The 72,089-nt window shown below is 41.9% G+C and overlaps 2 protein-coding genes across 2 annotated transcripts; one reads left to right on the top strand and one right to left on the bottom strand.

Moving 5' to 3' along the window:
* Window positions 1-34,537: 34,537 nt before the first annotated feature.
* On the bottom strand, window positions 34,538-38,190 carry LOC147890877 (pentatricopeptide repeat-containing protein At2g27610-like). Its single transcript, XM_087389328.1, has 3 exons — window positions 37,974-38,190; window positions 37,821-37,897; window positions 34,538-37,736 (listed from the first exon to the last, which is right to left on the bottom strand). The coding sequence occupies exons 1-3, from the start codon at window positions 38,149-38,151 to the stop codon at window positions 34,728-34,730; spliced, it is 3,264 nt and encodes a 1,087-aa protein (XP_087245454.1). The 5' UTR covers window positions 38,152-38,190; the 3' UTR covers window positions 34,538-34,727.
* A 6,156-nt stretch (window positions 38,191-44,346) lies between these two features.
* Window positions 44,347-49,258, top strand: LOC147890876 (pentatricopeptide repeat-containing protein At4g13650-like). Its single transcript, XM_087389693.1, has 2 exons — window positions 44,347-47,869; window positions 49,135-49,258. The coding sequence occupies exon 1, from the start codon at window positions 44,810-44,812 to the stop codon at window positions 47,504-47,506; it is 2,697 nt and encodes an 898-aa protein (XP_087245819.1). The 5' UTR covers window positions 44,347-44,809; the 3' UTR covers window positions 47,507-47,869; window positions 49,135-49,258.
* The last annotated feature ends 22,831 nt before the right edge of the window (window positions 49,259-72,089 follow it).

Below are 72,089 nucleotides of genomic sequence, written 5' to 3'. Positions count from 1 at the left end.
CACCCTCCTCTATAGCCTCATGGGGGATACCTAACACAATTGAACAATCACCATTCCTAATTGAATGTGCTTTGTGAGAAGCATCCCCGCGACTACCGTCAATAGCTAACCATGCCTCAGAAGTTGGATCACATGAATGTTTTGATTGCTCATATCGCACTCTCTTCGAAATAGTGAAATGTGAATCTATGTCTTTTGCCCTCTTGCTTCTACCCTTCTCCTCTTTCCACTTCAAATCCCAAAAACCTAATTTTTCCATGTCAATATTAGGAGGCACGTCATCTCGCAAGTCTTCTGCACATTTCTTCATATTTCCTATGATGCTATTGATCATGTGACGTACTCCACCTTCATTCATTTCACTCTTGGGCAATGTCTCTCCCATTGTGTTGGCTATGACCTCATTGTAGAAACACTCTATCCGTATTGCATTGCTAGTTATGTCTGTTATTTGCTCCTTGCTCATCTTACTTATCCCTATACAAAGATGCTGCCTAATGACTTTGAGCCAATTTTTCCTTTGCTCTGCTTGCATCTTTTCACGAAAGGATTTCTGGCAAAACATGCATGAAAAAACCAAGTATTGAGAGAGAATCTAAAATATATTCATATTTTAAATAATCAATGAACACAAAGTTAATTACAATAAAGAACACAACGAACTCCATTCTTATGAAATTTGCATCATGCTTACATGGGCATGCTTACATGGGCCTACCATTTGAGTGTGTGGAGAAGTGTGTGTTAGACACTAGATAATCAACATTGGAAGAGTATTTCAAATAATATCCAATGGTTGATGACCCACAATTGATTAAAGATAAGATTCGACTTAGAATCCTTATACATAAGCAGCTTTCAAAGACCCCATGGATAGGCATGAATCAAAGACACAAATATCATTGGCTCTAGCATTGTTACCTTAGATGTATGAGCATGAATCTCAGATGTATATTTATTGGAAAGTTTACAACCTCTACACACTAGCATTTATGCAATGGTCCCCTATATTCTACACAAAATATTTCCAAAGAGGACAACAACATCAAAAGTCGAATAAACGACCAAGTGTTTAAGCTGAAACTATCATACAACACTGATAACCTACAACGACACTGAAAGCCAAATAAATGACCATGTGTCGAAGTTTAAACATTTGTTTTATGAAATAAGCTACGACAACACTGAAAGCCGAATAAACGACCTAGTGTTGAAGCCTACTTATTTTATAAATTATATATCTAAGAAACAACACCAAAAGTCGAATAAATGACAAAGTGTTGAATTCTATTACTCTTCTAAGGTTGAGAGATGACACATACAGTTGAATGATACGACCAAGTGTCGAGCTAGTTTCAAAACAATGAGAAGGAGTCCTTGTAATGACATCAAAGGTTAAATATTACAACCAAATGTCGAAATGCAGACTTACTTACTTAACCGCACATATAATCGAGTAATACGATCCAATGCGGAAAGATAAGCACCATGCAAATGCATGGCCCAAGTAATTGACTCAAATATTACATTACAAATCAGATGATCGATGTATTATGTAGAAAGGCTATATACGACACTACATCGATATCTAATAGTCATGTAATATCAAGAATAAAGAAGTTATGACATTGACATACTATATGAAAAGATGACACTACATCGAACATACGTGAAGAAGAAACCCCCCCCCCCAAAAAAGCTTACCAACTTATCGAAAATTTGCCAACAGATGGGTTATTGAGCAGAGAAAGAAAAGCTATCATACCTTTATTTCAATTATAGTTTTGATTTTGGATTGCTAACCAGGCACAAAGGGAACAGAGAGTCTCCTTGGTGACCTGCACAAATCCAAGGGACAATTAATAGAAATCCTCTTAGTAGAAGGCAAGCTATAAACTCCAGTTGAAAACTCCATTTGAGTCGTTCCCAAAACTGCCTTTTTGAGACGTAGTGCCTTATGAACAAACTTATTAGAGAGCTTATGTAAGGTAAAGGGGAAGGAGAAAGCATAAGGGAGGGAAGAAAGAAGGGCAGAGGGGGGGGGGATAAAGAGACGAAAGAAGGCAGCATAGGGCTTGCCCTTCTCTTTGTTGAGCCTAGTCTACAGATTTCCGAGGATGGGTGGTTCAATGCTTGCAACTCTCAGCCTCTCTAACGGTGATTTGTTCAGCCTCTCTATTGTTGTGTGCAAGATAGACTCACTAATATAAGTGGCAAATGTTGCTGCTGATTTTTCATTACGATATAACTCTCGGGGCACTAATACACTTCCACACATATGCAATAAATCCAAAATTGCAGGAAATTTCAGAAATGCCATATCTTCCTTCGCAACATGATAAGAAGCTCGAAATAAATTCAGAATTCCAGCATCAACATCCCCTAATTGCCGTTGGATACCTTCATGGAGGGCAAAGCCATCACATGACGAGAAATTATTCTCCAAATGCTCCTCAACAGAAATACAAATAAAAGAAAAGAAGTTAAAGACCACACTCAGCTGAAAAAGCTCTATAGTAGAGCCAAAAAAGCCCATCAGATGGCATGGATCACTATACTGTTTATAAAGGCCAGATGGTTGACAGAATTCCATACGCAACAATCACGAAATAAACCACATAGAAGGAAAGAGTCTCAATATGAGTATTACATAACCACAGAACTCCGATCGTATTAGCCTTGAATTGCTTCTCAGTTTAAGTAAACCGAGAAGAACACTTTAGAAAGCAAACCCATCACATGACGAGAAATTATTCTCCAAATGCTCCTCAACAGAAATACAAATAAAAGAAAAGAAGTTAAACACCACACTCAGCTGAAAAAGCTCTACAGTAGAGCCAAAAAAGCCCATCAGATGGCATGGATCACTATACTATTTAGAAAGGCCAGATGGTTGACAGAATTCCATACGCAACAATCACAAAATAAACCACATAGAAGGAAAGAGTCTCAATATGAGTATTATAGAACCACTGAACTCCGATCGTATTAGCCTTGAATTGCTTCTCAGTTTAAGTAAACCGAGAAGAACACTTTAGAAAGCAAACCCATCACATGACGAGAAATTATTCTCCAAATGCTCCTCAACAGAAATACAAATAAAAGAAAAGAAGTTAAAGACCACACTCAGCTGAAAAAGCTCTGCAATAGAGCCAAAAAAGCCCATTAGATGGCATGGATCACTATACTGTTTATAAAGGCCAGATGGTTGACAGAATTCCATACGCAACAATCACGAAATAAACCACATAGAAGGAAAGAGTCTCAATATATTCACCGAATTGCTGAAGAGCAGCACTGTCAGCCCCTAAGGGCTCATGATGGGGCGTTCCATTAAAGGACAATGGATTTAGGATCAGAAAAAAATCCACACTAAGCATGACGAGAAAGAGTTTTGAGTCTTTGTCTTTCCTGCTTGTCTGAACTCCCATGTTCTTGTGCCCTCAACTTCAAAGGATGATATGGATCTCTACATCTCGTTTATGCTCCACTTTTGGCTATTAGTAGGAGGCAGCACAGTATAAGCATTGGCAACCTTGTCTCTCTTTGAGAAGAGGTTTCCCAAACCGAAAAGCTTGAAGCTTTGATGAAGCCTTGTCTACATCGAAAGCAAGTCACACAACAATGTTGTGACTTGCGGACTCGAGCGATGCTCCTTCACAACACCCAGTCGATGGACAAAACACAAACACAACCAACAGGGACTAGCGGAATTGAGCGATGCTCCTTCACAACACCCAGTCGATGGACAAAACACAAACATAGCCAACGGGTTGCAGCGCCAACCTGTACCTTGTGTAGATCTCTGCAGCAATCAAACTCCATCAACGACCTCCACGGGCTCCTGCCAGTGGTTGCTGCAAGTCCTGAGCCTCATGCGTAGGCAGCTGCCCTTACCCTGACTTGGGCGCAGTCCGTGTAGTAGTGCTCATGGACCTTCATCGACTAGTCTACTGCATTAAGCTTCACTGCATCTAGGCTTGACTCAAGGCACTCCTCCTTAGACTGCAAGAATTGGGCTTTGAGAAAGGGTGGTGAGATACGGCAGAAGTTCTATCCGAAGGGGGGCACCAAGGGAGGTGAACCGTGAGCTCGAGTGAGGAGAGGAGAATATATGGGCACCCAGTAATGCTGGATGAGAGCAGAGACTGTGAAGGGGAGGTTGTAGGAGCTACAAAACACAAGAGAGAGAGAGGGGTCGGCAGGGACAGGGGGTTGAGCAGGGAAGCAAAAGAGGGAGGAGGAGGTGCTGAATTGAGGCAAATTGTACACTAATGAAAGAAGAGGAGACTAAGCCAAACGTGGCAATGCCTTATAGGTTAGAAGGGAGATGAGGTTATCTTGATCCTCCTCCAAAAACCATAATTCATTCAACTAAAACCCATATATCTAAAGCTATATAAATTTTACATTTTTATATATGAAAACATGCACACTTTAAAAACCTCCATTTTATATTCTAGTCGACTAAAAAACAGGCATGTTTTATGAATGAAAAGCCATAAAATTTGCATTTTTAATCTTCCAAGTGTAATACCTATGAAACACTTACAAGAACAATTTCCATAAACCTGCAAATAGAAAAAAGTCAGGTGAAACCTAAAACTTTGCAGTTTCATTGTAAGGCTTTGCAAGTTTTTGGGGAACACTGCAATGGATGCTAGGGCCTAGCCAAAGAAATGAAACTTCGTGACTGATGATGCCAAATAGATTCTGAACACAAGAGTCACATTATCATTGGTGTAGAAACAATAGAGGGAAGAGGATGGAGATGCAGTAGGCATTTATTAAATATAGATTCTAACCCATAAGATCCATAGCTTGTAATGGGTGGAATCCATAGTTTCCACGCACACTAAATATTTGTGAAAATTATTTTTCCCTTTCATAGGCATATAACCATGGTGGATGCCCTTTGGCCTCCTTTGCCCCACTCTCTCCTAGTCCTCCTAGCAACACCTTGTGCCTCCCCTTGCCTTGTGGAAATAGTAGCCCTCCTGGCGAGCATTTTATCTTTGCCTTACACTGACCTCTGCTCATCCATTGCTTCAACTCGCCTAGCCATGTGGTTGCCCTCCTATCCACCAAGACTCCTAGCTATGGTGAGGTGGCTCAACGGGTTTCCTTGTGCCCCCCTCAACCCTGTGTACATTAGGTTAGCTACTTCTTGTTAAATTATGCTAGGTTTCATTATTACTGTACATTGTGTTAATCAGATGTATGACTATAATATAACTGCATTTAGGACCTATGCTCCAACGCCATGCTAACACCTATGTACAACCACATCCATGACAACTTGGGGAAATTTTAGCATTGTCCTTCTAATAACTAATCCACCACTAGATGCCGCATTGTGTAGCATATGCTGCAAACAACAAGATGACATTTCTAGGCATTGTATAGCGTATATAATACCTCAAGAAAAGATACGGTCTAAAGAAGCTAGAAAGGGTCTTCTTTAATCTTTGAAGATACCATACATAAGAGACTTCTTTAGCTCTCAATGTAGAAGACACAAGGGCTTATGTTCTCCTAACCTAGAAATAGCTTTATTCTTTCATTTACTTTGAATTCATCATTTTTACCATATTCTAGTTCAAACTGTCACTGGTAGTGATGCTCATGGTACTTGTTGATCTACAACTCTAGGCACAAGTGCATGAAAAACCCTCAAGCATAATGGGATTCTCACTCAATGACAAATTCTCATTTTGCTTTTGATCCCTTGTTGCTATATGGATCCTATATTTTCCCAAGTGGGAGAATCCTTTTGAATAGGGCTATCTAAAAATAAATACCTTACTTCTTTACTCTCACAGGTTTTATCCAATGGATTTAATTATAGGAGTGGCTCTCCACTATCTATCCTTTTTTAAATAATAGATCAATTGATTGAGAGCCAGAAGGATATTTACAAAGGCAGTGCTAAATAGACTGAGTAGAACTTAAGAAAATCAAGTATACGAGGCATCAACTTCAAAATACTCCTCCACCATTGATTCAATGCAATCCCTCTGTGGATAGAAAGAAAAAAAAAGAGAATGACAAGATTTAAAAACTTCAAAAAATAAATTCAAGCATTCTAATCTCATCCTAATGAAAAGGCCAAAAAAGAGCAATAAAGAGAGAAAATTATAGCATCATAATCTCATCCTAATGCAAAGGCCAAAAAGAGCAATAAACTCGCAATAAAGAGAGAAAAGGTTTTTATAATTCTCTAGAATTCAAGAAAGCATAGTATCCTTATCTCATCCTAATGCAAAGGCCAAAAAGAGCAATAAAGAGACAAAAGATTTTTAGAATTCTCTAGAATTCAAGAAAATGCAAGAGGAGCGCTTACTCATTTCAAAAGGAAAATGCCAGTACTAGCATTTCAAAATGTCCCATGACATAAGCCACTCTACGCAAATATCCATGTCACATGTTGCAAGCTTCTAGATAATTTTTTAAATAAAATGCCCTTTTGTATATTAACCTTTGGGTATTAAATTACTTCCTTATGTATATATAATTTTTTAAGTAATTGAATTAATAAAAACCCATCTGTTGAACTCACGTGATAGGGTTACATATGACAAGTGACCCCCCCGAGTTCTTTCTGCTTTGGTCACTTCATATCTCTCAATCCACTTCTGCATCTCAGGGCTATTGAGGATACAAAACTTATTGAATTTCTCCATTTGCTCTTCGCTCATCTTTCTTTCAATCCCTTTTCCTTGGGGAACCTCGCCAACGATGCGATCATCATCCTTGTTGTGCCAAGCTTGCGGCATATCAGGATCCGTGGATGCAAGAAACTCTGTGATATATACTAATGACTCTTGCACAAGCCATCCCTCTACCATGCTTGCTTCCGGTCTTGCTCTTTGTCTTACAAACCCCTTTAAAGTTTTCATAAACCGCTCGAGAAAAAACATCCATCGACTATGAACGGTACCTACTATAGCCACCTCATCAACTATGTGCACAAGCAAGTGGACTTGAGTTGTCATAATGCTCGAGGGAAAGTGCTTCTCAAGCAAGCATACGGCTTCGATGGATTCGACCCTAGCCTTCTCGATGCTCGATATAGAGATCTCTTTTTGAGATATCCACCTATTTCACATGTCCATGCATATGTAAGATATTTGAGATATCCACCTATTTCACATGTCCATGAAGAAAATACATAATTCGATTTGATAGTAAGCATACCTCACAATACCACAGATCCTCAGGGGGGTCACTATGTATAAGCCCTCTATATCACGTGCGTTCAAGGCCTATATTTAAAATCCCTTATCTGTAAATTTTGTCATTAATAAAATGTACCCCTTTTCTATATAAATCTGTAAATTTTTTCCAAAACTATTTTAAATAGTCCCTTATGTATATTTATTTCTATAAATTTTAGAAAGAAAAAATATCCTTCTGTTGAACTCACGTGATAGGGTTACATATGATGAGTGACCCCCCCCGAGCACAGATCTTGAATATAGCATTTCTAACATCTTCTTGTAAGCACCCTTTTATTGTAATTGGGAGGATGAACTATCAAAGCAACAATGAAGTCATGTCAACAATATAACATAATAATAATTACGCTAACGCATCACTATTATCGGTACACTAATTCTACTTAGAATACCTGTAAGACCTTGTGCCAATCATGGGACTTGAGGCCACTAAGCTTATTGTCCTTTGAAAATGCTCCTTTCAAGCAACGCATGTACCCTATCGGTGTTTGAAAAGAGGCAATGTCTGCCTTGACCGCTGCCTCCTCCCTTGTAGAGAGGATCCACGTTGCTTTCGGGAGGACAACTTTTCCCGAAGCATGCACTTGGGGCCACAAACGAGACATCCTATTCATAGCACGCAAGTCTTCTCGCACTCCTCTCGAGTCCTTGGAACCAACCAAGTGTGCCCAAATAGTAGCCCCCACATTCTTGAAGATATGCATGGGATCCAAGAGATGATTGATTTGTAACTGACCCCAATAAGGAAGCTCGTGAAAGATCGATAGCCTCTTCATACCAGGAGGAGGTTCCTCTCCATTCGCCCTCCAAGCTTGAATCCAATCACTTGCCTTCAAATATGATGGTGGTGGATCAAGCTAACCTCCACGTGCGAGATGGTTGAGCGGAAGGTATCGAGCATGACCTTCATAAACATTTTTCCTCATATGTTTGGAGTAGCATGCAAGCAATTTCAGAGCCGGTCCACAAACAGGACAAGCATGGTACCCACTTGTAACAAGTCCTGCATGCGTGCATGAATGTGTTAGTACAAGACATGCGTGCAAAAGAGAGTAAAAAAAGCATAATCCCTCATTGTACATGTAAAGACACAACCACGTACCTGCGCACTCTCCATATCCTAGGTAGTCATGCATGGTCCACATCAAGATACCCCTGACCAAAATATCATTGGTATGTCTAGGAGCTCTGGAAATATCAAAGACCTGCACTCCTCTCCATAATATCTGTAACTCCTCTATCAAAGGTGCCATGTACACATCCATGTTTTTTGCCTTGTACTTTCCTGGCATAAGTAGTGCAAGCATGAGGTGTTCCTTTTTGATTGTTAGCCATGGTGGGATATTGTAATTCACCACGACTATGGGCCATGTCGACCAAGATGTCGAACGTAACCCGAAAAGATTCACAATGTCCATGGCTAGCCCAAGATGTAAGTTGTGTGGCTCCCTCGCAAAGTCCGGCCACTGATTATCTATGTGCTTCCAAGCTGCACAATCTGCGGGAATCCTCAATGTGTGATCAGTGGACCGATGAGATGCATGCCATGTCATCAACTCTGCTATGGATTTGCATCGAAACATGTGTTGTATTCTTGCAATGATGGGAAAGTGTCTTAAGACCTTTACCGATATCCGCTCACCCTACAAGTCATCTCTATATCGTTGTTCCCCACACTTCAGACAACTAGCCAAATCTCCATGCTCACGACGAAAGAGAATACAATCATTACGGCAAGCATGGATGGTATCATAATCCATACCTACCGTTGTTAGCATCTTTTTTGCTTCATCTCTTGATGCGGGCATGGTATTTGGTGCAAGCAACATCTTCTGGAGCAACCTATGACAAAGACACTATCCAAATGATGATTCTCAAAACAAACAATATCCAAATAATGAGTCAAATTAATGCAAGGGCTAACCTCATTAAGGCCGAGACACTTGTATCCGACCACCCATACTGTACTTGTAGATTCAAGATTGAGAGACAAGCACGTAGTTTAGACATCCTAGCTGTTGAGATATCAAGCTCTACCCCCGATACATCTCCTGGATGACTATCATTTATGTCACCGCCTATGTTAGTTGTACTCGTGGTGTAGTTAGACTACCACGTATGTTTTTGGTTTGGGTTCACATATGAACCACGTATTCTAGGTTTTGACATATAGGGTATTTCCCTCTTCTATTGTATTGTTGTTGTGTGCAAAAGTGAAAAAAGGCTTCACCCTCCAACCTTGTGTCCTCTCTCTTTTGTGTGTTGTGAAGAAAGCTGAACTTGAGTCTCCTATCTCTCTCCCTCTTTCTTTACATGGTATCAGAGCCTTGTTCGTGGTAAGGAGCTCAAGAAAGCTAGCCAAGTTTCTGGTGTCCTGGTAAGAGGACCAGTGTAGCTTTCCTATTTCGAGTTTGGGAGCAAATCTCTGCAGGTAGCACAGCCAGAAGTGCAGGAGTGCACTGCTTCAGATTGAGAGGTCCTTCGCGGTGCGGCGAGAGCGCAGTATATGCTGCGGGAGAGGACGAAGCCCTTGGTGACTTTATTTTTCAGATTTGAGGCCATTTCGGGGCCCGTTTTGAAGGCGGAAGTTCTTCGCAGGCACTCAGAAAAAGGCCCTGTTTTTGTTGTGCGACCACCGCGCGGCTAGTCGGTGGAAAGGTGCCATAGAAATTGCATCGTATGCCTATGTGCAGAGATATTGGGAGTTGCAGATTCATGCCTGTTGCCTGTTGATGCAAAATCGTCACGAGGAAGTGACTGTGTGGTGAAATACCACTTTCGTCAGTGTTGCAGATCTGCCCCTGTGAGGCTCTTTGCAGAAGTTTTGCTATTTGCCCTTCTGAGGCATTTGCTGTGTTTACAGGTTGCTGTTGCAATTCGTGATTTGTAAAATGTCTGAGAATCTGTCTACCATTGTCAGTGAGAAGCTTGACAAGAACAACTTCCAAGCATGGAAGTTCAGGATGACAAACTTCTTTATAGGAAAGGGAGTTTGGGATTACATCAGTGGTGAAACTGCAGAACCAGTTTTGGGTGCTGCTCTTACTCCTGCTGAATTGAAGGCCTTTAAAGAATGGCATGAAAAAGCCAGAAAATGCCTGTATTGGCTGTCCGTTAGCATTTCAGATTCTATGATTGTGCATATACAGGATCTAGAGACGCCTAAGGAGGCATGGGATACATTGGTGAAGCTGTATAGCACAAATACCAAAGCACGAAAGATGCAGCTAAAGCAGGAGTTGCACAATGTGCAAAGGAAAAATCTGAATATAAATGAGGATTCCTTGAAGGTGAAAGGCCTTGTAGATTCTCTTGCCTCCATTGGAGCACCTGTTGATGATGAGGACTTAGTGTCCGTGACCTTGAATGGTCTTGGGAAAGATTATGCACAGTTTCGGACATCCATTGGAGTCCGTGAAACATTTCCTGATTTTCAGGAACTTATTGCTCTCTTGCTGAGTGAAGAGCAAAGGAATGGTGGTTCAGCCACCTCAACTTCTCAAGAGACTGCTTTCTACTCGAATACAGGTAGAGGCAGAGGTAGAGGAAGAGGCTGTTTTGGTGGCCGTGCAGGAAATCAGAACCAACAGCAATAACAGGAAAACCAGTCCTATGGAGGAGGACGTGGTAGCTCTAGAGGCAGGGGGAGCCAAAGAGGCCGTGGTTCATGGCAAAGGAACCAGCAAGTAAATAGCAGCACAAAATGCTATTATTGTGGAAAGCCTGGACACAAGGAGAATACATGCTATAAAAAGCAGAATGACATCAAAAGTGGAAAGTTGCAGCAAAGCAACTATGCATCATCAAGTGGGCATGGTGACGACAGAAATGAGCACCTTTTTGTGATGCAGCATATGGTTAACTCCATGTCAGGAGATGCTGCAGCTTGCAATGATGTTTGGTATGTTGATTCAGGTGCCTCTAACCACATGACCAGTCATGGTGAGTGGTTTCATGATGTCAGAAATTTGGATAAGCCAGGTTATGTTGAAACAGGTGATGATACTGCGCACCCAATTACGCAGGTTGGTAAAGTGCCATTGGCTATGCAGGATGGCAAAACAAAGTACTTGGCAGATGTACTTCATGTTCCAAAAATCACTAAGAACCTGGTTTCAGTTGGCCAGATGGTTGAGCAAGGTCTGCAGGTTAGATTTAACCCTGATGGATGCTTCGTTGAGGACTTGAAAAATAAGTGCCGCTTGGTTGCGAAAGGCAACAAAAATGGTAGAATGTTCACCTTGGATGTTGATATGCCTGAGGTGAAAGCTGCTATGTTTGCGCATGGGAGAGGTGTCATTGCAGATATTGAGATATGGCACAAGCGCATTGGGCACGTGAATATACAAAGGCTGAAATCTATGCAAACGAAAAACATTGTTGCAGGTTTGCCTAAATTCAGAGTTGAGGGAATGCAAAAGGTATGTGAAGCATGCCAAATGGGTAAGCAGGCCAGACATGCATTTCCTAAAAATGCTAAGGTGAGCAGAAGACCTTTGGAAGTGATCCATTCAGATGTTTGGACAACCAAAGCTGCTTCTATTGGTGGATGCCATTATTATGTGACGTTTATTGATGACTACACAAGGAAGGTGTGGATTTATTTTATGAAGCACAAAAGTGAAGTGTTCAGCCATTTCAAGGCTTTTAAGGCCATGGTTGAAAAAGAGAAAGGTGTGCATATTAAAGTGCTAAGATCTGATGGAGGGGGAGAGTACTTTTCAGAAGAATTTTGTGAATATCTGAAAGAACAGGGAATTCAAAGGAAGTACTCATGCAGGTCTACCCCTCAGCAGAATGGGGTTGCAGAAAGGAAGAACAGGCATATTGCAGAAGTAGGACGGGCGATCCTAAATGAGAAAAACATGCCTGATTATTTTTGGGCTGAAGCAATAGCAACTGCTGTTTATATTATGAACAGAACCCCCACTGCAGCTGTCCATGGCATGACACCTGAAGAAATGTATACAGGCCAAAAACCAGATATTTCTCACTTGAAGGTATTTGGTTGCATAGCTTATGTTCATGTTCCTGATGAGAAGAGAACAAAGCTGGATCCAAAGGCAGAAAAATGCATCTTTATTGGATATGCTCAGCACCAAAAAGGGTATCGCTGTTATAACCCTTCCACCCGCAAAATGCAAGTGAGCAGAGATGTTGTTTTTGATGAAATCAGCAGCTGGTATGCACCAACTGTTATGGTAGGAGATGCAGATGCAGGAAATGGGAATGCTGCAATAAATGCAGAGCAGCAATCTCAAGCCTTGAGTGGACCCAAAGAGTCCTCTACTAGTGGATCTAATGCATGGACAGGGAGATTGAGATCTAGTGAATCGTCACATGGCAGTCCTGATAGTGTTGTGCAGGTATCACATAAGGGAAAAGAAAAAGTGGACCATGCTCCAGTATTTGATGTGTCTGCTGGTAGCTCTCATGTTGATGGAGAGTCAAGCGGCTCTGAAATGAGCCTTGATGAGGAACTTGGGATTCCTTCTGTTGTTACACCTGGTGCAAGAAAAAGCAGGCATGATTTAAAGACGCCTGCAACTGATCCAGTTGTACGGAGGTCCACTCGTATTAAGTATCCAGTTGACAGGCTGAGATATGATGGGTATACAGCACATCACTATGCTTATATGGTCAAGGTTCTAGAGGAGCCAGAGCCCACATGTTTTGAGGATGCAGCAGGGCATAAAAATTGGGAAGCAGCTATGGATGAAGAGATGGCTGCCTTGAATGCAAACCACACTTGGGATTTGATGCCTTTGCCTCATGATAAGAAGGCTATTGGCTGCAAGTGGGTTTACAAAGTAAAGCACAATGCTGATGGATCTGTTAGCAGGTACAAGGCAAGATTGGTTGCCAAAGGTTTTGCACAGACATATGGAATTGACTATGAGGAAACTTTCAGCCCAGTTGCAAGGATGGCAACCGTGAGAGCAGTAATTGCTATGGCTGCTGCAAAGGGATGGTCTTTGCATCAGATGGATGTGAAAAATGCCTTCTTGCATGGTGACTTGCAGGAAGAGGTTTATATGATGCAGCCAGAAGGTTATGAGGATAAAGCACACCCCGATTTTGTATGCAGGTTGCGCAAAGCCTTGTATGGCTTAAAACAGGCGCCGAGGGCATGGTCAGACAAGATAGGGCAATATCTTGTCACTATTGGATTTCAGATTTCCAATTCAGATTTTTCACTTTATGTGAAAAGGACAAACAGAGGGATTGTGCTTATAGTCATCTATGTTGATGACTTGATTATTACAGGTGATAGTGATGCAGACATTAATGAAGTGAAGCTGCTGTTGAAGCAGAAATTTGAGATGAAGGATTTGGGAGAGCTGCGTTACTTCTTGGGCATTGAGGTTATTAGATCCCCAAGTGGGATATGGCTGTTGCAAAGGCAATACGGTTTGGACATGCTGTTCAAATATGGGATGACAGGCTGTAAGCCTATCTCTGTTCCATTGGAGCAAAATGTGAAGCTCAATGCAGAGTCAGGTGAGCTTCTTGAAGATATTACTATGTACAGGCGCATAGTAGGTAGCTTGATTTACATGACTATAACCAGACCAGATTTGAGCTATGCTGTGGGGCTGGTGAGTCAGTTTATGCAGGCACCGAGGAAGCCACATTTGGATGCGGCTAGGCACATACTGCAGTATGTGAAGTCCACATTGCATTATGGACTGTTCTATGAAGCTGGGTGTGCATTACAGGTACATGGATACACAGATGCTGACTGGGCTGGTAGTGTCTCAGACAGGAGATCTACTAGTGGTTTTATGTTTTCCCTTGGGAGTGGTGCCATCAGTTGGAGCAGCAAGAAGCAGCCAACAGTTGCCTTGTCGAGCACAGAGGCTGAGTACAGGGGTGCAGCAATGGCTGCATGTGAGGTAGCTTGGTTACGGAAGCTACTTGGAGATATGGGACAGTCAGTTCATGCAGCAGTTGTCATTCATTGTGACAACATTAGCAGCATCATGCTTGCTAATAATCCAGTTTATCATGCTAGAACGAAGCACATTGAGGTGCATTATCACTTTGTGAGAGAGAAGGTTCTAGCTGGTGAGATTGATCTTATCTATGTCAGCACTGAGGAGCAGGTGGCTGATATCTTTACGAAGGCATTGGGTACCGAGAAGCTTCGCAGATTTAGGAGCTTGCTTGGTGTACGTGAGATGGATTTGAGCTTGAGGGGGAGTGTTGAGATATCAAGCTCTACCCCCGATACATCTCCTGGATGACTATCATTTATGTCACCGCCTATGTTATTTGTACTCGTGGTGTAGTTAGACTACCACGTATGTTTTTGGTTTGGGTTCACATATGAACCACGTATTCTAGGTTTTGACATATAGGGTATTTCCCTCTTCTATTGTATTATTGTTGTGTGCAAAAGTGAAAAAAGGCTTCACCCTCCAACCTTGTGTCCTCTCTCTTTTGTGTGTTGTGAAGAAAGCTGAACTTGAGTCTCCTATCTCTCTCCCTCTTTCTTTACACTAGCACCCTCGTACAATTGTGTTGATTGCAACTCTCACATTTTGACCTCAGACTCTGACATCACGTGTACGTGGGATGTAGTGCCCCTAAAAATGGAATCCATCATGTCGACCATACACTCGTCGTCATCCGGGAGACTATAGTCTTGCTGAAAGTGAGAAGGTATATGTGTACCCTCGTCACCCTCCTCATCCTGTTTTAAGATTTCGTGTAAATATAAGATCTTCTATTTCCTGGTATACAATAAGATTGCGAACTTAAATAGCTTTGACTTACCGATGATCCATCAACATGTGTAACACCAATGGGGGGTACTGGTTCCGACTCCTCCCCATACATCCGCAAGTGGTGCATGATAATACGACGTTGATGTCGTACTTCTCGCTTGCAATGAGTGCAATGATAGTATAACCTCTCTGTAAGCCACTTCGTGCTCCCGAGCATTGGCGCATCATCGAACGAGCTTCCACTTGTCCCTTCCATCTACACTTATAAAATCACAACATAAGCATGAAGAGGAGATATTGACAATTATAAAATAGCATGTTTGAGCTTCTCTTGATGCCACATCAAAAAAGTGACAGTAAGCGTCGCTATATAGCGACGTTTACTCTATTTCATCGCTATATAGCGACGTTTTTAATTAAAAACATCGCTATACAGCGACGGATTAGCGTCGCTATATAGCGACGCTGTGGGTTAAAACCCAAAACGCTAAACGCATAGCGTTTTGCTCATACCATTCCCTAATCTCTCAAGTAAGCAACCCAAAATCTCCTCCCACCTATTTTCGACGACCTCACCTATTCCAAGCAACCTCCCACTCTATTTTCCACTCCTCACCCTTCTCCTACCTCTTGTACTCCCTCTCTATCCTTTTCCCTCTTTGGTTTCTTGAAAGAAAGTTCTTCAAGAGGTGAGTTTGTTTCAATAATGTAGGTTGTTTGTTTGTTAGCTTTAGTTTTGTGAGTGTTTCTTCTTGTATTGCTAAACCTGTAAACTAGTTTTCATGCTTGTTTTGAAAGGATTGAAACAAAAAATGAGATTTCAAGAAAGAAAGAAAGCTCACCTCTTTTTTCTGTATTTCTCTTCCTTCTCTTTCTTCTTGTCTCCTCAATCTCCTCCTTTCCTTGTCTCCTCAATCTCCTCGCTTCAAGAAGTTGCTTTTGTAATCTCCTCCTTCCACTAACATCTTATTTGAAAAATGGGTTGTTTTCTCTCTTTTGTAGGGCCAGCCCACTACACCGAGCGGGACATACTATTTCAGGTAAGTGCTTCCTCTTTTTTCCATTTATTATTTTTGTTATTTGCATTGGCCTGCGCTAGCTGCAATGATGGGCGTAGGAACCCTCTCTTCCCCTCCCACTCTTTCCTTCTTCCCCCTTCTCTTATTCTCTTTTTTCCCCCTTCTCTTTTTTCCCTCTTCTCTTATTCTCTCTTTCCCCCTTCTCTATTTTCCCCTCATCTCTTTTCCCTTCTCTCTTTCCTTTCCCTCTTATTCTCTATTTCCTTTCCCTCTTATTCTCTTATGCTTATGCTTCTCTCATTCCCCCTTCTCTCTTTCCCCCTTCTCTATTTCCCCCTTCTCTCATTTGCATAAGCTCATGCTCATGATGAGCATAAGCATGAGCTTATGCTTATGCTAATGCTTAAGCATAAGCATAAGCTCATGCTTATGCTCATGCGGAAATAGAGAAGGAGCTTATGCGGAAATAGAGAATGAGTTTCCGCATAAGCTCCTTCTCTATTTCCGCATGAGCATAAGCATGAGCTTATGCTTATGCTTATGCTTATGCATCAGCATGAGCATAAGCTCATGCTTATGCTCATGCATGAGCATGAGCTCCGCATAAGCTTCTCTCATTCTCTATTTCCGCATAAGCTCATGCATAAGCATAAGCTTATGCGGAAACTTAAGCATTCTCATTCTCTATTTCTACATAAGCTCATTCTCTATTTCCCCCTTCTCTCATTTCCCCCTCATCTCTTTCCCCCTTCTCTCATTCGCATAAGCTTTCCCCCTTCTTTATTTCTCTATTTCCGCACAAGCTTTCTCTTATGCATGAGCTTATGCAGAAATAGAGAATGAGAGAAGCTTCTCTCATTCTCTATTTCCGCATAAGCTCATGCATTCTCTCATTCTCTATTTCCGCATAAGCTCATTCTCTATTTCTGCATAAGCTTATGCTTATGCATGAGCTTATGCGGAAATAGAGAATGAGAGAAGCATAAGCATGAGCTCATGCTTATGCATGAGCTTATGTGGAAATAGAGAATGAGAGAAGCTTATGCGGAAACTCATTCTCTATTTCCGCATAAGCTCCTTCTCTATTTCCGCATGAGCATAAGCATGAGCTTATGCTTATGCTTATGCTTAAGCATGAGCATAAACATAAGCTCATGCTTATGCTCATGCATGAGCATGAGCTTATGTTTAAGTTTCTGCATAAGCTTATGCTTATGCATGAGCTTATGCGGAAATTTGAGAGAAGCTTATGCGGAAACTCATTCTCTATTTCCGCATAAGCTCCTTCTCTATTTCTGCATGAGCATAAGCTCATGCTTATGCATGAGCTTATGTTGAAATAGAGAATGAGAGAAGCTTATGCGGAAACTCATTCTCTATTTCCGCATAAGCTCCTTCTCTATATGCTTCTGCATGAGCATAAGCATGAGCTTATGCTTATGCTTATGCTTATGCATAAGCATAAGCATAAGCTCATGCTTATGCTCATGCATGAGCATGAGCTTATGCTTAAGTTTCCGCATAAGCTTATGCTTATGCATGAGCTTATGCAGAAATAGAGAATGAGAGAAGCTTATGCTTCTCTCATTCTCTATTTCCGCATAAGCTCATTCTCTATTTCCCCCTTCTCTCCTTCTCTATTTCTGCATAAGCTCATGCTTATGCTTATGCAGAAATAGAGAAGGAGAGAAGCATAATAGAGAATGAGAGAAGCATAAGCATAAGCTTATGCTTCTCTCTTTCTCTATTTCCGCATAAGCTCATTCTCTATTTCCGCATAAGCTTATGCTTATGCTTCTCTCATTCCCCCTCATTTCTTTCCGCCTTCTCTCATTCGCATAAGCTTTCCCCCTTCTTTATTTCTCTATTTCCACACAAGCTTTCTCTTATGCATGAGCTTATGCAGAAATAGAGAATGAGAGAAGCTTCTCTCATTCTCTATTTCCGCATAAATAAGCATAAGCTTATGCGGAAATAGAGAATGAGAGAAGCATAAGCATGAGCTTATGCTTCTCTCATTCTCTATTTCCACATAAGCTCATTCTCTATTTCCACATAAGCTTATGCTTATGCTTCTCTCATTCCCCCTCATCTCTTTCCCCTTCTCTATTTCCCCCTTCTCTCATTCTCTATTTCCGCGTAAGCATAAGCATGAGCTTATTCTCTCTAACTCTTATTCTCTATTTCCCTTTTCTTCCTCTTCTCTTTCCTTTCCCTCTTCTTTCCTTTCCATCTTCTTTCCCTCTTTCCTTTCCCTCTTCTTTCCTTTCCCTCTTCTTTCTTCTTGCCTATGCCTATGCCTATGCTTATGTTTGTTTTTTTGTTTTCTGTTTTCGTGTTTGTGTCTATGTTAGACATGGGATCACGTCGCTCATATGACGAGTACGGACAGCCTCGTAGGAGGAGAGCTCACGATCTATATGCTCTAGAGGACTTTGATTCCTCTCAGGCGACTACCCCGAGGACTACCCCTGGTCCGACTCCTCTCGGACCTAGCACTACGACTGACTCCTCTTCCACGTAGCATTGCGACTACCCCTCGGGGAACTCCTTTGCTAGCCGTGCATGGCTTTGTCGGGAGTCCCAACGAGTTTGTAGCGCAGATGAGCGATGAGGAGGCAGCGAGATTCTTCACTCTGCTCTCTTAGAGGACCTCAGCAATTCCTTCCCCTACACCGACGGGTGGACGTACTGCCCAACCATCCCCTCATGCCCCTTCGACCGCGGGATCATCACCTGCGCATGCCTCTCGCAAGGGAAGGAAGAGTAGGATGGGCGACTCATGTTGTGCTGACTCGGGAGATGTAGACGAGTCAGCACACTCACGCTCCTTTAGGTCTCCACTTGGTCCGGAGACATAGTATCAGTCAGGTCCCTTTCCCTCTCCTAGTCAGCTGTGGGAGCAAAAGTATCCTGATAATCAAAACCATGTACCTGTGCAAATCCTTTTGCCACGACCCGAGCCTTGTACTTATCCAATGTGCCGTCGGACTTGTACTTGGTCTTGTACACCCACTTGGTGCTGATTACCTTGCATTTTGGTGGTCAATCCACAAGGTCCCAAGTGTTGTTCTTCATTATGGAGCCATACTCTGACTGCATAGCCTCCATCCACCTATCATCACCCTGTGCCTCTTCAAGACACTTGGGTTCTTCAGCACGGAGCACCTCAGTCATCAAAGCGTAGTTGACCAAGTGTTCATGTGCCCTTCTTTGCTCCTCTAATCTCTTGGACCGGCGGTGTTCGGATAGTTCCTCCTCAATGGCTAGAGGTTCTCTGCCGTCCAAAAGCTGCTTTACCCACTTTGAGAATGGCCGTTGCCGTTGTGGTTCTGCAGGCTCTTCTTCCTCTTCTTTATCTTGAATCCTCCCAAGCACCATTGGGGGAGTTCGGTCTGCTATTGGTGGTTCTACTGGATGGATATCCTGGTCCTGGTTGTTTGGGAAGGAAGCATCCTCCTCCAATTGATGCGGCTGTTCTGAGAAGACCACATCGCGACTTACTATTACCTTCTTGGTAACAGGATTATAGAGACGGTAACCCTTCGCCTCTCCAGCTCTTTGGTTCCCATTTGGTCCTGTTAGCATCAGGGACATGCACAAAACAGTCACATACAAAAACTCTAAAATGTGCAGCTGAAGGTTTGTTACCAGAAAAGGCCAGCAGTGGAGTCATCCCGTTCATAGCCTTCATGTAGCTACAATTCAAAATGTAAACTGCCGTGTTACATGCTTTAGCCCAGAAAGTCTTTGGAAAATCTTTCCCTTTTATTATACTCCTGCCCATTTTGCAGATGATGCGCATCTTGCGCTCTGCTACTCCATTTTGCTGTGATACATGTGGCGGGGGTTTCTGCCTCTTGATCCTGTGACTTTTGCAGTAACTTTCGAATTCACTTGATGTGAACTCTCCACCTCTGTCTGATCTCAACTTCTTCACCTTCCTGCTCGTTTCTTTCTCGACCATTACATGCCATTCTTTGAACTTACTAAAAGCCTCATCTTTAGTCTTTAGGAAGTATATCCATATCCTTCTACTGTAGTCGTCAATCAGCGTCATGAAGTAGTAGGAACCACCCAAAGCTTCTGTCTCCATCTTTCCGTAGAGGTTCGTGTGAACAAGCTCTAGAGGAGCCTTTGCCCTGTTGGCCTCTTTAGGAAAGGGCTGCCGATGCTGCTTGCCCATCATGCAAACTTCACATACATCGGGCAGATCTGTAATTTCTGGTAGGTCTGTAATCATTCCACTTTTATGCATCTCCTTTAAAGAACTAAGGTTTAGATGACCAAACCTCTCATGCCACAGCTTAGTGTTGCTCACATCGGCTCCAGCACTGAAAGCTGAGAGTTCGTAGTCTAAGGTTCCACCGGGTTGGCAAGCCAGCGCAGTGGCTTGCAATTACTATGGCTCATGATTATTTGGATGGCACCCTCCTCGGATTTTGATTAATTAAGGCGGTAGTCATGATTATTTGGATGGAACACCAAGCCTCTGGGCCTCTAGCTAGCATGGTGGCTCAAACTTTGTAATATACAAGATCCGTGGCATTTGGGATTTCGCTACATTGCTCTCATCTGCCCTTGCTCTTCTACTTTGCTCCACGCACACTCTTTTAGCTCTCTTCCACCCCTGATCTACTTTGCTCCATGCTCTCTCCTCAGATTTAAAAAGAAATGTTAAACCCAATTTCTAAGCTAACCAATAACCCAATATCATCACCTTCCGTAGACCGATTTGTGCTAACTCCATTGACTCTTTCCAAAGGCCACTCATCCCAAATTCTCTCAAGAGGCACCCCTAGGTTAACAAACACGGATGCCTACCTAGAGCTACCGATAGAGGAGCTATAGTATTTGTGGACAATGGGTATAGATATGTGGGACATTTCTTTGCTTTTGCATTGTGGAAGGTTTGTATTGCAATCGTATTTGTATTGTGCTTTAGTAGGGATTGAAATTCATGGGATTCAAAATTTTCGTACGTGTATATTGGTGATTCTTTCGAATATTTATTATGTGCTATGTGATCTAAGAGAGTATGTATCCCAACTATAAATTCCTATTGTGGAACCATCTCCACCCAGATCTGCCCATGTGGCATTTTCCTCTCATGCCAACATGACAGCTCCTCCACCCATCCTATGTAGGTTTCATGTCCTTGTGCTCTCCCTTACAGGTGGGACAATGAACCACCTCCTCCAACACAATGTGCACAAGCTGTGATTTCTGTGTGCTAAACCATCTTTTAAGAACAAAAATAGAACTTCCTCAAGTAAATCGGCATGACCAAAAGTGTGTGAAAGTGCAGGCTATTGATTTTGCAATATGCCATAATGAATAGCTAGATGTAGATGGCAGAATGCAACAACGACGCTGCTACTGCTACGAAGCCTCACTTGTAGAATAATAGGACACAGCCAAAGCATGTCGTATTATAGGCTCAACATCAAGAATCAAATTGCTATGCTGTGGAATCAGCCAAACTTTCCTTTTTCAACTGAAATTGCCACTTTTTAGGGAACCCAAATACTCCCAAAGTATCAGTTGCAGAGCAGAGTTCTTAGACCTGATTTAAAAACTGTTAATCTTGGCACACTGGAGTATGGAATAAGATTCAGGTTGGCCAACCGAAGTAGATCTGTAGAAGTCTGCAAGTGGATTATCTGCCGTGTGTTCACCATCAGTTTGAGCAGCACACAATCAACATACAAATGCCTTATCAAGTATGTCGCTCCAATGCAGCAGCCAAGGAAGCCATTTGGCTTGGACTAGTATCAGGGAGCTGAGTCAAGGAGGAGCGATACAGACACCCGCAGTTGACAATATATAAACTTAGAAAAGAAAGGCGTGTCAGAGTTGAGTGAGGAATGCTAAACGGCTATCATAAGTGCATGGAAGCTCTGAGAAGCTACGATTCTTTGACTGCTGGAAAAATCCAACGACGCTAGGAGAAGCTAATAAATTATTAGGACAAAGAGCCAAGTTCTCTGATGGAATGCCAGAGATTTTTCTGAATTTGTATACTGGATTAACAAGACGAGGTATCTTGGCTTATTGAGTGAATCTCGGAAGTGTAGTGTGTATACAATCGATCCAGTCCACGCTCTTTGTAACGTATTTGACCTGGTTGTTTCAAAAAACCCTTTCAGTATGGAAAATGTGCGATTTGAACTTTGACATCATATGGCAAGAGATTCTATTCAACAGCTTCAACAAAAAAGGAAAAAAGACTGGTTAGTTCAACCAAGATGCCTCCATTTCAAACAGCTTCAGAAACTAGTTTGTTTGAAGCGTCGTAACGTTGTGATGCTTGGTCCCGTTCGTTAGTTTGCAGAAACTACATCTTGAATGCATTCAATTTGGACGGAAAACGAATGTCAAGCAGTCATGTTTAGCGTTCTTGAGGGGGTGGACGGGCTACCCCAGGTCGTTTGCCAAAAAAAAAAGCACAAAATGCATTGCACGCATCTTTCCATGAGGACTCTCACTTGCAACCATGCACAGTGGGAATGGGATTCACAATAGAATGGGGTGCCAGTGATTGCGCATTGAGATTTCAAGTGTATGGAGCTAGCAAATGTCCTAAAACTTATGAATGTCTCATACAAGACTCATAAAAAATTTAAATGAGCATGCAACAATGTTTATTTTAAACATTGCTTGTTTTCCATTGACTGGGACTTCTTCATGATTCTTTTCCATGAGTACGTTGGCATCTACTTGAAGAGGTTATGATTAACCTTTAATTGGTAAGATGCTTTGGGGCTTCACATACTACATTTTCTAGTAAACTCAAACTTGTTTGAGGTGAGTTATTTCACCATGATTTTTCACATAAGGGGCCTGAATGAGCATCTAGTAGTGTACTTTTCTAACTTTTGGGAGCTCCCCTTGTCTCAAAATGCCATATTTTGGGCTATCCTTAGGGTAAAAAAGGCCCAAAAAGCAACCCTTTTGTGAGAATATTTCTTTTTAAAGAAATTTGGTTGCTTAAATTGTGATCTTTAGGGGCCCCAAAAAAAAACTAGCATCTAGACAAAATATTGAATTCCTAGGGAGGAAAATTACATTATGTATGAATAATCATAAGAAAAACTTACAAAATGCACAATTTAAGCATGTTTCTCCCAAATTGTTGTAGGTGCTAGATAGGAAGGAAGCATTGTTAGTCTAAAATGCAATCTTCTATTAGTTTTGGAATGTTCATGCATATGTATAACACCTAATTAGATGTTTGTACCCACTTATATACACCTAATTAGATGTTTGTACCCACTTATATAAGAAAAGTGAAGTTTTGTCTCTTTAATCATGATCATGCCTACATGAACTCATGATTGTCCTATTTCTATGCTCGATAACAACTTCATTTTTTTAATTGTGATTTTTAGTCGCCATCAGAGTGCTGCTTTGGCAATTTTGGTTAGAATAGCTATTTTTCTCTTAGGTTAGTTCATCTCCATACTTAGACTTCATTTGAAAAATGTAGGGCTGCTTTTGAAAAATACAGGGAAGTTTTAGAAATATAGAGAAGAGCTCTAGGATTCCTTTTCTGCTTTATTGCTATGGGGATCCAAAAAATAATTTCTTCTCTTTTGGCATCCATGATGACTTTGAGAACCCAAATGTGAGAGGATCTACTATGCTCTTATTCATGTATGGGAATCTTGGGGGAAATCTCTTTTGCTTTAATTTACTAGATGGACGTAAGAGGACCTTCCATGTTCCTACAATGTGAAAATCTAGAAAGGACTATAGGGACAAGAACTTGGTGAGTGAGTATCCAGATGCATATCCAAATCAAATTGCCAACCACTTTTAACCACATCAACCACTTTCTATCATTTCCTTATGTTTTAAATGCATTTTAGCATGTAACTTTCTGGAGATTACCTCTTGCTCTTGCAAGCTTGTTTGAAGCTTGACTGTACCTCATGGAGAATTTTATTGTCAGTCATTGTTGTTTTGTCTCCCCACACTAGCATCGAGATGGATTCTTGGTATGCTTTCTTTTAGAGATACTTATCCATGACTTCATTGTATTCATCAATCCGACCTAACCAATCTCTAGGATAAATGTCTTGTTATTGAATCTTTGATTGTAACCTCCTTCTTGTGATACTTTTTTATGATCCTAAGTTTGTCTGGCCCTTCAAATGATTTATCCTCTACCGACCTCTTCATCCTCTCTTCCAAATCCTTCCTCTTCTTTTCTCTAGCATCAACAACTTCATGTCCTCCTTCTTGACTTCCTTTTTGATAATCCTAAGTTTGGCCAGGGCCCTGAACCAAGTCATCCTCTACCAACCTCTTCATCCTCTCTTCCAAATGCTTCCTCTTCTTTGCTCTAGCATCAATGGCTCTATTATTTCCCTGAGAAAAGCCTACATCTTATTGATAGCTTTTACCCACTTGTTTGAAACACACCCCAAAATCTTGGGACATAAAAAAATTAAAAGAAGAAAGTTTTAGCCTTGACCTAGGATTTCCTAACTTGGTCCATGCCTTTATTCAACGACGATAGAATTGGGTGATGATCTTAAAATGGAAGGGGTAGGGAGGGTTTCCTCTCATAGCTTAGAGTTTTTCCACTTAGAATTTTAGAAAAAATAGAACTTGTAAATTATAGGAAGAAATAGGAATGGTTTTCTGTCATAGCTGAGAGCTTTGTCACTCAAAATTTTAGACCAATAGGACCTCTCCTATGGTTGGAGCCCACTTGGTTATAACACCATGTGAAGGAAGTATGTTCTAACACATAAATGAGTTCTATATGCTTCTTGAATTTAAGATTCCAATTCACTCTTGCTGATGACCTTACCTAGGCCATTCTATATGTTTGCTTGTGTCTCAACCATATAGTAATCCCCTATCAGGATGGTGTCTCCTAGAGAGTCTTCTCCATGACTAAGTTTGGGGAATAAATAAAGGAAATATTAAAACTCAAGTGTTTGTGTCTGAATTCTACACCAATTCCGTTGGATTAAAAATCCATTTAGCTCTAACAACAAGTCACGCAGGCTCTTTTCTACTACCCATAGTGATGCACTCTCTCTTCATGAGAAGAGACAAACCACTATCTACCTTTGTTTGCTTCTTGTAGTTGCCTTTTAATTTTCCCCCTCCAACTTTAATTTCTTGTATTATCTAATTGTTATAAGGATGATCCATCATTTTTAAGTACTAATGGTCTATGTCATTACTAAAACCTTGCACATTCACACTAAGGGAAAAAATGTGGATTGTGTGTCTAAAATTTATTTTATTTTTTTATAAAATGCAAAGGATCTATCCTAGAAGATAGATTAAATCCTGTTAGCAACCTCCTTCCATCACTTCCCTTCGGCCATTCATTTCTTATAGGGCTACCCTTTTATTTTGAGCCTACTTGTCCATTCAAGCCTTCTCCTTCTATCCTTTTAGTTGAATGAAGAGAGTTTTTTGCTAGGTACACCATTCCTTGTTGTTTCATTGAATTGGTCTTTCTATTTTTGGATTTAGGGACCACTTTAGGACCCTCATCTTTTGATTCATTCCCCATACCTTGCTCTAATATGGCCTTGAAGGGATTGGCCACCTCCCTGTCAGCTCCCCCATGGATATCCCCATAACATACTTCCCTTTTTTTTGTCTTGTTCCCTGTTTAAGAGCCTTGACTTTTGGTTTTCTTTCTTAGATTCTAAGTTGGCACTTGCATAGGTGTGTGTGGTAATGGATGTAGAAGTGGATTCCCTAAGTGCCCTAGTGGGCCATTTCATCACTTATTGCCCCTAGAGAGCTAGTAAGAGATAGTTAGGTAAGCTTGGTATGGAGGGACTTGAAGAGCAAGAAGGAACATGAAGGTTGCTAGATAATGGCTCCAACTAGCCAAGGACTATTGGGCTTCCTCTTAGGCTTAGAAATGTTTTTTTCTCTAAACCTATAAATGTTCTCCAAGGCACACAAAGAGCTTCTAATTAAGGAAAAAGAGCAAGGAGTAGAAAACCAAACCACATAGATGGGAGCTTTAAAAGGGGATAGCATATCTAGTCTGAGATTGAATCCCACATTTAGAGGTATAGTAGTTTTGATTGCTTATTGTGGTCCACATGCCATTCTTGGCTATCATCCTAGCCATTTTTTGTTTCTTGAAGACCATAAAATAATTCCCAAAGAATCTTCTTGACCCACTTTATGTGCACCCACCCTTCTACAAAAGTCATAGGGGGATGAGGACCATGAATGTACCCTACAATTGTGCTTATGCAAAGCCACCTCATCGTTTCCTTGAGGAAACCTATGTGAACTTTAATAATTGGGATCTTACTTGATAGATCTCCATACATAACAACATTTCTTAGCCAATCAGGCAGAGTGTTGAGAGTTCACGCTCAACATCATGTGATCACGTGTGCATAGCACCATCATGTGATCATATGTGCATAGCACTAACCTTATAGAGTGCTATAAAGGAAAGGGTTAGATCCCCTTACCCTAACCCTAAATGGGTTTGTATATATTCTATTTTTTCAACTAAATCTAGTGTACAGTTAGTCATTTGTGGTGTGCTCTCTAGCTGTGCCCTCTCTCCTCATCTCCACTCTTCTCCTCTCCCCTCTTCATATTTTGTCATGGTATAAGAGCTCCCTTGCCTTCTACTGAGGCATTGCGATCCTTGAGAGTGTGAGAGAGTGTGAGAGAGATTAAGTGTTCCATTCACTTTCGTAGAGTGAGAGAACAATTCTGTCCATTTGGTGAGATATTTCCGTTCATCTCCTTCGAGAGTTTGTGAGAGATTTCTGAGAGTGATTTCCATCTTTGAGAGAGTCTATTCTTTGTGAGAAATTGAAAGAGAGAGATGCTTTGAGGCCACCTCCACTATAGTTCTTGGCTCTTGGTTCTTCATCTCCTCCTTCACTGATAGCAAGAAGAAGCTCGAACTCGGCTTCTACCTACAGCCTCCATCAAAGGCGAGCACTTCTCTCATTGGCTCTAAAGCCAACTTACGTGCAGTAAGCGGCCTCTACTTCTACATCCTATATCCAACTCCAGCAGGTACTTCTCCAACACATCTACAGTAGCCCTCAAGCCACCCGACCTGGCTCTCAGCTCATCGAATGACCAACTGCTCAAGCACAAGCAACTAAGCCTCACAGAGCGCTAGCGCCAACCACAACCGAAAATGACCCAACCAAGGCAGCTCCAACGCGGCTTCTCCACCAATTTGCAGCTCAGCCCGTATGCGCCATCTAATGTCGCCAACAACTTCTGTAGCCATCTACAACTAAGGTGACCAATAACCGCAACCTGCGACCTATTGCAACGCACGCCTAGTCCGACTGTTGTTCTACAATGCACCGAACTTGCTAGCCAATAGGCTCCTGAGCCCGCCAAGCCGCTCCAACTGACTCCAGCGACATCTGCCGACTGGCAACCCACCTTCAACGACTCAAGCCATCGAATCACCTCTTACAACCTTGTAGTTCTAAGGCTCTAAAAGTGGCGGATCTCTTACAACCTACAGGCTCCCACAGACTTCTCCAACAAGATGCTCCTCCAGCCGCTCTTCAACGCAGCACACAACAACGGGCTCGACGGAAGCCTTAAACACGAACTACCTCTAGCCATCTTCATCGCCTCTTCAGTGCTTTCCATCAACCCACGGCGGTTGAGATAGCCATCCACCAATGAAAAACTCCAAGCAACGAACTGCACTGTCGAATTTTTTTCATCGTTGGAATCTTTCAGGATTCCATCAGCATCCAAAAATGATTCCGTTGATCCAACTTTTGACACGTGGTAGATAGGCCCTGAATTGAGTTAGGTCAGTGGACCTTGGGTTTGTTCACTGGTTACATTTTTACCATGTGGCAATCCTTATCTACCACATCATCACCAATTGCCACATCAACAAACACATCATCAGTGCCATGTCACCATTGCCACATCATCAAGGACACATCACCTACCACATCATCATTGCCATGTCATTTGCCACATCACTTGTGATATGTTATCTACCACATCTTCTGTGCCATGTCATCACTACCATGTCATCACTACCACATCATCAATGACATGTCATCAATGCCACATCATCTACCGACATCATCATCTGTGCCACTTCAGCTGTCCAATCAGCACTAACCTCTACAGGCACACAGTGTACCACAGTCACTGCATGTGACCACTCTTGCCACCTCAGCACAAGGCTCCACTGGCATACCTCTTGCTAGGCACAGTGCCACATCACTACATGTGACCCACAGCGACACATCATCGTTGAGCACCATTTGCACTCCTTTTGCCCCTCCACCTAGATCAAGTCGTATCTCTTGATCCAGGAAGAATTTGAGGGCGCTTCAAAAAGGAAAGTCGCTCGTTTTTTCGTGCTCTGCGTGCTCGTCACATTACACTCACATATTGGCACAAGTTACACTCACATTTGATCTTCACGGACAAAACCACTTTCTTCACGCACATTCGCCTCTACATCGACGCAGCTAACCCAGCACTTAAAAAGAACAAAAGAAAAGGAATTATTCTTTGTTCTTTCATCAATCGATGGTTGGTATAGATCTAGATCAGAGTAGACTAGATTGCCATAGAGGGGACGCTTTGAATTTCCCCAAGTTGCTAATCTAAGCCATGCCCGAAATTCTCGACTAGTACCTAGTCGGAGTCAGTCCATACGCTCACATACGGTTTCACATCATTACATTACCTGAAACCTTACATTCATTAGTTTAGTGAGCAAACTTCAGAGAGTACAAAAGCATTGCAAATTATTTCAGTGGGTAGATAGCATTTGATTTCACACACACATGCCACCATTGTAAAGCCTATTTGGCTATCTCACGGCATCGTGCACATCATTTCAGCCGTGTAAAGCCTCTTGGCTATTCCTGGCATCATTGCTACAAGCCTTGTAATACAGATCATATTTTATATATTGCAATTCTATCTTCACCGACGGTTCAGAGATTTCACTTGACACAGTCAGTGTATTTGCAATTGATTCATATAGAGATTTTCACGACACTTTTGACTACATTTCTTGCCCCATGTCTACGACTAGCAACCTCAATCTGGAGGCATCTGTTAAGTTAGACAACTCCAATTACGGTACATGGAAATATCGAATGGAGACCATTCTTATACTTCAGGACAAATGGGAGTATGTCAATGGGTCTACACCTAGACCATTAGACGATCCAGCCACCAATAGCTCTACTCCACCTGTTGTCACAGCACCAGCAATGGGATCTACAGCTACACAAACAATGTCCACACCAGTAGTAGATCCTGCCATTGCTCGAGCTCAGGTAGAATGGGATAAGAAAGACAAGTATGCCTATCATTTGATCAAGCAGAATGTGCAAGATGTCATGCTAGGACAGCTGAACACAGTCAAGACATCAAAAGAAGCATGGGATATGTTCGCAGCTCTCTACGAATCCAAGAACACATCTAGAATTCTCACACTGAGAAACTAGAGTTTACGCAATAGCAGCAAAACTGGTCATGCTTATGTACTCCGCATAAAAGACTATAACAATCGACATGCAACAGCAAGAGAGACTATGAACCTCGCAGAAATGGTTCAAGTAATCTTGAATGGACTAGGAGAGGGATACGAGAATCTAGTCTAGAGTATTGCCATCCAACGGCAAATTTTGACACTGGAAGTACTTTAGTCAGTCCTACTTAGTAAAGAACTCAGAACTCAGGCCATCCAAGCACGTAAAGGTCATTCTAATGATCAAGCATTCACAGCTTCAAACAGAAGCAGAGGCAAAGGAAGAGGCAGAGGTAGATCATATCAGAAAAGTGGTCATCATCAGCAATGAAATCAAAGTCAGCATCAGCATCATCCTCAACAGCATCAGAATCAGCAAAGAGGAAATCATTCCAACCGAGGAAGATTTCAAGGACGAGGGAATGCATCCACCAACATGTCAAACATCCAGTGCAACTACTGTCACAAGTTTGGACACTATGAAAGAGATTTTCGCAAGAAGCAATACGACCAAGGCGGTCAATCTAGCAATACTCGAGGGATTTTCGAGGCAGAGGAAATGATCGTGGTGGACATTCTAGTCACAGTCATTTTGCAAATGAACATGGTAATATGTTTCTTGCAAGCGAGGAAATGCATCAGACTGATACAGTGTACCTAGACACAGTGTACCTAGACACCAATTTCAATCCTAGAGGATTACAGCTATCAAGTCGACCAAGTGGAACAAGATCCTTGGTATATCGATAGCGGTGCATCATCTCATATGACAAATCATTAGGAATGGTCAAAAAAATGTCATGTACACAGCAAACAATACACCGAATCCAGTTCAAGGGACAGGTGTTATCCCTATGAACAATTTCACTGGTACGAAAGGATTGGTGAAATATGTGCTCTATGTTCCGAAGCTCAGCAAGAACCTTTTGTTAGTAGGTCAAATGACGGAACACAACTACAAAGTCATCTTCGATAGTGATGAATGCACTATACGAGACAAATCCAAAAACTGTCAACTAGTAGCAAAAGGTGTCAAGGAAGGATGCTTATACAGAATGCTAGCTATAGTACCAGATAAGCATGCCATGTCAGCTCAACCGCAACATATGCCACTATCTGCAAAATGGCACAAGAGATATGGTCATGTCAATTTCAAGTACTTATTAGATCTCAGGAATCAGAATATGGCAATTGGGATTCCAAAGCTACAGTTTCTTGGAAAAGTTTGCGAAGCATGCTACTTTGGCAAACAAAAGCGAACCAACTTTGGCAGAAGTACCTCTCATGCACGAGGTATTGTTGATTTGATAGATACATATGTATGGGGTTATGCCTAGACCCACAGCATCAATGGTTCACTTTACTACTTGACTTTCATCAACGACTACAGCAAATATTGTTGGGTCTACTTTTTGAAAGAAAAATCTGAAGTGTTTTCCAGATTTCAAGAATTCAAAGCCATGGTAGAAAACCAGACAGGCAGAAAGATCAAAGTCATGAGATCAGATAGAGGAGGTGAATATATGTCTTCAGCATTCATGAACTTTTGCAGAAATCACGGCATTCGAAGACAATTCACATGTGTAGATACTCCTCAGCAGAATGCAAGAGCTAAAAGGAAGAATGGGACTTTAGCAGACAGTGCTAGAGCAATGCTTAGTGAAAAGCATCTTCCGAATTAGTATTGGGCAGAAGCAATAGCTACAGCAAACTATTTGCTTAATCGGCTTCCTACCGAACCGATATAGGGTATGACTCCTTATGAAGCATTCACTGGACACAAGCCACACATTGGGCATCTCCGTATATTTGGTTGCATAGCATATGCCCACATACATGATGATCATTGTAGGAAATTGGATGCGAAGTCACGCAAATGCATCATGGTTGGCTACAGTGAAGAATGCAAAGCATACAAGTATGATCCCATCAACCGCAAAGTCATTATCTCCAAAGATGTAATCTTCGATGAGGAATCAGAATTGGAAAACCTCACCTATACAGGAGATAGAAGCATCAACTTCACAGTCATCTACAAAACAGGTTGATGAAGAAGAGCAAGAATTGCCAGCAACACCCCAAGCAGAGCCACAGCAGCTCAGACGATCTACTAGGGAAAGCAGGCCTCCTGCCAGATTGACACATGGTCAGAAAGGCAAAGCAATTTAGGTGGATACCACCAACTATGCTCTTATGACTACCATCATGGCTACAGAAGAGCTAGTGTACTTTGAAGACGTAGTAGACAAGCCAGAATGGCAAATTGCTATGAATGAAGAAATGGATGCTTTGTATAAGAATAATACTTGGGAATTATGCGACCTTCCACAAGGAAAGAAGGCCATAGCAAGCAAATGGGTATACAAAGTGAAGTACAATCCAGATGGCAGTATTCAAAGATATAATGCCAAACTAGTTGCAAAAGGATTTGCACAACAATATGGTCAGGACTATGATAAGACTTATGCTCCAGTAGCAAAGATGGATTCCATAAGGTTCTTGATATCACTAGCGACACTCAGCAGATGGAATGTGTATCAACTCGATGTCAAGAATGCAATTCTCAATGGTTATCTAGACGAGGAAGTCTACATGCAACAACCAGCAGGTTATGTTGAACCAGGAAAGGAGAATAAGGTTTGCCATCTCAAGAAAAGTCTCTACGACTTAAAGCAAGCACCCAAAAGTTGGTACAGCAGAATTGATAAGTATTTTGCTAATCTGGGATACATGAAATCCAATGCAGATCATACTCTCTACTACAAAGTTCAAGGGGAAGACATTACTATTGCACTTTTGTACGTAGATGATCTGATTGTGACCGGAAGCAAGGATAGCTTCATCAGAAAACTAAAACAAGACTTATCTGCAGAGTTCGACATGAAAGATCTTGGACTTATGCACTATTGTCTTGGAATTGAGTTCTGGAGAGATTCAGATAGCGCATTCATGAGTCAGCTCAAGTATGTTGACAGTCTCCTGAAGAAGTTTCATATGGCAGATTGCAAGATTGCAGCCACTCCCATGGAACAGAGTTTGAAACTTACTAAAGATTCAGAAAACCCTACAGTCAATGACAGGTACTACAGGCAGCTCATCGTATCTCTTATATATCTGACAATCACATGGCCATATATTTGTTATGCAGTAAGCTCACCAGCATAGTTTATGGCAAATCCAAAACAATCTCATTGGAATGCAGCCAAAAGAGTCTTGAGATACATCACAGGTACAAGACAGTTTGGGATAGAATACAGAGGAAGTCATCCACGGTTGCATGGATACTGTGACAATGACTACGCCAGGGATCATGAGACCAGGAGATCGACACAGGGATATGCATTTTTCCTTGGTCAAGGTGCTATATCATGGTTGTCAAACAAACAGCCAACTGTTTCTTTGTCTTCGACTAAAGCACAATATAGAGCACTCATTACATGTGCATGTGAGGCTATATGGCTCAGAAGACTATTGCCAGAAATAGATTACTTTGATGAGTCAAGGCCAACAACAATTTACTGTGATAATCAATCGGCTCAAGCATTGGCTATGAATCCAGTCTATCACTCCAGGACAAAAGCACATTGATGTTAGAGAGCACTTCATCAGAGAAAGAATGTTACTTGGTGACATCACACTGAAGCATTGTGATAGCAAAGAAAATGTTGCAGACATGTTTACCAAACCACTCGGTATAGAGTTATTTGAGACACACCCACTAGCTCTTGGTTTGACGCAGAGGAAGGACATTCCCATTAAAGGGGTGTGATGGAATGTACCCTCAAAATTTAATATTCACTATTTAGAGATCCTTCTTGACCCCCCCTATGTGCACCCACCCTTCTACAAAAGTCATAGGGGGATGAGGACCATGAATGTAGCCTACAACTATGTTTGCACAAAGCCACATTGTGTTTTCCTTAGAAACACCTATGTGCACTTTAACAGTTTGGATCGTTCTTGTTGATAAATCTCCTCCATACATAACAACATTTGTTAGAACTTCTCCATTGGATCCACTTCTTCTAAGAGCACCTCTCTACAAGGGAATTGGTGACCCATTGGCACTAGCTGCTTGAAGTAGGACTAACTTTTGCCTTACACTACTCCTACATAAGAGAATTTTGATTGCATGTTAGATTTAGTGAGTTTCCATCCCTTTTCACTCCTCACCATTTGAATGTTAGTTCTCTCTCAGTTTGCTTCAAGCTTGTTTTACTAGTAGCAATAATATCTACTATGATAGTTGGGCATTTCATACTTAATGACTTACTACAAAATAAAAATCCATATGTCACCAAGGAATACCACCACGAAAATTCCCATATATGGCTAAAAAGTACAGAAACATAGAGAAATTGGGATCGAGAGCATGAGTACTTCGACTCAAGTCACAAATAAGGGCTTTTCTAATGTATTTCACATAAGGGTAATGGAAAAGGACCTTAGGACCATGATAAGGGCTGAGTGCTTTATGAAGTGAAAGACACGCCTAAAAAGTTTAACCTTGCGAAAGCGATTTTGAATTAAATATTTTACCTCCCCAAGCAAGGGAGTTACACATTTGGCCAAAAGCTAGTTAAGGGTTAGGGGAAGAAACAGTATGCTTAGTACGCTTATGAGTCATCTTGTACTTGTATTTCAAGCCGAAGGTTGATGGTTTGTTCCGAGGATAATGCTAAGTGAACGCAGTCCCTCCCTTGTTCCCTCTAGTGAAGGACCCCTTGTAGGGGAAGGCTTAACTACCATTGAAACTTGCAGGAGAGATTTGCAAAGGATTGAATGGTAGCCACATCTTGATAGGAAGTTGATAGAAAACGAGAGATTCAATATGGCACTACTCACACATTATTATTTGAAAGCCCCATTCAAGTCCCCCTAGCATTATCTTTTCCGATGGTGCTGTACAATCATGAAAATTAAAAATGAACTGAGCGTGAGGGGGGGAATAAGTGTACAAACAGAAATTACAAAGAAGCACTAGATCCACAAATTCAACATAGGTCTCAAACTGTCATTTGCAGGAATCACAATTTTTTTAATGGCTCTTAGTTTATAGAAATTGCCTAATCAAGAAACTGCAGATACAGACATCAGATCAGCTTGTACAGATTTGCCAGATAGTAAAGGTGACAGCAATCAAATCACCATTCGCCTCACTTTCATTCTCCTAAGAGTGCACCTCAGTAGTATTTCTGTCATTATAGTGCGAAATTTGCACATAAGAGGGACACCGCTAGCTTCACCCGTAGTCCCCACAAGTACATGTTCCTTCCTTGAAAACATGATCACACTTTGCATCTCTTACAAGAATAGTTCGTTGCTCTACCTTTGATATAATTCTAGTGGCTGTATGACAGTCATTACAAACTACGGAATTTTTTACAACACGTATAGATGTCCCCTTGGGCGTACTGAGTAGGGCAAATGCGATAGCCAGCTTCTCACTGTGACCACAAAATCCATCCTTCTTTGTACCATTGTCGAGGGACCTACAAGACAAATCTGGGAGAAGCCCTTCATCCTGCATTTTGAGGGAAAGGTCTTCTAGCTTTGCACGAATATCTTTGCTTTGGGAATGTCTTGTATCCCCCACCACAAAAGTATGCACAACCCCATCAACTTCAGTCCAACTCTGGCCTGGCTTCGTCCATGCTGCTTGTTTCTCTCTCATCGCCTCGACCTTCTTCTCATCCTCGTACATGTGCGCATCTGCATAGATGTTAGACATCAAGACATAAGCTGTAGCTTCTTTTTCATCCAATTGCACTGCATGTTCAAAGGCACGCCTTCCAAGCTCCACATTACCCCACCTTCGACAAGCACCCAACACAATATGCCACACCACAAGATCAGGTTGGAAAGGCATCTTCTCCACCATCAATACGGCCTGGTGTAACTGTCCTGCACGGCTAAGGAGATCAACCATGCAAGTGTGGTGTTCAATAGTTGGAATGATGTCATAGTCCTTGCACATGGCCTCAAAGTACTTTTGGCCCTTATTCACTAGACCTGCATGAGTGCAGACGGTAAGAACAATGAGGAATGTGACCCCGCTTGGCTTTATGCCTTCTTCCCTCATTCTGTCAAGCATAAGGAAAACAGTTTCACTTTCTCCTAGCTGGGCATATCCTGTGATTAGAGCAGTCCATGAGACTACATCTCGAACTGGAAGCTTGTCAAACACTTCGCATGCTTCTGCAAGGGAGCCACATTTGGCATACATATCAACCAAATTGCTGCCTATGAAACAATCCGTTTCCAACCCCTGTCTGGCAATCTCGGTGTATAATTCTCGGCCCTTGTCTATGGTTCCTATGCTGGCACAAGCTGTCAAACTCCAAACAAAGGTGACAGCATCTGGAGACACACCCTCTCGTTGCATTTGTTTGAAACAGTCCAATGCTTCCTCACCAAGCCCGTGTTCAGCATATCCTGCCAGTAGAGCAGTCCATGAGACTACATTTCGAACTGCAAGTTTGTCAAACGCTTCCTGTGCATTTGCAACCAAGCCACATCTGGCATACATATCAACCAAAGTGCTGCCAATAAGAGGATCTCCTTCCAAGCCTTTTCTGGCAATCTCAGCGTGTATTTCTTGGCCCTTATCTATGGCTCCTACACTACCACAAGCCTTCAGGCTACAAATAAACGTGACAGCATTAGGAGAGACACACTTAAATTGCATCTGTTTGAAACAGTTCAATGCTTCATCACCAAGCCCGTGTTCAGCATATCCTGCCATGAGTGCAGTCCATGAGACAACATCTCGGACTGGAAGCTTGCTGAATGCTTCCTGTGCATTTGCAAGAGAGCCACATTTGGCATACATATCGACCAGCATATTGCCAACAAAAGGATCTCTTTCCAACCCTAATGTGGCAATCTCAGCGTGTGTTTCTCGGCCCTTGTCTATGGCTCCTATGTTTCCACAAGCTTTCAAGATGCAAACAAAAGTGAGAGCGTCCGGAGAGACACCTTCTAGTTGCATCCGTTTGAACCAGCACAGAGCTCGCTCACCAAACCCATGTTCAGCATATCCTGCCATTAGTGCATTCCATGACACAACATCTCGAACTGGAAGCTTCTCAAACAATTCCTGTGCTTTTTCAAGCAATCCACTTTTAGCATACATATCGACCAAAGTGTTTCCAACAAAAAGATCTCTTTCCAATCCCTCATTGGCAATCTTAGCATGTATATCTCGGCCCTTGTCTAGGGCTCCTATGTTACCACATGCTTTCAAGCTGCAGACAAATGTGACAGCATCCGGACATATACCCTCCTGTTGCATATGCTCAAAACAAGTCAGTGCTTCCTCACCACATCCGTATTGAGCATATCCTGCTATTAGTGCATTCCAAGTGACTACATCTCGAGCTGTAAGCTTGTCGAACACTTTCCTTGCTTTTGCAAGCAAGCCACATTTGGCATACATATCGACCAAAGTGCTGCCAACAAAGGGATCCCTTTCCAAGTCCTGTTTTGCAATTGCTACGTGTATGTCTCGGCCACTTTCAGCATCTTTCAGTCTACCACAAGCTTTTAGTAGGGCCACAAACGTATACTTGCTAGGCTGAACACAATCCTCTTGCATTTTCTGATAAAGTTTTAGGGCATTCTGTGATTCCCCACATTCAATATAACCCGTGATGAGAGAAGTCCAAGAATACTCATTTGGATCAACCAACCTCTTGAAGACCTGCAGGGCGTCACACATGCTTCCACATTCCACTAACATTGGGACAAGATAGTTTCCAAGAGATCTGTGCGCTTCCAGCCCACTTTTGCACATGTAGACATGCAAGAGCTTGGCATACGCTACATTTTTCTCTTTTCTGCACTTTTGCAAGATGCATATAAATCTCTTGACCGATGGCAGCTGGGGGATCTGTTCCAAAGACGTGAGTGTCTCCTCTAAGTTTAGCATCTCCCAGCCACTGTTGACTCGCCCAGTTCTAACGCTGGCCTTGTAATTGCTGACACTATCCACCAAGCCACGGTCTTCTTGTGCTTTAGAAGCGTTAACCTGTACTGGAGTTGTAACGCTAGCCTTGGAATTGCTGACACTCTCCACCAAGCCACGGTCTTCAGAAATTGACCAAGAGGATGCTGTGGCCCCATGCATTCCCTCGCTTCCGGACTCGTTTTCCTTGAGCATGTCTTTAACCCAACTTGGATTGTAACAGTCGTCTATCCAGAGCGACTCGTTCGTAATGTTATGCTTGAAATCTGGAGCCATTGGATTTTCCTGTTAAAACTCTAGACTAGTTAGACCAGTCGATCAAGTATTTCTACAGCTATATCGATGCAAATAATTTAGTCGCACACTCACTTTGCTCTTTCGGTTGTCCCACCACTGCGAGCGATCCGTGAAATACCCATGCCATAAGCGCACTGTCCTTAACCGACCTGCAAAACATGGCCACAATGAAAACCCAATTGCCGGACAGGTTGATACCGAAAATGTCTGCTGTGCAATACATACCTGAACTCGAGCTTTTTGAGGCAGGGGGAGGAGAGCCGTCCTCCACCGGTTCGGTGATGGGGAAACGTTCCTCCTGGCGAAGTATAGCTCCGTTGCATCCCGGGCTCCTCCCGCATGGAGCTTCGGGGGAAGGCATGGTGTGTGGCATCCCCGGTTTGGGCTTGAGGAGCTGTTCCATTGTTGCAAGGCCTTCATTTGAGAGCCCAACAGTGTGAAATTTTTGAGCGAGCCGTATCTGGCTGCCTTCCGACCCCAGTGATTATCCCGGCGGTTGATGTGATTTTCACGGCGGTTGATGGGATGAATCGCCGGGTGGAATCCGATCGTATTCCGACCAAGATAACCGACACGTGGCCCTTCTCGGTTGTCGAGGGTCGTTGGCAGACGACACATGCCACATCATCATCACCACCTTTGCTTCAATCAACATGTGTCGTTCATTTCGTCCAATCGGCATTGTCTTCTCTTTGTAGTTAACGAGTAGCTTGACCCGTCTCTGACACGTTTGGGCCCCATGTTTGTGATGCTCCAAACTTGCGATGCATGCAGTCCAACCCTTTGAGATCCATGTATGTAGACAAGGATTAGTGTACGTAAATTCATTTACAAACAGACGTTTCATCTTCCTGCGATGCTCTCACTATACTTATCTCCTACCAAACCATAAAAATTTGGACATTGAGGCTTATCTTTGGGATGCAACCATACTTATCCCCACACAATGGAGATTCCTAGCTTTGACATGCCCTCCACCCTTCCTTGCTCATTCCTTGTTGCACTGCACCCTCAATCTGAATCCATTAGAGCCCAATGCGACCCCTCGACCTTGTCCATCGCTCGACCCTCCTCTCATGCCACTAGAAAAATCATTATTGACTGCCTCTTCCCCTATTTCTACTACATGACTCTTCATCTCAAACACGAATGATGACGATACCAAAAGTTGATTATTTAGGGAGCAAGAAATGACATGAAACCATTTTTGCCATCCTAGCTGCTGACATGAATGGCTCAGTCATGACTGATGCAAGGTTGAATGTATTCTCCGAAGTGTGGCAAGGGATTTGTAAAAGCATTTTTGTGGGGCTGCAACTTCACTTCATTCAAGCCATGAAAGACTACTTCAACGCTACCGTGAAGTAGACGACCATGGCTCCGCTTCAACAGTAGTTTGACCAACTCTAGATTGATCAATGCAACCAAAGCTATGAACACATGCGTAAACGAAGGGCAAGCCATCTGTGTGAACCCCCAATTATCTTTCGCCTCATCGCTTTTCTGAATTGCAGAACGGTACGCTTTAGCAGTAGTTTGCCCAGCTCTTGAAATTTTGAATTGATCAATGCAACCAAATCTCAAACACATGCATAAAGGAAGGGCAAGCCATCTTAGATTTCATGCAAGAACAAACAAAAATACCTCAGCCACCATGGATAAGATTATCGGAGAAAAGCTCTGGGATAATGTCTTTGACATTGGATACACTTACTCGGTTTATCAATCCGTTGATACTCTTTCAATAGTGTCCCATGTCATTCATTGATATTCTTCACTACTCTTATCACAAACATTCTTCATTGTCTGTGAGAGTTTGAAAGGTGCAGTTTAAAAACCCACAATCACCTCTGAGAGATTGAAGCGAAAAAGATTGAAAGAAGTTATGGTAGTTTGAAATGATCTGCATGAGCACGTGAGGGTTGACACAAAATAAATGTATAGCAATCAAGCTGAGCTACCCTGAACCGATAAATTAAGCGCCCCTTGAACTATACATGCTTTAACTTATTCAGATTGCTTAGGTTGGGAAATGCTTGTAGTCACTCCTCCACCAGTATCACTTCTCTCCAATTCCAAAAATTGTTGAAATCTGTTAGCCGCGCACCCGTGCCTCTAAGCTCCACCGTTTTTTTGTTAACCCATTTTTTCTTCACGCTCCCCTCTTCTATTTACCCACCTCATACTCTTCAAGTAGGTCGTTGTGGCCTAATATTCAAGAGACTGTGCACAAACCCATTAGAGGAACGAAAGAAAGAGAGAGATTGAAGCGGAAAATATTGAAAGAAGTTGTGGCAGTTTGAAATGATCTGCATGAGCACATGAGAGTCGATATCAAGCTGAGCTACCCTGAACCAATTACTGTATCATCCTCTTGTTCACTATCCAGATCTCCATTGTCGACATTGTCCCAATCTGCATCCTTCAAGCATACATTATAAATTAGGTGCTCCCTGAACTATAAATGCTTCAACTTATTCAGATTGCTTAGGTTGGGAAATGCTTGCAGTCACTCCTCCACTAGTATCACTTCTCTCAAATTCCAAAAATTGTTGAAATTTGTTAGCCACTTCACACCCGTGCCTCTGAGCTCCACCGTTTTCTTGTTAACCCATTTTTTCTTCACGCTCCCCTCTTCTATTTACCCACCTTAGACTCTTCAAGTAGGTCGTTGTGGCTTGATATTTAGGAGACTGTGCACAAACCCTTTAGAGGAACGAAGGAAAGAGAGAGAAAGCAGAAAAGATTGAATGAAGTTATGGGAATTTGAAATGATATGCATGAGCACATGAGGGCCGCGACTCATGCAGTCTCATTAACTCCCCTAAAACTCCTCTAATGGTCCAATTGTCAAAATGAAGAGGAGCCCCTTGATGGACACATGGAAGAGCCTTTGCTGGCCACCTCAAACTCTAAAATAAGGAATATAAGATGGTATTACTAAATTGTATTAGTTGAAAGTTCTCTATTTGGTTTGCCGATGTGTGAGAGGTTGTTTGTCTGATTTCTCTGTCAATTTTTGCCGAGTTTTTGAGTACCAGTTTCTAGGTTGGAGGAGGTCTTGATCGTACTATGGAGAATAAATCTCCACCAACCAGTGACCTTGACAAAATCATGGTTAGACTGGGGGGCATTCTCGAAAGATGTCCCCAAAATATTGTCCATGGTTGCACATTGTTGGTGACTATGCAAGTTTTGATTGATGATGGACAAAGTGGGAGGGGTTGGAAATTCGAGCCGTGGAAAGATATATACAATATTGGGATCGGAGGCCTTCGTAGCTTCAAAATCCTTCCACAACCATCATCTTTGAAGAGGCATATATGGGGAGTCGACTCGTTGGTATCAGCCCATTGAACAATAAGTACACCAAAATGCCTCAAGCCGCAAAATGGAAGCCTCCATGCGGGTTGTAGCCTTGCTTCTCTATCTATCTTTGGCACTTTATTAGGATTTGGGCTTGTGTAGCTTTTGTGTGTCGGTCTGGGATGGTACCTTCACAACTTGTGAAAACTTCTCTAGAGTAGCTCAATGAGGGCACGGACCTCCATAGCATCCTTGCGGCTTAAATGAATACTCTGGAGTTTTCCCCGCCACTAGAGCATATTTTGGGTATTCCCTTGTTTCCATTGTAGTGCCCTTGTGTTTGCCACTCCATCCACCTTCACTCTCCTCTTCTCTTCTCCTACTCCTTCCCTTCTCCCCTCTCTTCTCCCCTCTCACCCTTCCCTCTTTCTCTCGTGGAAACACATTGCAACAATCCAAAGGCCGCTTGAGTTACACTTGCGGACGGCTCATGCCTTGCATTGCTCTCACAAAGAGTAGCTTGGAGTGGAGGCTCCATTGGCATCTTTTCAACATCCCCATGACATGTGAGTCACCATCGAGACCCACACATTTTTGGTGTTGCTGTCGGGGAATGAAGGTATGCTTTTGCATTGCACTTATCTTCCTTCATTATCTGCCCATTTCACAAGGCTTCAAGCTTAACTTGGAGTTTGTTGTAGGAGAAGAAAGAGTGAAGAAGTGAGAGGTTTGGATGGAAAAGTTAGAAAAGCTGTCATTTTCTGTTGGAAAGTCATTTTGGATCATTTGAAGCTTGTTTTTCATGCTTTTTAGTGTTTTGAGTTGATAGGAACATAGTTTGTAAGATTGCTAATGAGTGAATGATGTCCAAACACACAAAAAACAACAAAAAATGATGATTCTTGCTGAATCTCAAAGTTGATTCATATCTTCAAGAAAGTCTTTGACTGCTTGAACCTTCTCTTTTTTTAGTCCCACTGCCATTGGGGCTCTTGGTTGAAATCCATGCATGATCATGAATGGACTAAAACCTGTAGCTGAATGTTTGTCACTGTTATATGCAAATTCTAATGTGGGCAAATATTGTTCGCAATTAGGTTTTTGTTTACTTACGTATGCTCGAAACATATCTTCAATGATCTGATTGACCCTTTCAGTTTGACTGTCACTCTGTGGATGATTGGCGGTGCTCATCTTCAATGAAGTTTCTAACCTCATAAACACAACCCTCCAAAAATGGTTGTTAAATTTGCTATCCTGATCACTAACAATACAGGCTGGTAGCCCATACAATCTATAAATATGCTCCACAAATAGCCTAGCTAATTTTGGAGTTTTAACATCTTCATTGATAGGAATAAAATGAGCCATCTTGGTCAACCGATCCACAATTACCCACACAAAGTTGTGCCCCCTCTGTGTCCTAGGTAATCCCACAATAAAATGCATGGACATGCTACTATTTTCCAGATGGAATCTCCAATGGGTGTAGGAGACCTCCTACCTTAAGGTGTTCAGCCTTATTGACCTGGCATTTTTGGCACTTTAATACATAATCTTGGATGTCCTTACCTATTCCAGGCCAAACGAATTGCATTTTTAGAAGCGCATACATCTTTTGAATTATCGGGTGTCCAGTACTTGGACTATCATGACACCAACAAAAAATTTGGTGCCTAATGTCATTATTATCCGCGGGAAAAATACTCTACCCTTGTGGAGCATGTAGCCATCTTCAATAGTATATTTTTTCCTCTTGAGTCCTTTATCACCAACCGATAGTGTGTCGCCATTTTCATGCAACTCCTCTATGAAAGCCTCTCGATTAGGCATATCCCTATTTCTAATTGCTCTCCATATTTCAGAGAAGTGAGGATCAAACTCATATTTCCCCTTTAAAAACTCTAGGAAATCATTCTGAAATTGAGTAAAACTCAATTCATTAACAATTGGCATTTGGCTAAGAGAGTCTGTACCACATTGCACTTCCCCTTCCGATATGTCAATTGTATATCAAACTCTTGCATTAATTCAGCCCATCTAGCTTTTCTACCTTTAAGCTCTAGCTGATTGCAAATCCACTTAATGCTCTCTTGATAAAAAATGATCTCAAATTTGGCACCATATAAATAGTGCCTCCACTTCTTTAAAGCATAAACTATAGCGTACAGTTACTTCTCATATGCCAAGTAATTTTGTTGGGCACGATCTAACTGTTTGCTTTCAAAAGCCACTGTTCAACCTTTTTGTAAAAGTACTGTCCCAACAACAAAATCACTAGCATTTGTCTCAACCACGAATGGTTCATTGGGATCCACTACCTTTAAAACAAGATCTGCTGCTATATCTACTTTTAATTTTTCAAAACTTCTCTTTTGAGGTTCATCCCATATGAAGGTGCTTCCCTTCCCCTTAAGCTGGTCCGTCATCGAAACAACGATCTTAGTGTAATCTTGGATGAATCTACTATAGAATCTGAACAAACCTAAGAATATATGTAATTCTTCTAGGTTTGTAGGATGTGGCCATTCTAGTATGGCCCTTACTTTTTTAGGGTCCATACAAACCCCTTCTTGGGATATTATATGTCCCTTCTTTTGCAAAGAATTGACATTTGGATTCTTTAGCAAAGAGTGAATTATCTCTAAGCAGCTTGAACACTCTCAAATGTTACAAATGCTTTTTTTTTTGTTTTACTATATATAAGGCTATCATCTAAATGAGAATCAGCTAGCTTGGTTATGGCTTTAGCTAGGATTTTAAATGTATCACTAATAGTTTGCTCTTGGGCTCTCCCCTACTCTCTTCAACGTAATGATTCCAACTACAAGGTAAGGGGGACTTGTGTGAGGTCCAATTTTGTTAAATATCTTAATAGCACGTTAAAGGAAATAGATACTTCATGGAAAGGAAGCAAGTTGAAATATATAAAATAAGGGTTTAACATAATGGTAGAGAGTGCCAATCCTTCAAGTCTAAATCGAAACTCATGTGCGATTTCTAGTCCACAAGGCAACGTGGATTTAGATTGGTTGATAATGAGTCCCACATGATGTCCCCACATGCTTATGAAACCTTGGCAGTAGTAGTAAGGGTGTTTACAAACTAGAGCCGCACATGTCCGCCCATCCTGCATTGAATGCATCTGGGCGGTGGGCTAGACGTGGATAGGCAATCTTATTCAACTCGAAATCCCGTTGGGGGATTTGATCCTGATTCCGATGGGCGGTGCCCGCACAAGTCTGTAAACACCCTAAGTAGAGATATGTGCTAAGGTTCCCATGTCCATTGTCCATGTACCAAAGAAGTGGTCTCACAAGCGAGGAAGGAGCTCTCTTGGTAAGCAAGAGAGCTCCTTCCCAAAGCAAGCTCAGAATGCAGTCCTGCCATCATTGCTCAGGTGTCGGTTTTTCACTCCCACTGCCCACTGGAGCACAGGTTGGAAACTCGTATGCGCAGTCTTTCAAGCCGAACCTCTCCCATGGATTTTCCAGAAGCTGCATGGGGGAGCTCAGGCAGGCAGTGGAGCAGTGGTGGAGGATTCCTTGGCTGGCTCTACTCGAATCACTTCAAATTATTGGCTTTCAGTTACTTCAAGTTTCGAGCGTTTACTTCACGGATCCCTCCTAGCGGTGAAGAGCAAAGAAAGTATCGGAAGAGGCTGAGAATTTGCACACATAGATTGGCTATTCTGACGAGTCTGAGATTCACAACAGACCCAGGATTTTAAAGCATAAAATGACCCAGTAGACGCTATGAATAGACGGCTACTACTGTTTGCATTGGGTTACAGACGTCCACAAGCAAGGGAATGCACATGGCCAAAACATCCAGTGAACGATTCTAAAGCACAAGAACTGCGAGAGAGCAATGGCTGGGAGATGCTTAGCTTTGAGGAGTCATTGACTTCTTTGGAACGGATGCCACACCCGCCATCGGTTGAGAACTTAACATACATGTTGCATGTGTGCAGAAAAGCGAAAAATCTATCGTATACCAAGTGCTTGTATGCCTACATGTGCAAAAGTGGATTGGAAGATCATGGATGTCTTGGGAACTACCTCGTCCCAATGCTAGTGCAAGTTGGAAGCATTTGTGATGCTCAGCAAGTTTTTAACAGGGTGGTTGATCGTAATGTGTATTCTTGGACTTCTCTCATAATGGGTTATATTGAATGTGGGGAACTACACCATGCTCTGGATCTCTACCAGAAAATGCAGGAGGATTGTGTACATCCTAGCAAGTTTACGTTTGTGGCCCTGCTGAAGGTTTGTGCTAGGCTGAAAGATGTGGGAAGAGGCCGGGAAATACACGTTGAGATTGCCAGAAAGGGGTTGGAAAGAGATATTTTTGTTGGCAGCACCCTGATCGATTCGTATGCCAAATGTGGCCTGCTTGTGGAAGCACAGGAAGCCTTTAACAAGCTTCCAATTCGAGATGTAGTCTTATGGAATGTACTAATTGCAGGATATGCCAAACATGAGCTTGGTGAAGAAGCGCTGAACTGTTTTGAACGGATGCAGCTGGAGGGTGTCTCTCCAAATGTCGTCTCGTTTGTTTGCAGCTTGAAAGCTTGTGGCAGCGTCAGAGACATAGACAAAGGCCGAGAAATACATGTTGAGATTGCCAGGAAGGGGTTGGAAAGAAATCTCTTTGTTGGCAGCACTTTGGTAGATATGTATGCCAAATGGGGCTTGCTCGCTAAAGCACGGGAGGTATTTGGCATGCTTCCAGTTCGAGATGAGGTCTCATGGAATGCACTAATCGCAGGATATGCAGAACATGGGTTTAGTGAGGAAGCATTGAATTGTTTTAAACAAATGCAACTGGACAGTATCTCTCCGGATGCTCTCACATTTGTTTGCAGCTTGAGAGCTTGTGGCAGCTTAGGAGCCCTAGACAAAGGCCGAGAAATACACAGTGAGATTGCCAGGAAGGGGTTGGAAAGAGATCTTTTTGTTGGTAGCACATTGGTTGATATGTATGCAAAATGTGGCTCCCTTGCAAAGGCAAGGGAAGCCTTTGACAAGCTTTCGGTTCGAGATGTAGTCTTGTGGACTGTGTTAATTGCTGGATATGTCGAACACGGGCTTGGTGAGGACGCACTGAAGTGTTTTGAACAAATGCAACTGGAGGGTGTCTCTCCGGATGCCCTGACTTTTGTTTGCAGCTTGAAAGCATGTGGCAACATAGGAGCCGTAGACAAGGGCCGAGAAATACATACTGAAATTGCCAGAAAAGGGTGGGAAAGGGATCCTTTTGTTGGCAACACTTTGGTTGATACGTATGTGAAATGTGGTTTGCTTGCAAAAGCATGGGACGTGTTTGATAGACTGCAAGTTCGAGATGTAGTCTCGTGGAACATACTGCTTGCAGGATTTACTGAACATGATCTTGGTGAGAAGGCACTGACCTGTTTTGAACAGATGAAACTGGAGGGCATATCGCCAGATGTTCTAACGTTTGTTAGCAGCTTGAAAGCTTGTGGCAGCATAGGAGCAATAAACAAGGGTCAAGAAATACATGCTGACATTGCCAGAAAGGGGTTGGAAAGAGACCTTGCTGTTGGCACTACCCTGGTTGATATGTATGCCAAATGTGGTTCACTTGCAAAAGCATGGGAAGCGTTTGATAAGCTTCAGTTTCGAAATGAGATTTCCTGGAACATATTAATTGCAGGATACGTTGAACATGGGCTTGGTGAGGAAGCACTGAACTATTTCGAACAGATGCAACTGGAAGGCATCTTTCCAGATGCCCTCACGTTTGTTTGCAGCTTGAAAGCTTGTGGCAGTGTAGGAACTGTGGACAAGGGCCAAGAAATACATGCTGAGATTGCTAGAGAGGGGTTGGAGAATGACCTTATTGTTGGTAATACCTTAGTTGATATGTACACCAAATGTGGTTTGCTTGCAAAAGCACAGGAAGTATTTGACAAGCTGCCAGTTCGAGATGTAGTCTCGTGGAATGCACTCATTGCAGGATATGCACAGCTAGGAGAAAGTCAATCTGTTTTCCGTATACTTGAGACAATGAGAGGAGAAGCCATAGAGCCAGACGGGGTGACATTCCTGAGCGTTCTCACTGCATGCAGTCACACAGGTCTAGTGGATAAGGGTCAGAAATTCTTTGAGGCTATGAACAAAGACCATGGCATCATTCCAACTATTGAGCACCACACTTGCATGGTTGATCTCCTTGGCCGTGCAGGCCAATTAGATGAGGCATTGGCAATGGTGAAGAATATGCCTTTCCATCCTACTATTGTGATGTGGCATACTGTGTTGGGTGCTTGTCGAAAGTGGGGTAATGTGGAGCTTGGACGACAAGCTTTTAAACAGGCAGTGCAATTGGATGAGAATAATTCTGCAGCTTATGTCTTCATGTCTAACATCTATGCTGATGCTCACATGGAGGGTGAGGAGTTACTTGAGGCCATGAGAATGAAATAACAAGCATGACTGACATTCTGGGAATTGTTCATGCATTGGGTCATTTGGGTGTGGGATACAAAGTATTCCCAGAGCCAAAAAGAAGAGGCAAAACTATTAGATTTTTCTCTCAAAATGAGGTCCCTGGACATACCCTTATCAGTATACCCAGGGGTATAGCCATACGTATTGCAAAAAATCTCTGGGTGTTGTAATGACTAACAAGATTTTGTATGCACTTTCACACATTCATGCAGTTTCAGCATGCCTATCAAAGATAAGAGCAGTGCAACCTGATTGGATGTTTTCAAGAAGGGAGGGGATGCTAATGCAGCCAGTCCCCCTCTTATGTGAAATGATCCTGCTATAATGTTAGAAAGACAGGTGATGTCTACTCACATGAGGATGCTGAAGATCATCAGTTCTGCTAATTACTGTTCGAAACTTTTTGCATTTCTTTGTGGATGCAGTTGCTTGCAATTTGTTTTACTGCCGGTTTCTGTGATCATGGTTAATGATTTGTCTTTTGGAATTTCGGTATTTACCATAGGATGACTGAAGTGTATTGACACAAGTTCAGCAAATTATGTTCTCCGCGAGAGCAAGCTCAAAGCGGAATACATCATGAAATCATGAGAATAAATTAAAAACCCCCTCAGAGTGAGGTGGAAAACAACCAAGGCTGAGGCTGAAAGTGCCACCTCAACCCTGTAGTAGTTTCAGAGAAGAAAGGAGAATCCTTCCATTCCTTGAAGAAAGAAGCCCTCCTAGCTGAGGTTGCACGGGAGTCTCCCTGCATACCCGTCCATACAGCCATCAAAGTATGTACGATGTCTGTCCAGATACTAGCCAATGTGTGCGAGGGATGAACTTGAGGATCCTCCAAAGCCTCTGTGCATCTGGCTCTCCAGATATGCCAGGATGCTATGCTCGCTAGAATCTCCCAAGAAGTATCCACAGAGGCATGTACAGCTGTAAAAGGAAGGTGTGGTACCACATCCAACGAACATGACTTAATCCGATGACGTCGAACCGAAATGGCCCGAGAGGAGTCAACTCTCTCATAGAAAACATGAGGTCCTGTAAGAGAAAGCCAAGCCAAGCCAAGCCACCGAGCCCCATGTCATAAAAAATGGGGAATGGGCAAAGTGACTGAAGATCCTGGCTACCCCCATCCAAATCATCCTCGCCTGTCTGCAATCTCATAAGCAATGCTGAATAGACTCCGAAGCAGAAAGCCATCGAGGGCATGTAGGGTCGGCTCCGAACCTGGACCTCCAAAGGTGAGCTTAGTAGAAAGTGTCTTTTCAAGGATTTATTAGCACTGGCTGTCCTAGAGACAGTGCTTAAGGATCAGTTGCACCCAAGTTTTGTGATTTTTCTTTTTCTTTTTTTATAAATTCTTTTACTTGGCTTTTTGATTTTTTAAGCTTAGTCTCTAGGCTTTTTTAGATTGGCTTCTTGAGCCCTTGTTGAGCCACATGTGTAATTATGGGCCCTTGATTTTAGATTTTCTCTAAAGGCTAAGAAAGGTCTTCCAAATTTGACCCAAAGCATAGAAATTAGCTCTTTAAACACATGCGTTGAGGCTTTTGTGCTTTTCAATAGCTGAAAATTAGCTGAAAAAGGGGATCTGGTATTGCGTGCAGGAACGAGCTTGGTTGCTGTGGCGAAGGAGTTTGTGACCGAGCTCAACACAGCAATAGTTGCCACATTCTATAGCAGGTCATGCTGCTTATATTGCTGGCCAGGTTTGTTTGCAATATCGTTCCGGTGGATTTTGTCAACAGGACATCCGTCCCCATCATCGGCAAGAGGAGCTGCGATGTGTTCCTGTGACCCTGGTAGAATGGCGGTATAGACATCCGTCCCAATGTTACGTTGGAGTTTAGATACAAGGCTGCATCAGAAGACGAGGGCACTTCCACTCGCGCTGACGTTAGAGATGTGAGCATCGATGATGCGTGCTTTTGGATGCAAAACCAAGAAAAGCACAAGCGCTGCAATCCCTAGAAACACCTCGATAAGCTCATTGGAGAAATTGACCCGAAGGCTGTAGCCTTACATGAGTGCTTTCTGAATTCCTTGCCTGAGATTTCGGAACTGCAGCTACAGTTGGATTGCCCGAAGGAGACCAGTGCTGTGTCAGAGAAAAAAATGACTGTGTTCAATACTGATCTTAAAGCTGAAGGTAAAAAATTCTGCAATGACGTATAATTCTCAGCATTCTGATCCTTCCCATGCTTTCGGCCATGGGGGAATGAGGGGAAATGTGATCAGAGGCTCGGAGGAGGAGATTCGTTGCAAGGAGCAGATTTGTGGCGAGGAGGAGGTGGTGTAGGGAGCACGAGAGGATATATTTGTGGCGATCCATTGGATTGAGCGGTGAAGAATGGAAGAGAGAGATTGGTTGCAAGGAATCATGGCTATCGACTGGACTGAGTTGATAGAAATGTCGGAGAAATTGTGGGCAATGGGTAGTTTTGCAAACCCAGGCATTCTATGACTTGCTTTGCGGAACGGCTTAACGTTTTGAACACTTTTCACGCTTCCATTGTTTGTTGTAGCTGCCCTTCTTTCTCCAGTGTTTCTTGATTCCTACCAAATCACCTAGGAGAGTTCCGAACAAACATAAATGCAATTTTTGAACCTCTAGGTTGGATCACCTTTTCCCTTCAAATGTATCTATGCGTTTAGTAGGAAGCCAACGTTCAACTTTTGTCTTTGTTGTCAATTGGTGCACCATGGATTGATTTTCAATTGTTCAACTTCTTACTAAAACTTTTGTGTATCCCGTCCTCCATCATTTCAATGGATGTACCTACTTCTATAGTATATCTGGGTATAGATCTCTTCCCTTTCTATTGCTTTTTTCTAAAGAATTTTCGTATCTTTGTGCGTATGATCTAATACTTGCTATATACATATGAATGTCAATCCTTGTGTGAATGTACTAGATTGAATCTTTGGTCGCTTGAATTCATGACGATAAAGATAGACGATAAAATAATATTATTTTTTCCTAAGGTTTCAACATATGTATTTATTTGTTTGTTTTTGGTACAATATATTAACAAGTCTATTTGTCTTTCAGGTAGTGACCATTAAGTAGACGGAGCAAACTTGATGCTTAAGGAGACGCACCCGCCAGTCCACATAAAAAAAGTCGGTTCGCTTGTAAATTGAAGTTGTTGCTTGAATAAACAAAAAAAAAAACTATCTAGAAAGCCGTTTGCTAGAAAAGCCGGTTTGCCTTTCTTTTAAAAGCCGTTTTCAAGTGGTCGATCCTTTTTTCGGCCAAGGAAAAAGTTGTTTTCCTATTGAAAGGGCTCTATGCTAGCCAAACGGGCTTTACACCTGTCGATGAAGAGATTGGGATCTGTTAAAGAAAAAGTTAAATAAAGCCAAAAACAAGAAGCAGATACTTGCCATTCCTCTATCCAACTTTTGTGATGGGAGATGTCAATATTAATATGCTGCAAACTTCTCAAAAGCAACTTTGACTAAAAAAATCTTGTGGGGGAGAATCATCTGCAATTAGTGAACAAAAATCTCCACATTTGGACAAATGCATCTCTAATGAGTAGTTTCTCAGAAAGAACGCATGCATACTGGACCCATCATAACTCCATCTACCTTACATAGCAATTCTAGGCGCAATTGCCATTGTTCAAAGAAAAACATCGGTTTTCAATTTAGATTTTTGTTTTTAAAAGCACTGGAGCTGCAAAATGTTGTGAGGTCAAAGCATTTCTTTTTTATTGTTTCTTACTAAACAATTAACTATGTTTAGAGAGTCTAGACCCATAAAGTCTACAAGTCGAAGCCAGTGCTTTCGTGCATACATGTTTCATTAAAACAAGAAATCTATAACCATTAACTGAAAAATTTATACCACTACATATGATTCATCGCACAATCTCTTAGAACTGAAAACAAATGAGAGAATGGAACATAGAAAAAAGCGAGCTTGCGTGGGGTACAAAAAAGGGTGACCCCTTGCTCAAGCACCTAATGTATTTTTGTATTCTAGTAATGCTAAATCCCAATGCAAAAGTATTCCAGAATTAAGGACGGAACCTTTTAATCCTTAGGAAAACATAAAATTAAAAACCTCTCCTTTACAACTGTAGGAGGGAATTACAATGCTTCAATAAACAGAACAACAACAATGGATGAAATCTGTGTAGTGAAGATGTGGTGATAACCCCAGAATTTTTGTTAAATGCCCCATATTCAACTGGAAGCCAAAGTCCTCATGCTTCCTTCATCCTCCTTCCAAGAAGACATTGTCAATTTCACCTTCCGTGTTAGTTGAGTAGGAAACTTAATCCCACAATCGAATTATAGTGAAAAACATTAAGAAACATTCCGGTATCCCAAAAAAAGCTGATCCAATAGTCTCAATCAATGACCAGCAATGAAATCATCAAACCAAAAAAATGCCAGATGGTGCCACAATCGACAATAATCAGCCCAAAAATGAGCTACAGTTGATGTAGTATGAAAATCATAATTATGGACCTGAAAATTTTGCTTGGAAGTGGAAAAACATTAGCCAGGAAGGCAAAAAATTCTAAATGATGCTGCAATTCATCCATACCATGGAAGGGCTCTAGGTCCAATCACCCTTGATTAGGGCTCACTCCTTTACTTTTTTATCTCAAACAAGTTCCTAAATCTTCAAAAAGTTGACATCGTTCTAGCTCTAACTTTCTTTGAAAAACTAGAATGAAATTGATTCCAACGTTGGCAAAAGATTAAAAACGAAACGAAATAACTTGGATAGAGTGAGAATTGATGGATCATCAAGCAAGGGGGGCTTTTCATGTGAGCTAGAAGAGAAAAATTGCATGAAGGTAATATCTAGGTGGTGGCCGTCTACTTAGAGATGAAAACAGGCATCAAAACAAAGTCTTATATCCTAGTAAATAGAATTAGCATCTAGTGATATTGTGACTGTGCTAGCTATTTTAGGCTTCAACAGCTTGGGAGCGACAAGAACGAGGTGGCAAAAGCAACTAACACTTCGTATTGCTAGTTCTAAACCTAAAACTGATAAAAACCTATATAAAGTAGTTAAAAAACCTAATAGATTTATAGGCTAGTTAATATAGATACATTCATGTAATCAAACATTCCTAGCCTACATAGTGGAAATATAATTTTAGTAATTTAACTAACTAAGTTTTAATTCTCTGTTTAAAGTTTTGCCCCATACCCATATAATTAATGTAGAATTAGGCCTAGAATATTTACTTTTACTCTAGGCTTGCTAAGGCATAGCTTGAGCTAGACTTATTAGAATCTACTCAAACTGAAAACAACGGTTATGGGCTCCTAGTCTACTATCTAACGTGCATGTGAGTGATTATTGTATTTGAATATGGTATCAAAGCATCTAAGGATATTGATCAGAACACTAAAAGATTATTTGTTCTAGAGATTACATCCTTCTTATAGATCTCATTCTATCCTTGTAAGAACCAGGTAACCAGCTGGTTCACCTACAAAGCCAATATTAAAGCAACTAGGAATTGAAGGGTATAAAATCCCTTTAAGTTGGGCACAAAGATCCGGTGGATGTACGGAGCATTCCAATCTTGTAAGGCATGTTTGCAGGTAGAGGGTGATCTCGTAATAATAATATTGTCATAAGGCCTTGGAGAACCCTATGGGTTGTGAAATAACTCCATGTAGTAGAGTCGACCCCATGCACTAGCTCCCATCATCTTGTCATATAACATGACTAGCTATACACATAAGCAATGCCAGTTTTGGCTAATCCTTCTATATAAAGGTGCCGTCATGGTAAAATCTCATGGTGTAGGAACCATGGATAAAGTGATCACTGAACTGAATAAGACCAATCCATTGGATGTGTAGAAGATGTTCAGCCGAATGTGAAAAGTTCTATAAGAAAGTACACACCAAAAACACATGTGATCAATAAGTATATGCACAAGAAATAAATAAATATCAATTAAAAAATATAGAATATATGGTAATAATTTCCAGGGGAAAATGTGTAGATATATGCATCTCCCATATTAGCAAACATGCAAATTTCACCTTGTGGAGTTTTTTTTGTGGCTTGCTGATATTGCAATAAATTCTTTCTTTCTTAAGTGGTGTGTTGTTCTATCAGCTAGATCGTCTAAGCATCCTTTTGCTTAGATGCTTCTCTAGGAGGGACTAAAATGAAACCGAATAGTCTTCACAAGCAATGAAAGCTTGAGTGAAGAGAATATGGACTACTTTTTGAAAGCCTTCTCCTATAGTGCTATCCTTTGTCATGACTGAGTCTTCCCTTCACCTCTAAAGTGCTGATAAAAACTCAATACAATGGGTGAGTGGATTTGTATGTTCGAGAGCATATGTTTATACTATGGTCTACATCGACTGTTGGGCACTGATGGAGTCAGTGGGGATGTCATAGTAGCTAGTCCTTGCTATGCGTGATGGAGTTTATGGTTTTCAACCTTATGAGTGACTATCATGAGATTGAAAGTGAACTATGTGTTGTGTTTTTAGAGGATGAGTTTGGGCATGTTCCTGGATTCATCTAGATACTCCATCACCTAGAGATTGTCCTCAATTGGAACTACTAAGCAGAGGTACTCAAATGAAGTGTTTCCTCATAAAGTTGAATCCAATGAAGATAATCAAACTGAAATTGTCGGTCTACCCACTTAGTACAAGTAGTAGGGTAGTTTTGAAATTTTAAAAGCCATCTGCATTCAGCCCATCCTCTTCGCACACATATTCTAATGGAAAAGGATTAGTTTGGGTATGACAACATCATCCTCATTAACAACCTCTGGTTGACCTCATCAACAGAAGATATGGGTATAGGAGAATTGGGGTCTCCGAAGGGCCCTCAATTAGTGTTTCCTAATTTCAAGGGGTTAGTGTGGGATTTGAGGTGTACCAACGGGAGTGCATGCTTCAACAAACTAATGTGAAAAGCATCATAAATCTTCTAATGGGGAGGAAGACACAAGCAAAAAGAAACTTCATTTATAGTGTGTTCAATATAAAAGAAGCCATAATGCGTAAAGCAAGCTTTACATAAATGATGTGATTACCCTTTTAATTTCATCCTTTCTTTGTTGAATCTTAGCAAAACCCAATCAGCTTCTTTATACTCAACTACCCTCTATTACTTATCAGTTGACATCATCGAGCATCCTTCATATTGGTGGGAAGATCGCTGAAAACTTATGATGACAAAGGCCATGAGAATCTCCTCCCAAGGTGCCTCTAGAACAGGCAATGGTTCTAATAACCTTTGTGGCTTCACCCGATCATACTTAGCATTTTGACAAATTGGACAAGATAAACATTGTTCCAAATCTGAGGCCAATACAAACAATGTTCAAGTTGAGCCAATGTGAGAGACATACCTTGGATTATGGTATTTCTCCATTACCTTCTCTCTCATGTTCTTGGCAACACAAACACAATTTTGATTCCAAAAGTAAACAATTAGATAAATAATAATCTTTATGACCATTGCCTTCACTCAAATCTGTACATACATGAGAAGAATCTAGAGCTTTATCTTGATCTTTCATGGCAACCAATCTTCATGTTGATATTTCGATATGGCATGAACCTATGGCCTTTGAGATAGAGCATCTTCTATAATAGCTTTACCAAGAGTATGATGAATTTGAACATGAAATGCAGCAATAAAATTCAACATGAGTATGCTAAATTTGAACATACAATGTAGCAAGGAAATTTGCCCATCTCATGTGTTTTTATCTTACCAATGGTTATGTAAGAATGTCACACGTATTTGGATGGTTGATTTGAATAATGAAATCAACTCCCAAAAATATAATGTTTCCAAACTGGAAGGGCATGTATCAGTGCAAGTAGCTCTATTTCATACACATCATAATTGCGTTTAGCATCTTTCAATTGTCTAATTTCATATGCTATGGCATGACCTTTTTGGCAAGAGATTTGCTCCAATATATCCTTCACTAAAATATGCTTGAACTTCAAAGGGTTTTTGCAAATTTGGCATGACTAAACTGGGGATGAAGTAAAAGCTTTCTTCCACTCTTCAAAACCTACCTTCTTTTGAGAGAAAAAAAGTGTTTATATTATATATTGATCAAAAGATATACAATCATATCCAAAATTACAGTCTTAAAAGTAGTAAGACTTTTCCAGAGTCTTGCAACAAGGTAAGTAGTAGCAAGAAAAGAGATCATTTTGAGTCTGAGTTAGACTTGTAGTAGATGGTTCCTTTGAGCTGACATTCTTCATCGAAATATTTGAGGTGCTCTTGCTCATGATCACGTCTCTCCGAGAAGAACTGGTCAAGATCGCTATCATACATCTGAGAGGCCTACTACTCAATCAGCAAAAAGATGGCTTGCATTAGTAATGTATTCAGGTTGAAGTGATAATCATTTCCTGTTTGAGCCACCCCAAAGGAAGGACCTACACTTAGAGATCAATTTATCCAGCCCTTTTTGACTTAGGTGACAACAAGAGAGTAGTAATACGGTATAAGCAATGATTAAGAACCATTCGTCTCCTAGCCAGCTTGGCCTGGAAACCTCTCCACTTCTTGAGTTTGGAGTTGAATCTGTTTAAAACCCAATCTCACTACTCCTTCATGGACATGTCAAAGCCCATGGGAATGCCTAACTATCTAAAAACCGTGCCTTTAGGAATCACTTGACAACCTAGTAGTTCTAGGTCCTCTTGTAGCTTTCCACTAAGTGTGCAATATCCTATTTTGCTATGGTTGATCAGAGAGTCTGATGCAGTACAAAAGGTCTCCACACAGTTTATCATTGCACGAACATCTCGGGGGGAGTTCCTAGGAGTGAGATTATTGTCGCCTGCAAATTGCTGCATGACAAGCTACTTTCTAGAAGGCAATTCAATTCCTTTAACAGCGCCATCTCGTGTTTTGTCTATGAGCAACCAACCCAAAGCATCCGTGGCGATAGCATACAATAGGGGGGCAATGGGGTAGCCTTGCCTAATAGATCTCTTCAAAGGAAAGGGTGAAGACATCTCACCATTGATGCACACTTTGGCTGAGGCATTTGATAGTAAAATTTTGACAAAAGAAATGAAATTTAGGCCTAGTCCCATGTCTCTCATGGATTGGATTAAGAATTCCCAATCAAGCATGTCATAGGCTTTATTGAAATCTACTTTGATAAAGCAAATATCTTGTGTCGAATCCCTAGCAAGCCTCCAAAAGGTGTCTTACTTTTATAAACCCCTGCAAGATCCATCTGTCCACCATCTTGTATTGAATCCTGAGGGCCAATGCTTTGGCAAAAATTTTATAGCTACAATTAAGCATGGTAAGCGATCTCCAATATTTTCACATCCTTCTTGCCTTCTTTGGGAATAGGTTTGATTATACCAATATTCATATGTTCAGGAAGAGAGAAGCTAGATAGAATCTCTTGCCAAACCTACCCAATCCCAAAAGGATTTGTAAAACTCAATAGGAAGACTGTCTTCTCCCTCTCTTGGGGTTTTGCCATCCTTCAGGACCAGAACAACTTCCTTGAGTTCCTTTGGAGAAAGAGGGGCCTCCAAAATCTAAAGATCTAGTCCTTGCCTTGCAACTTGGAATCTGGATCTCGCCCGCACCACATCGTCATTTGACTACATAGTGCTTGACAAAAGCTTCCTAAAATGGCTGCAAATAAAATAATTGTTTTTAGTGTCTGATTGTGCCCATCTGTTTTCACCGACTTCAAGAAAGGGAATTTATTCAACCGCTCTTTTCCTGCAAATAAGCTTGAAAGTTTCTTTGGTTGGTCTATCCAATTTGCCTGCCCACCATCTTCTGGTATACAGCCTAGTTGTCGAGTACTTTATATGTTCGAGTCTTACTAGCTCATTCTTGACAAGGCATAACTCAATTTGAGCTTGAAGATCTCCATTGCATGCCTGGGCCTCGAGTTCATCTAATATCTCTCTAAGACAGCATCTAATCTCTTGTAGCGTACCCTATCTCTTAGTTTCCTGGCCTATTTTAAGACTTCCTGAGTTTCTAGCACATTCCTTATCCAAAAATCTTCAGTTGTTTTATAGTGCATTTGGGGGCAGTCCAAAGCACTTTGAGTTTGTGTTGCATAGTTCCTAGCTTGAAAATGATGGGGTAAGCCTTAAACCAGGAAGAGGACCTACTCGCTGAGCCAAAGTCACACGTAACTAGTAATGGCTTGTGGTCAGAAATTGCAAGAGTAGAGAAAACTATACCTCTAGATTTGGAAGTGCTGTGGAGGAGATTCTGAGAGAAGTAGGCTCTGTCTAGCCTTGCTTTTCTCCTTACTTCTCCTATCTGTCTGTTACCCTTGCACAATTTAGGTCCACTAGTTGAAGAGATTCTTTAAGATCACTCCATGTTTGGAGAGCTCAGAACCTCTAAGCATAGTACCTTTTCGAAGCCATTTGTCTAATTTGCTTTCTACCCTGTTAAAATCTCCTGAAATCACCACCCCTTTTGACAACTTGTGGGGGCATACACTAACACTGTAGTAAATCTGATTCCCTTGAGAAGACATTTCAAACCAATCCACCTATTGTCTGTGTCAACCACAACATCTAGAATGCTCTAGGAATAGTGAGACAATATTCCAATAGCACTCCCTCCTCTGCCATCTTCATGAGATGTGGTATACCAAGTTCTCCTCTTATCAATACACCTAAGTCTTGCATCTAAAGTATCACCTGTTGATTTAACCTCTTGTAAGGTAAGAAAAGTAGGGGAAAGAGAGTTTTCTCTTAGCCAAGTGACCAAAATACTTGCCCTATTGGGGTCAATGAGACCACAAATGTTCAGGGTCAAGAATGATATAGGTTTACTTACCATGTTTCTTCTACCCCTTTTAGCCCTAGGGTTTGGGCTAATTGCATGAGCAGAAGGACCTTTAGCTGTACACAGCCTCCTCTTACTGTGGGTGGTGACTGTTGGTTTGCCCTTGACAACTATATCTTTATCAGTTTGAGGTGGTAGAGGCAGATCTTCCTCAAAGTCATCAAAATCCTCAGTCAACATATCATCACTCTTGGTGACTTCCTCTTCAAAATCGTTGGCCCATTCATCTCCCAGTTCGTGCTTGGGAATGAGTTGAAGGTTTGCTTCCAGAAGCGGCTTTGACAATGCCTCAAAGGCATTCTTCATCGGAATATCCGGTGCTAGCTTGGATTGGACTCAAGATGAGTACTTTTGTCTCCTTTCATTTTTGTCAGGCTAGCTAGGCGCTCAAGAGCCTAGGATGTTTGGGTACCCATTTCTCCTTAGGAACCTTAGGAGGTTCAAAGTTCACCTTGGGCTTGGTTTTATTCAAACAGACAGACCACACAGGAAGCAAGAATTAGGTAGGTTCTTATATAGAACCTTTTGTTCCTTGATCACTGCCCCATCCCTACAGTTGAGGATTACTATAGTTTTTGGGAGGTCTTCTACTAAATTGAGCTGAATGCACACCTACGGGTTCCCCTTAGGATTGATAAATTGATCGCGTTCAATGCTTTACCACCTCTCCTAAGCTACTGCATAACTGACGTGGCCTAGTTGCATAGAGAAAAAGCTAAGTCAAGCAACTCTACCCTAACCAGAAGAACATTGGACCTAGGATTATCTGGGCTGAAGGCTGGCGACCATCTATCAAGATATAAAGGTTGATTGTGAATAGTGGACCTAGGATTATCCGAGCTAAAGGACGATGACCATCTATCAAGATACAGAGGTTGATTGCAAACTATGCATAGCCCATGGTGTAGTACTCTCGATGCAAAATCAACTCTTTCAAACAGAAAGATAAAGTACCCTCATTTAAGGAAATGGACATTGGTGACTCTTAGACCACGACGACTCCAGTTGGTGCCAAACCAATTCTCAAGAAAAGCAACTAGAGGGCGAGGACCATGCATGTATCCGATTAGCGCATGAGACTCAAGCCATTCAATAGACTCTTCAAGAAGGCCTTCGTCAATCTGGGCAAAGACTGTTTTACCTGATCTAGAAGGTGCCCTCTCTCCTAAAAGCCCTGGGCTCACATCTTGAAATTCTCGTGGAGTTTTAGGTGTTTGTTCTCTAGCCGTTGGGCTATCAAGGTTCGGGGCATCTGAGTTGCCTCTGCGGGGGTTCTTGGAGGGCGTCACACCATTCTCTTGGGCTAGCTTCACAAGATTGGTATGGGACCCAAGTTCCTCTTCTTGTACCCCCTCTTGTTCGGGAGCTACCATAAAGTTTTGTCTTTCTCTGAAGGGAGCAGAGAAGAAGCCCCCTTTGCTTTGTTGAAGAGCCCTTGCATACGAGGAGCCAGATGCTAGAGTTTGTCTAGCATAGCCAATAGCAACAGCACAACAGACGATGTTTCGGATGGAAAGCACCACGACCTATTGTGGGCTTGCCCAACCTGAAATTGGGACACTTTGTGTAAATATTTCATTGTGGGATTTATCCCCAGTGGTCCCCACTTAACCAGTTTTATAAGGTGAAGCAGAAGGACACTAAGTCCTTAAGAGACTACATCACTAGGATTAAGCATCTTAACTCGCAATGTGAACCCCACGAGAGGATGAGTGATGTGCAACTTCTGCCACGCTTCCTCATAGGGCTAGAAGATGATAAGATGCATGATCATTTGTTTGCTATGAATCCCACATCGTTTGAGCTATGTAGCAAGACGGCGATACACCTAGGGGATAACATGAGGGAGAAGCCCCAATAGGATAAATCCTTAGCTTCCTTTGATATGTCTCAAATAGCATAGGCTTCAACCTTAGAAGCAACTAGGGATGCAAGCATTATGCCCAAGGTGCTCAACATGGAAGAGTTGGCTACAGATCTATTAAACAAGTTGAGCCAACAATGGAAGATAGAAGCACCACAAGATGCTCCTAGTAACCCCCATCTATTTCCACAAAGAGATAACATATGGTGTGGGGTATGTGCTGGAAATCATCCCACTAAGGAATGCCCTCATCTTAGAGCCATGCCAACACTCTACTGTGCCCATTGTGATCGTTGGGGAAATCATGACACATCCCAATGTCATTATTCTAGGGTGATACCTCAACCCATGTATCAGCAAAGGCCGCATCTACCATTGCTTGGACTGTACAATCCATCCAATCAAGCACAATTGGCAATACAAGAAGCCACATCGACCAATCAAGGGCAATTTAGGGCTCAAAATATTCCATTATCCTCACCAATACTGGGACCTCAACCACCGCCACCACAAATTGTTCCACTGAATCAAGTATTGGTGGAAGAGCTACCTAGTGATTGGGGAGACCCCAAACCTACCTACAATGGAAACAACAATCCCAAAAATTGTGACAATACAAATCGGTCTAGCATTATAAGTCACTACATTATACAAGGTGACCAATACATTCCAATCTACCGAACGGCACCGATTCCTCAAAAGATGGGATATATGAACAACTTGGACAAGATACCACCCATTCAATGGCATATATGTCAAGGGCCACACCCTGCCAATGAGTATCCCTATAAGGGGCAATCTAAGAAACCAATCACATGTGCACTAGCGTCTAATACACCACTACCATTGTGCATTGGGTGTGATATGGACCATCTTTTTAAGGATTGCTCGATGAGAAGGCCATCTAAGTCCACAAGCCTTAACTCTGTTAAGCATTGAGAGAGGCCAAGTATCATCAGTATCCTTGAATGTAATCACAAGGTTGCAAGCTAAAGCCCTTAATAAAGAGCTTTGCAAACAAGCAAAAAGGGATAAAGGTAGTACGTCATAGCCTAGAGAGGCAACTGAATCAGCACGAGTAAGCACCAAGGGTGCAATGAAGATTGGGAAGGGAAAAAATAAGGTCATCATCCAAGATGGGTCGGCGGATGAAGATACAGCCTCCCTAGCAACATCATCTTCCTCTAGTGATACTCTCTCAAATGGTACCAGCAACAACCACTTGCATGAGGCAAATGAGGCAATGCTAACGGCTTCAACCCATGGCCAAAGCTACAACACCTAAGGGTCATGGTGAATATCCTAACCCATGGGTGGGGAAACAAGGTCTCACCGAGGCGCATACATTGTTATAAAAGGGCCGAGAGGAATGTGAGCAAAGTCTCAAGGCAAGCAAGAGTACTGATATAATTCATCCTAGACATGAGGTAAATGATCGAGCCTCAAAATCCTTACAAATACCTAAAAGGGTAGAGGAAGAAGGTGTGTCATGCCCTTCAATAAAGGGATCCACCCTAATGCAATGGATGTTTGAAGAAGACCCCACCTTACAACAACTAAAGGAGGATGAAGTCTCAAGGCAAGCAAGAGTACTGATATAATTCATCCTAGACATGAGGTAAATGATCGAGCCTCAAAATCCTTACAAATACCTAAAAGGGTAGAGGAAGAAGGTGTGTCATGCCCTTCAATAAAGGGATCCACCCTAATGCAATGGATGTTTGAAGAAGACCCCACCTTACAACAACTAAAGGAGGATGACAACTTGTCCTTATATGGCTTAGAAGAGTTTAAATCAATAGGCAAAAAATCTATCACTGGTCCTCGAGACATCATAGGATTAGCCTCATTCCTATCCACTGAGATCAAGATGCCCATTGTGACATTATTACGGGGTAATCCTACTCTATGGAGAGACCTCTCGGATTGGAGGAATGGGCAAATAGTGACACCCAACCCACAAATCCTCATAATGTTGAATCTCTCAATCATGCTCAAGACCTTCCAAGGGTGCCAGTCTGTTAACAAATTGGGCCAATATTTTGAGAGTGATGACACGAATGCAGTAATATCCATCTCCTTCCTTGGTAAGAAAGCTATGGCAATCTTAGATGGAGGAGCAGGTGTTAGCATCATCACGAAAAAATGCTGGGAAAAGTGGGTAAGCCCTGACCGAGAGAGTAATTTTTTGGTAGTTAAATTAGCTGATGGAGGCACGACTCATCTCATAGGAGTACTTAAGGACATTAAAATCAAAACCTGTAGTCTCACATATCAAGTGTGCCTTATTGTAATGGATTTCCAAAACAACCCTGGGTATGAGGCTATTCTAGGGAGACCTTTCTTGCATATGGCAAGATTGATCCATGATTGGTGCTCCAACAACATTTATTTAAGGAAAGATCAGCAAGTCATGAGGGTTGATCTCTGAACATGGAACACTCACACTATGTCCACAAATCTATTTGTAGTTGAATCGAATACCACCGATAGGTCTGTGTCGATAAAGTTGGTTAAAAAATACAAGAAAGAGGACAGTGAGAAGAGTTTGATGAACCTTGGTGTGCTCCTTTACTAGAACTAGAAGAATCAATTGATTGGATCCATACACTGGCAGCAATAGATCCACCAACTACTGAGGGAACTCAGACGATGTACCTTGATGGTGGACAATTTAACTCCATTACACCTTTTTACACCATAAGAGCTGTACTACCTAATCAAATTGAATTAAAAATTGACAATTCCCTTGATCCTAACGAGATAGATATGACTCCATCTCAACTTTGGGTAGAGCTAACATTAGTAGGTGCAACATGCCGAATATAGGCCATGGCAGATGGGCGAGCAGGCCACAACCTCATCCCCTTGGAGACATTAAAACATCTTGGCCAGGTACGCCTTCAAATTTGTGATTCTAAAATTCAATCCATATGGGGTACCTCTATTAAGGTTATTGGTTCTTTAATGTTGAATGATTCCTTGGACAATTACATTGTGCCTTGCAAGTTCTTTTTAGCTCTTGCAGGTACCTTAAAGGAAGCCACCATTCTTGGTAAAAGCTGGATCCAAGACACTTACAAAGGGTTATTTGGTTATGAATCATCCCATCAAGATGCACCAATCGCTAGCCAAGGATCAACATTAGCAACTACACCCACCCCACCTCCACAAGGACACCACCAAGGAAGAAGACGAAGACAAAAGGCAACCAAGCAAATATGGGTCCAAAAGGATCTATCAAAGGCTCAAGGATACTTTGAGGGTGAATCATATTTTTGGATTCCAAAGAAACCTCAACATATAAAGCCACCCCTCCTCTAAACATCAAGACTCACCATCATTAGCCACCCCCTCATGTAAACAATAAACCTCAACCTCAAAGAAGAAGATGACGCCATCCAATAAGGAAGGTACATTACCAATGGGTTCCCACAAGACTACTCGAGGCCAAGGATATTACCTTGGCAACTCATATATGTTGAGATATCGAGCTCCACTTGAGATATGCCAGGGTGACCGTTGGGTACTTATGTCACCGACTTGTTAGCTGGAGATGCGGTTGGTACACCACCCACGAATAATAGCTGGATGACAGCTATCCTTATCTACTCTAGTTTGTGGCTCAGTTAGTATGCCACCTTAGTTAGTTGAGTTTGGTTTGAGACCCACATATAGGGTTCTTCTATTTCTTTGTACAAGAGTTCTTTTGGCTTTCACAACTAAGGAGAGGAAAACTGTTCTCAGCCTCCACCTTTGTGTGTATTCCCCCATTTGTGATTGTGAAAAAGCCGCAAGTGAGACTCCTTCCCTCTCTCCCACTATCTTCACATGGTATCAGAGCCTTGTTCGTGGTAAGGAGCTCAAGAAAGCAAGCCAAGTTCGTGGTGTCCTGGTAAGAGGACAAGTGTTGCTTCCCTATTTCGAGTTTGGGAGCAAATCTCTGTAGGTAGCACAGCTAGAAGTGCAGGAGTGCACTGTTTCAGATTGAGACGCCCTTCGCGGTGTGGCGAGAGCGTAGTATATGCTGCGGGGCAGGGCAAAGCCCTGAGTGACTTTATTTTTCTGATTTGAGGCCGTCTCGTGGCCCGTTTTGAAGGCGGAAGTTCTTCGCAGGCACTCAAAAAAAGGCCCTGTTTTTTGCTGTACGACCACTGCGTGGCTAGTCGGTGGAAAGGTGCTGCAGAAATTGCATCGTATGCCTGTGTGCAGAGATATTGGGAGTTGCAGATTCATGCCTGTTGCCTGTTGATGCAAAATCGTCACTAGGAAGTGACTGTGTGGTGAAATACCACTTTCGTCAGTTTTGCAGATCTGCCCATGTGTGGCAAAAGTTGTGTTTTTTGCAGTGACAGAATATTTTGCGGTGTTCTGTAATGGTATCTGATTCTCTTTCACAGATTGTCACTGAAAAGCTTGACAAGAACAACTTCCAGGCATGGAAGTTTAGAATGACGAATTTTTTGATGGGAAAAGGCTATTGGGAATTCATTACAGGAAATGAAGAAGAACCTATTCTTCCTAATGTTCCTAGTCAACAGGAAATGCAGGCATTCAAAGGATGGCATGAGAGAGCCAGGAAAGTTATGTACTGGCTGTCTATCAGTATTTCGGACTCCATGATTGTGCATATTCAGGATGCAAATACGCCAAAGGAGGCATGGGATACTTTGGCAAAAATGTACAGCACAAATACGCAAGCCAAGAAAATGCAACTCAAACAGGAGTTGCACAATGTGCAGAGAGAAAATTTGAGCATAAATGACTACCACATGAAAGTGAAGAAAATTGCAGATGCACTTGCTTCCATTGGGTCGCCAGTGGATGATGACGATTTGGTTTCTGTGACCTTGAATGGTCTAGGAAAGGATTATGCACAGTTCCGGACATCCATTGCCGTCCGTGAAAACTTTCCTGATTTTGAGGAGTTGATTGCTCTTCTAATTTCTGAAGAGCAGAGAAATGGGGGTGCATCTTCTTCAGCAGGAACTTCAAAAGAAACTGTCTTCTACTCAAATGTTGGCAGAGGTAGAGGCAGAGGTAGAGGAGGCCGATCTGCAGGCCGTGGTAGAAATCAGAATATGCAGCAAACGCAAGAAAACCAGTCCTATGCAGGAGGACGTGGTAACTCTAGAGGCAGGGGGAGCCAAAGAGGCCGTGGTGGATGGCAGAGAAGCCAAAATGCAAACAGTAATGTTGAATGCTACTATTGTAGCAAAATGGGTCATATGGCTAAAGACTGCTACAAAAAGCAGAATGACATTATGAGTGGAAAATTGCAGCAAGGCAATTATGCATCCTCTAGTAGACAAGGCGATGACAGAAATGAGCATTTGTTTATGGTGCAGCATATGACAAATTCTGTAACAAGTGCAGAAGAAAGCAATGATGTGTGGTATGTTTACTCGGGTGCGTCAAACCACATGACAGGTCACGCTAAATGGATGCAGGATGCAAGAAAAATGGAAAAACCAGGATTTGTGGAGACTGGTGATGATACTGCACATCCTATTGTGCAGATTGGCAAAATTCCTTTGTCTATGCAGGATTGTCTATGCAGGATGGGAAAAAGAAAAACTTGTCTGATATGTATTTCATGTCCCGAACATCACCAAGAACCTGGTTTCTGTTGGTCAGATGGTTGAGCAGGGCTTGCAGGTCAGATTTAATCCTCATGGATGCTTTGTTGAGGATATGAAAAATAATGGTCGCTTGATAGCAAAAGGAAAGAAGAAGGGCAGGATGTTTACGTTGGATGCAGACATGCCTGAATTGAGTGCAGCAATGTTTGCACATGGGACCGGTGTAGTTGCAGATATTGATATCTGGCACAAACGCATTGGTCATGTTAATATACAGCGACTAAAATCAATGCAAGCCCAAAATATTGTTGCAGGATTGCCAAAATTCAAGGTTGCAGAAATGCACAAGATTTGTGAAGCCTGTCAATTTGGGAAACAGGCAAGGAAACCTTTTCCTAGGCATGTTCAAGAGAGTAAAAAACCATTGGAATTAATACACTCTGGTGTGTGGACTACAAAAGCTGCATCTATTGGAGGCTGTCACTATTTTGTCACATTTATTGATGACTTCAGCAGAAAACTGTGGGTGTATTTTATGAAAAAGAAAAGTGAAGTGTTTGGGCACTTCAAAGCTTTCAAAGCTATGGTTGAAAAAGAAACAGGCCTGCAAATAAAATGCCTAAGGTCAGATGGAGGGGGAGAGTACCTCTCAAATGAGTTTGCAAGAGGTTCTGCAAGAGCATGGTATAAAGCAGCAATATTCATGCAGTCATACCCCACAGCAAAATGGAATTGCAGAAAGAAAAAACAGGCATATTGGAGAGGTGTCTCGGGCTATGCTAAATGAAAAAGATCTACCAGATTATTATTGGGCTGAAGCAGTTGCTACAACAGTCTATATAATGAACAGGACTCCCACTGCAGCAATACATGGCATGACGCCAGAGGAGATGTATACTGGTAGGAAACCAGATATTTCTCATTTGAAGATTTTTGGTTGCATTGCTTATGTCCATGTGCCAGATGAGTTGAGGTCCAAGTTGGACCCAAAAGTTGAGAAGTGCGTCTTTATTGGTTATTCTCTGCAGCAGAAAGGGTATAGATGCTATAACCCTTCTACACGTAAGTTCACAGTGAGCAGAGATGTTGTTTTTGATGAGATGAGCAGCTGGTATAAACCAGTAAATGTGATGATTGATGTAGATGCACAAAATGGTAATGCTGCACAGAATGCACAGCAGCAATCACAAAATATCAGTGGACCTGGAGTGTCCTCTACCAGTGGTTCACATACTTCGCCATGGATAGGCAGATTGAGATCAGGAGAATCCCCTCAAAGCAATGCAGATAGTGGTACGCAGGTATCACGAAAAGGAAAAGAGAAGGTAGATCAACCCATGTTTGATGTGAATGTAGGTCACTCTTATGTGGATGGTGAATCCAGTGGCTCAGAACAGAGCATTGATGATGAGTTGGGTATTCCTTCTGTTGTTACACCTGGAGTAAGGAAGAACAGGGATGTTTTGAGAGCACCTGGAAGTGAGCCTATTTCGCGTAGGTCTACCAGGGTTAGGTATCCTGTGGATAGGTTGAAATATGATGGATTTACAGCCATTCACTATGCCTATATGGTCAAAGTGATACAGGAACCAGAACCCACTTCTTTTGAGCAAGCCATGGGAAATGAAAAATGGGAGAAAGCCATGGATGAAGAAATGGATGCCTTGGATGCTAATGCTACATGGGAATTGGTGCCTTTGCCTAAAGGCAAGAATGCAATTGGCTGTAAGTGGGTTTATAAGATCAAGCACAATGCAGATGGTTCTGTGAATAGATACAAGGCAAGATTAGTTGTCAAGGGGTATGCACAGACATATGGCATTGATTATGAAGAAACTTTCAGCCCGGTTGCAAGGATGGCAATCGTAAGAGCAGCCATTGCTATGGCTGCATCAAAGGGATGGTCTTTACATCAGATGGATGTAAAGAATGCCTTCTTGCATGGTGATTTGCAAGAAGAGGTCTTTATGGAGCAGCCAGCAGGTTATGTTCATGCTATTCATCTTGAGTTTGTTTGCAGGTTGAAGAAAGCCTTGTATGGCTTGAAGCAAGCACCTAGAGCATGGTCTGACAAGATAGGATAGTATCTTGTCACTATTGGCTTTCAGATTTCCAAGGCAGATTTCTCACTCTATGTGAGAAAAACAGAGAAAGGGATTATGCTGTTGGTCATTTATGTTGATGATTTGATCATCACAGGTGATAGTGATGAAGATATCCTTCATGTGAAAATGCTATTGAGGCAGAAGTTTGAGATGAAGGATTTGGGAGAGCTGCATTATTTCTTGGGCATTGAGGTGATTAGATCACCAAGTGGGATACAGCTCTTGCGGAGGCAGTATGGATTGGACATGCTGTCCAAATATGGGATGACAGGCTGTAAGCCTATTTCAGTTCCTTTGGAGCAGAATGTGAAGCTGAGCACAGATGCAGGTGAGCTTCTGGAAGACCCTACTATGTACAGACGCATAGTAGGAAGTTTGATTTACATGACTATTACCAGGCCAGATTTGAGCTATGCTGTTGGGTTGGTAAGTCAGTTTATGCAGGCTCCAAGGAAACCGCATTTGGATGCGGCTAGACGCATACTTAGGTATGCGAAGTCCACATTGCAGTATGGACTATTTTATGAGGCTGGGGTTCAGATACAGTTGCATGGATACACTGATGCTGATTGGGCTGGTAGCATTTCTGATAGACGATCTACCAGTGGATATGTGTTCTCTTTTGGGAGTGCTGCAGTCACTTGGAGCAGCAAGAAACAGCCTACAGTTGCCTTGTCGAGCACAGAGGCTGAGTACAGGGGTGCAGCAATGGCTGCATGTGAGGTAGCTTGGTTGCATAAGCTACTCTATGATATGCATCAGTCTACAGATGGGCCGGTTGTCATTTATTGTGACAACATGAGCAGTATACACTTGGCAAAGAACCTAGTCTTTCATGCCAAAACAAAGCACATTGAGGTGCATTATCACTATGTGCGGGAGAAGGTTTTACTAGGTCTTATTGATCTAGTCTATGTCAGCACAGAGGATCAGGTAGCTGACATATTCACGAAAGCATTGAGCGCAGAGAAGCTGTGCAAGTTCAGAGACCTGCTTGGTGTGCAGGATTTGGGATTGAGCTCGAGGGGGAGTGTTGAGATATCGAGCTCCACTCGAGATATGCCAGGGTGACCGTTGGGTACTTATGTCACCGACTTGTTAGCTAGAGATGCGGTTGGTACACCACCCACGAATAATAGCTGGATGACAGCTATCCTTATCTACTCTAGTTTGTGGCTCAGTTAGTATGCCACCTTAGTTAGTTGAGTTTGGTTTGAGACCCACATATAGGGTTCTTCTATTTCTTTGTACAAGAGTTCTTTTGGCTTTCACAACTAAGGAGAGGAAAACTGTTCTCAGCCTCCACCTTTGTGTGTATTCCCCCATTTGTGATTGTGAAAAAGCCGCAAGTGAGACTCCTTCCCTCTCTCCCACTATCTTCACAATATATGGGTACCCAAGCCTCGCCAGAGCAATCAACAGCCCATTCATGCTTGCCCTAAGCCTAAATGTACAACACCACCATCGCAAAAGCAGGAGCAGAGCCCCAAATCTCTCAATACAAAAGCATCAATGAGTGTAGATACACCAATAGTAGTCACACAAGAACCTACTCTACAAAGATGCCAAGAATAGCGAGAACCTGCTTGCAAGGACAAGGGAAAAGCACCAATGTAGGAGAATCATATGCAAAGGAATTCATCTACCTCCTCTCAAGTAGTTACACAAGAACCTGTCTCAAAAAGAGAGGCAGTAACACAAGAACCTGCTTGACCGCAAGTCTATCAAAAGGCATGTCAATTTATTGCATCATCTTCAAGGCAACTGGTAGCAGCATAAGAACCTGTCTTGAAAAAAGAGACAGTAACACAAGAACTTGCCAAGACAAAAGCTGAATCCACATTGGGAGCCACACAACAACCTTCCTTACTGAGAAATTTGGCATCTATCATCAAGGAAGCTACACAACAATTGGCCACACAAGTAATGCCCATCACAATGTCAACGGAAGTCCCACAAGAACCTCACAATGTGAACAACGGATTATCTTCATCCTTGACAACTTTCTCAATTGAAACTTGGGCTCAACAAAAGAAAAAAACCTCTAAGACATTGCGATCCTACTCACACTTGATACATAGGACATATATCACTTTATTACGATGAGTATCATAGAAATGGTACATGTGGGAGATCACAATGTTCAAGTGTGCAACACTGACAATAAGAAACATGCAAACAGTAGATCCACAAGAACCTGCTTTTAAAAGTGGAGTAGCTCCACAAGAACCTACTGCTACAATCAGGGATCTCAAAGAACTTCAAGCAACGTTGCTGTTAACAGGATGACAACTACTCACCAAGAAGGATCTCCAAAGATGTCTTAGTGACTCTCCTTCCAAGTGCTTATTAGACTTACATTAGGTCCCAAATAGCTATACAATTAAAATTCCTTTGTCGGTCTACAAAAGGATGTTCTTGCTAGGTTTGAGTCACAATTGGTCAATATGTCACATGTGGAAGCCCTAAGTGAAAATAGGACTAGGTGAAAATAAGAGGTCAGTCCTCTTTAGGTTCTCAACATGGCATACTCAGCAAATCACAAGTACATCAGCCCAATGGCTTCTTGGTCATGGAGATAAGCTACAAACACTACAAAAAGTTGATACACCAATCAACACTCCCCTTCAGTAGAGCCAAAATAGAACAGGGCACAGAGTTATGCCTAAGTCATTAGGGTCTTGAATTGGAGTTCACACATGGAATGACAAGTGATTTTCCACAAGCATCTCTCAAGGATACATTCAAATGCAAGGTGAAGGTGATTACATCAATATGGTTTTGGATGAGTTTCTTGTGACCCTTAAAGCTTTTTTCACATTCCTTTACTAACATCACCATTAACTATCTAACTTCTAATCATCCTCTTTTCTTTCAGTTGTAGCTTAGAGGCCTTTCCTGGAATCCCCCTCCTATAAACGTCTTTAGCCATAGTTTTCATTTTAGGGGTTTGTATGGTGTATTATTAGACTCCTCTCGATTTGATGACTCAAACAAATAAAGCTCTAGATGGTGCCACTACCTTATTGGGCTCAAATACTTCTAAGCAAAGCCCTGAATGAAATGGATTTTAAAGAAATTTCAATATAGAGAAGCAAGACAAAATGTCATGCACAACTCCAGACTTTCAAACATGGCATTACAAAGACATAGTATGATGAGGATCCATTAGAAGTCAAACTCAAATCAAATATGGACTTAAGAGGAGCATGAGAATGCACTTTACTTACTCTGCTAACATTAACACAATAGGATCTTACATCAATCCCTACTAACACCCTCTTCCTAATAACTTACCCCTTAGATTTTTCTTTTCCTTTATCTTATTCCTTCTTTGAATGGTCACAAGTACTCAACTCAGCTCACAAAAACCCTGAGGTGCTAGTTCCAAAAGAATCACTCATTCATACTTCCAGTAAGCATTCCATAACAAGGAGCCACTACATCCCTCTACTGCAATGGACCAAAAGAAGATTCAACCCAGTGCACATGAGAGACTACTTTGCATGATCTTCATTGACAACACTCCAAACATCCATGAACGTTGCACGATCCAGATGACTGGATTGAGATCAGGAAGGGGGGCATGTTAAAAAATTGGTTAACAATATGCCACCACTGGTTAACCGATGTGATTTGATGGACAGTGGCAAGTTCGTAGAGCCAGGATTGTGTCTTGGAGCGAAAGAGAGGATGGTAAAAGAATGAGAAGAGTGGTATAAAGATATTAGGGTTGGCCCTCGCTTCAAAAGGTGACTTGTATAAAAGGCATTTTATGTGATTCCATATCAATGGTGATTGCGAGCATTCTACACAAGAGGTCTCATGAAATGAAAATTGAAAGTATTGCCAACTCAGTCCTAGTATAGGTACCATATAGTTGGCATAGGAACCTTAGAGGGAATACACAAAAAAGCCTTAAAAAAGGAATGGCTAGCATGTTGGTTCATAGATTGAACAATGAGACAAAGATGAATCATAATGAACACTTCTTTATTCATGAGTGGTTACATATATAGGCAATTGCCTCCATGTTGGTAGATCCTAGATCCACAATCATCTCCATGATTATCTCAATTAGTCACCTCCTATGATCACTCCAAATCCACACATCACACCAACCCGACATACCTAACTTGCCAAGTCACTAGAACCTTCTAACACACCTACACTCACACAC

Source organism: Dipteris shenzhenensis, chromosome 18, assembly GCF_047967505.1.
Source record: "Dipteris shenzhenensis isolate YYH24624 ecotype China chromosome 18, Dip_SZ_1.0, whole genome shotgun sequence".
NCBI classification, from domain to species: domain Eukaryota; kingdom Viridiplantae; phylum Streptophyta; class Polypodiopsida; order Gleicheniales; family Dipteridaceae; genus Dipteris; species Dipteris shenzhenensis.
Note: the sequence above shows the minus strand (reverse complement) of the source record. Positions and strands in the feature narration are given on the sequence as shown.

What these genes read in the sequence shown, in the direction of transcription:
- LOC147890877 (XM_087389328.1), bottom strand. Translation starts at nt 38,151, where the DNA reads ATGGAACAGCTCCTCAAGCCCAAACCGGGGATGCCACACACCATGCCT. An exon ending in CTCAAAAAGCTCGAGTTCAG is followed by an intron (nt 37,898 to 37,973) that starts GTATGTATTGCA and finishes CATGTTTTGCAG; the next exon opens with GTCGGTTAAGGACAGTGCGC. An exon ending in GGGACAACCGAAAGAGCAAA is followed by an intron (nt 37,737 to 37,820) that starts GTGAGTGTGCGA and finishes GAGTTTTAACAG; the next exon opens with GAAAATCCAATGGCTCCAGA.
- LOC147890876 (XM_087389693.1), top strand. Translation starts at nt 44,810, where the DNA reads ATGAATAGACGGCTACTACTGTTTGCATTGGGTTACAGACGTCCACAA.